At 33.7% G+C, this 61,848-nt stretch overlaps 1 protein-coding gene across 1 annotated transcript; it reads left to right on the top strand.

The window, feature by feature from the left end:
* Nucleotides 1-2,770: 2,770 nt before the first annotated feature.
* On the top strand, nt 2,771-54,722 carry LOC128553882 (uncharacterized; the record flags this gene model as incomplete). The annotated part of the gene is made up of 9 exons (XM_053535073.1): nt 2,771-2,854; nt 27,129-27,182; nt 35,678-35,790; nt 37,576-37,653; nt 43,470-43,973; nt 44,244-44,286; nt 46,178-46,239; nt 48,622-48,651; nt 54,690-54,722. Coding segments are annotated over exons 3-9 (762 nt in total), but the record flags the coding sequence as incomplete, so codon positions are not given.
* Between the last annotated feature and the right edge of the window lie 7,126 nt (nt 54,723-61,848).

The following is a 61,848-nucleotide window of genomic DNA, read 5'->3' as shown; positions in this document are numbered from 1 at the left end:
GATCAATTAAAATGTATAATGTATATCCAACAATGACTAATGACATAAGAGTTAAATTGAAATCAGATGCATTTTGTATGCGAGAGTAGATTGTAAAGGTGGTGGATTGGTAATGACGCTCTGCAATTTCCGTGCAATTATAATATAAAGTTGTAAGCATTTCAGCATTCTCTGGACATTCTCTGGACGTAGCTATGGCTAAACACGATCATCTCTTTATGTACAAATATGAAAAATGCCGAAAATCATATGGAGAAAACGTAATTTGACCATTATCTGAAACAATTTATAAAGTATTTTATTTATTGTTGTAACCAAGGTAAGCGGGTCACTTATAATATTCTCATAAAACTGATCACACAACTTGAAAAATTCGGGTCCCTCATCAAAATTATCAGCAATTTTCACCTGAATGTGTGCATCTATGCATTTCCACTGCCGTCCATGAACAGGCTCAATCAAACCGAGCCTGCAACATTTTCGTTTTTGTCGTGTTGAGTGGCCTGTGAAGTTTCCACTTTTCTCTATTTTGTTAACGCTGATGGTTAAACCGTACTTAAAGGTTGTAGGGATTTGTTTACAGTATAAAATCTTTAATAACTCTTTTCAGGTCAATTTTTGGTATAGTTTTGGTAAACATGTTGTTCTCTTTCACTCGGGTCTTTTTCGTGAGTTTTAGACTCTTGGCTAGTCTTGGATTTTAAATTTACTAAAAGACAAAAGAAAGTTTTGTATACGCTGCTCTTTCAAAGTGTTGAAAGTTGACGAAACTTACACAGTGACTATACTCTATTGAATTTATTTAGTTTTTTTACATGGAGATAAAAGAATAAATATATTTAGAAAATTGGTGCATATAGCTATCACTGCACACCGATAAAACCTGAAAAGACGAATTTGAATTGTTGAAGTACCATCTCTATACAATGATCGAAGTGTTTTCACACATTGGCGTGTAAGATTACAAATCCTTTTCTAATTATTTAGAGCTAAGTATTAACATAACATGTAGACAAAGTAGTATGAAAGATTTTTCAATAATCTTTGCTTAATGAAAGGTCACATCAAAATTACTGTTCATATAAACATTAAGGTTTGAGTCACCAGATACAAAATTATTACTAAATCTTAGCTACCAAAATCAAAAATGCATCTACAAGGAAATTCAAACAAAATAGCAGTCGTAGTTTATAACCCCAGAACCGTCCGAAAAGAAATTTAATATTCCTTAATCTGTATTTTAGTACGCTTTTTGCGGAATGACACGTTAATGCCACGGAAAATTGAAAACTTATCTATCGGATTTTTCTTTTCTGAGAAAAGGAGGAGGCGAGCGAATAAATAACTTAAATATTTCTTTTTGTCTTTAAGAAATCAAGAACGAGCGAAGCGCAAGGAAATATAATTGTCTTGTTTTGGCTCTCGGTTTATTAACAAAAACCTTAAAATATTATGCACAGTCCTTTAACATTGAACAAAATTCACAGGGATTGAGAAAACATGGGTACATTTTGGTCTGTGTACATTTCAACTTGTGAAAAGCTGTAACTTTAGCATACAGTACTGACTTATTCAATAATATATGCGTTAAAAATCTGTAAGAAAATATGTAATATACAACAATGCATGATATAATAAAACCATAATCATGACAGAGATATGTGACGTGAATATGTAGCATTTTAGCTTGACTCGAAGTTTTTGATAATGTCCAATATCTCATTTTCAATAACTCTGTTTTGAATTTTGATAGAATTCTGCCTCTTGTTTACTTAGAAAACTTTTGTTTTAAGTAATATTTAATGTCCAAAATCTCTGTTACTTTAAAAAACTATCTACTATTATGCCCCTTTCACTGGCAAAGCTCTAAGAGTCAAGCGCTGAGGAAAGGCGATCGAGCTGTTGGGTCCGTGCTGTTTTACGGGAGTACTTGTCTTAACTTTAAATTTTCTTAACATATTTTTTGAAACAAAGTCTAAATTAAGGTCTTAGATGAAGAATAACTTGCATTAACATTATTCTACTCGAGGATTGGAAATTCTGAAGATCTTAAAATTGGTTTGAACACAACTCCTAAGTGTAAACTCCTTACCCCGCCTATGTGTACAAATGTTAGTCCTTTGGGCAGGAAAATCTGAAAAGAGAAAAGTGGCATGCATTTCCCTTAACCAAAATAATGTAGATTGATTTTTGCAAATAAATAAGTATGCTTTTTTCATCTTCTTTAAATTAAAAAAATTTGATCTTTGTAGCAAGTCAGTTTGGTAAACATTCGCAGAAAACGACGTTACTGCATAAAGTGAAATAACTTTAATGCAACTTAATATAAGTTTCATAACTTACTTTAGACATATGCATTTATTGCGATTTAAAACAAACTGGGACTGGAATTATAAGCATTAATTTTGCACACTGTTACGTCCGTAAATAGTAGCGAACCAACAAATTATGGCTTGATATTTTTTCAGTGGGGCGACAGTAAGCCAGAAACAAAAACAAACTGCGATTCTGAAAATATACGAGCGACAAACCCGATGAACAATTTTTTTACTTTGGTAAGGCCTAAAATAAAGTTGAAACTCAATACGATTATGATATAATTTGACAAATATGTATACCTGATACAATTTTAGATTTGTTTAAATGTTATCTATATTTGATCTATACCAAAATATTGAAAATCAATATTCTGCTCAATAATATAAAGACGTAGGTCCTATAACGAGACTACATTGAATGCAAAAATTGTATACAGATATTGCGTATTTATAAATAAGTGATCTTTTAACTGATCATATCCCTATCGAAACCGAAAGAGGAATATAGAATAAATCGCAAACTAAAGAATAAAATTGTAAGTAATATCATTTGTTTTCAAAAGTATTTCAACAAGTATTTATCAAATTATTACTTCGAATGTACAAGACAATGAAATTCAATTTATGTATACGTACATATTTGTACTCTGTTTTGAACCTTATGGTAGCGGCATTTTATTTGGTAGTTGTTGATCAAATTATTGACACATTCTGTTTTGCGTTGTATCTTAGACCCAGATCTGTAAATCCTACGTCAGAATCACATTTAGGTTTCAATTTTCAAAGTTCTTATATCCATTAATTTTAAAATATTTGTTGTAGATCATACAATTTGTTAGAAATGAATTTCAATGATACATGTTGTTTTCTTACCGACATTCGCATTTATTTTTAGTTCATCTGAGCACATGGTGTTCTTAGTGAGCTCTTGTGATAACTCAACGTGAATACAAATATCGTCCGTCTGTTGTTATTTTGTCCCCATTTTCTTCTAATGAAAAAAAAAATCGTTTAAAGTGGTCATTGATAAAAAGTTTGGACATTTGTTCTTTTTTCTAGTTGTTTAGATGCACGTAAGTAATCATAGGTAAAAATGGACAGAATCTGCAAAGAACGTCTTTTTAATGTGCAAATGATCTATATATAATTTGTAATTTTTACAGTGTACCTCTCCATCAAGTTTGTTCAAATTGTAACATTCATCAAAACTTGGTCGCTATGGGTTAGGGTGGTGTAATATTTCCTGTATATCCATATTAATTGGATTATATTTTGTTCGAAACTGCTGACATGATCTCGAAATATACTTACGGGCTTTGGAAACTTAGTGTAGTGAATTGTTTTCTGTCAGATAAGCAAATTCATTACTATTATTTACGTCCACTTTATTCCCGCCATTTTAATAGCAACATTTCTAAAATTATTGCATTGCAAAGACCTTGCTCTATAACATGCAAGTAACACGTTCATAAGAAAGTCGATTTCAGCGTTAATTATGATCAGTCTTTGAGCCGATTGGATTTTTTTAAGAATAGCAAAGTAAATATTTATAGTGTTATACACCAACTGCAGGTCAACTTAATACGGTTAATACCGTATCAAAATATTTCGGAATTGTCCAGACAAATGTTACGTGATAAAGATCTCTTTAAAAAGAAATAAATTTCAATGTTTCACAAGGGATGATTACAAAATGATTTAATACAGTACTGTATCTCCTTGATTTTATTTATGAACGTGGCAAGTTTAAAAATGATAGCATCTTAACATTATTAACATTTGTTCATCAATAGTCAATCAACGAACCTACTTTAGAGTCAGAGGAGTAAAGCCGATATATCTAAAAATACAGCATCTTTAAACAGACTTAAATATTAGAAATCGACAATATCAGACCCGAGTGTTCCCTAGTGCTACGCATCGTTGCCTCAACGACAGGCTCACATAATATAAAGGTTTGTTATAAAGCGATTCTCATCCATCGGACCTTAGGCTGGCGGTTACAGAAATGGTCATGCTACATAAAGATGTCCGCTAATGCAGGTTAGATGGACTTATCTGGATAAAATTTGGCATGTTTCACAGCTCTCAAATATTGTCAGAAATGGCTAGATATCCCACAGTTTTGTTGGTATTTCGTTTTTCCGTCATCCAAAAATAGATAACATTTTTTTAGAATATCTTTGTTTCAAGAAGTAAACACAGCGAGCCTTTATCTATCTTGGCTTAAGTAAATTGTACATATATCATGAACTATCCGCCAAATAGAGGAATGTTTATAGGCTTAAAGTTAAGGAGAACATCACCTAGCCACAGAAATATTTGGTAAACGAAAAACATCTTTACCAACAATTTACCTGTCCAATACATGTTGTATTACGACTGGATACTTAAAATATCGCCAAGAAAGTTGTCCGCCTTAAAATATAAATGTCAGTTATAAAGAAATGAAAATCAACCATTACTGAAAACTACATTAAACCTTATTACGTGAAATTTCAACACTGGGACATTATTACAAATGCGCCAAACAGTTATTTGAAAATGGTAAGGTGTGACTTCTTCAGGCAGTCCGTTTTCCGTAATTCCGAATATCAGTCAACTGACACTCGTTTTGTAGAGTAGTATGCATGTTTAATATATTGTTCTTTTTCCATGTAAAACAACACTTTTATTCTATGATTTGGTGTTGTTAGATTTTTTGTTTCGCAAAATGTGGAGCTAACCGTTGTCGTCTATCGGATTGAACTTAGCTATACCTTGGTCATTATCATCAAACAAGAAAGTCTTTTATATAAATAGCGTATTTTATAGAGAAGATGAAACTTAATTATAACAATTAAGCAATATAACAACTTAAAGACTATGCTATTTTGAAATGTATGAATTAGGTGGGTGGGGTACATGATATTATTTCTGAGGAATTTCGAAGTTACTGTAGAAAAAACGTTATTCCAATATGAACTTTCACTTTATTTAAAAGACTAAAGCTGGAAATGTTATCTGTATGTTCGTGTTACAATATTCGGTACAAGCAGTCTTTATCATCAGGCATAAATGCGAAAAACTATAGCATATAATAATAAAGCTGAATTATCCATATAAATGAGCTGAGCGCTATTGTTCAATTTTCATTTAAAACTTTTCTAAAAGACACATAACGACTTAACAGGTGTCGGCAAATTTTGTTAGTTTTATTACACATTAAAAAAGTCCGAACTACAGGTATGGTGTGCAAAACATGCATGAGCGCTTACGTAGAGTGCATGTACACGGATTTTACTGCTCAGATAAATACACACATAACTTTACCAGAAGTCCGCAAAGTACAACAAAGGAAATAGCAGTATTAATTTTAAAATAATAATATCTATTTACAAGAGCATGCCTGACAAATGGCATCAAGAATTCTAACTGACCTTTCAGAAAGCGGCATTTTCATGTACCTGATATTTGAATTATGTGCTTGTCCTAGAGGATACAAAAACTTACTAAACATCAAAGTTTCAGTTTAATATTGTATTGAACATTTTTGCTTTCATTTAAAGTGAAAAAAAACTAGGAGTCTATGATAAAAACCGAGTATAATGTAAACGATAATCCAGATTCGTAACGTTTCGGACATGTAAGACAGTGAGAAAAACAAACATATCAACTAGCATTATATTCGACGTAATCGACGTTAAATTGAAGCAAACAAATGCCGTTTGCATATTCATTTAGATAAGTAAATAAATAAAAAAAAAAAAAAACAAAAAAAAAAAAAAAAACAAACAACGACAACAAAAAACGGGAACAATGTTTATCTACTTTATTTTGTTGGGTTTAGAGGAACATCGAAACGACACAACTGAGGTACATTCCATAGCCAAAATATCGACATTTTAGTGCTTATAGTTCTTTACAATAATTTGGCGAATTTTCACTGAAGAGTTACACAATTTGATGAATGAAACGCCTATTGAAAATCATTGAGCTCTCCTTTGAAGTACATATCTTGAAAAATATATGCCTCCTTGTACCCGAAAGTCCGGACAGAAGACAGAAAAAATATCTCTTAGGAGGTGTTTTTTTTGTTTTTTGTTTTCAAACTCGACAGCTACTACACACAAGCAATATTCTGTCAAACATTGTGACCAAAACTTACCTAGATAATATATCTACTTCCAGCGAGCAATCAATTTTTAAATAAAAATGACGAAAAGGCCTATTAGAGTCGATCATTTCAGATATTTTTTTATTTTCTCTTTTTTCATACAGAAATCATCATTTCACTACTGATGTGAGATATTTATGTATTTATGACAAGTATCCTTTATATAATTACAAGGGAATTACACACAAAAGTCAGATGTGTCAATTTTATTTTTCGAAACGGTTGCAACGACAAAGTAGTTGATAGAATAAAATGTGAATTTCAGCATATTTTATTTTTCACACACAAATGCGTTTGTAGAAATGTGATCAGGCTGAGCACATAGCCTTATGGATTACATAATTTTCGGCGCTTAACTTAGAAACAGTTAAAGGCCAGGATTCACAAACATTTAATCTATGCTTAAATCTGCATGGGATACATTATGCATATGATTATAATTCACGATAGTATCGCATATGGAACAAACTGGAATAAATTTGGACTATTTCCTTCGGATGTTTACATGACTGAGCTGTCATAAGGCCTCCCGTGTGTTAACATATTTTTGACAGGTCGAGTTCCTCTGGTAGGAACGACGGTAAGTGCAAAATTATATAGATCTTTAAATTAATTATTTTGCAACGAGTTTAAAACAAGGTTGATAATCAGTCGTCTGTATTTAAGATCTGGGAACGATTTGCCTAGGCATAACCATTTACATGTATGTTCTGGGCGGAGAATAGTCCAACTAATTTGAAGAGATCCTAAGAAATATTGAGATAATTTTTTTCGTTTGGGCAATATCCCCACTCGCGTCAAACATTTGAAAGACCAAAATAGTTGAAGCAATTTCCGATGAAATTTTCATCGCTGCCGACCTTTAGTTACATACTATATGCCGATTATTTTCACGAATTGGCCATAAATTCAAATAAAACTTACATGTATCGAAAGGGGATTCAATTTCTGATTGATTTATGTAAAAATCATCAAATAATATCCAAACGTACGAATTTTCTGATGATTTAAATCAATGTATGTATTGTACACGATTAACGTTTACCTAGTCAACACGAGAGTTACTTTACATGTCTGAAATTGATCTATTTTGATCAATTTACTATCTACGCAACAAGGCGTTAATTCTGCATCTATCAGTAATGATAAACAGTGATACACGCGTGCATATGCTATTTTCTCCGCCCAGTCAAAATAATTCAATGTTCAGATAGTTACATATTTCAGTTCGTTTGCTATAGCAAAATCTAATTTAAGTACTGCAGCACCATAATAAGATTTTAATACTGCAGTACCATAATCAAAATATCTAACTTCAACATCATAATATAGTATAGTACTACAATACCATACTCAAAGTAAAGTTGTGGAACACCATAGTAATATTTCAGTACTGCAATACCATAATGGAAGTATAATACTGTGTACAGTGTACTGGGACATTATATTCAAAGTGTAGTACTGTGTACTTCAATACCATAATTAAAGTATGGTACTGCAACATCATAATTAATGTATAGAAGAGCAACACCATTATCAGAGTATATAGTCCCACAACATCATAATCGAAGTATAGTACAATGTACTGCAACACCATAATTAAAGTAGACAAAGTATATTACTGCAACACCATTATCAAAATATAGTACAATGTAGAGTGTTCTGCAAGATCGTAATCAATGCACAGTACTGCAACAACATAAAGTATAGTACTGGAGCACCATGGTCAAAGTAGAGTAGTGCAAGATCACAATGAAAGTAAAGTACTCCAACATCATAATCAAAGTTAAAGACTGCAACATCATAATCAAAGTTTAGGTTTGCAACACTAAAATTAAAATACTGTACTTCAAAACCATACTCAAAAGTATAGTACTGCAACATGATAACCATTGAACTACAGAACTGTAACACTAAAGTCAAAGTTCAGTACTGCAACACCATAATCAAAGTATAGTAATCAAATACCACAATTATTTACATTTCATCATAACTGTCTTCATCTTCTGCAGTAAGTTCCGTTAATGTAGGGGAATTTGAACAACTGACGCCACGGCAAATTCCACATTCCACAGAACATTGTTAACCGTGTTTCCCGCAAAGTTTCTGTCACATTCTGTTTTACAGCTGCATCGGATGACTTTAAGCAAATATTCTGTTGCTGGCGGCAACGTCATTTTGACTGGGCATAAAATGTTGTCAGACACCTTTCAATCCCATTCCAAAGGATCAAGAGTTTCATTTCTCATCCATTTGTGGGTTTGCCAATAAACTCTCATACTATGAAACACCGCAGCAAAACTAGTGGGAGGTACTATGCAAATCCACAAAGCTTGTCCTTCATGAAACTTTCCTAGCTAATTTCTGAAAACGAAGCTGAGCCGGTGCCATGTACTTTTGAAGTTGTGTCGCATCCTGTCAATGCATGAACAAAGGGAAGAATACTACAGACATCCTGTCCCAGTATTTGTTTTGTCTTCTGTATATCCAATACACTTTTGCCTTTCACTCATTTCGGTCTTGAATCTGATCGAAAATACACTTCATGTGTTTCATTCCAACAACATGGTAACAAAGTAACTCAAGCAAGTCTGTATCTTCTCCAGCAACCACTTTAGTGTCTGTTTCAGCCGACTGGACTGCAATTTTGACAATGAGGCAATCAGCATCGTTTGTGGATTGTTTTACAGGTATTTCTTGATTGACAAATGTTTCACTGTGAAGCGCAATGAAGTTTTTCTTATTGTCAGTATTCCGTAGAAAGACTTCTTTGTTTGTTTTGCATGGCGTTGCTCTTATAAAAAGAACTTTAGTTCCAACTGCACCTTTCTGTCTCCTTAAATGTGTTAAATCTTTAGTAGATGGACTGTTGTTGTAACCATTAAAACAACAACCGGTTTCCTATATCACTGTTTAAGTTAATTGGTGTATTCCTCATATATAGATCCAAATGACATGCCTTTCTGCCATGGAATCCTTGGTAAAATAAAAACTCCATAACTGACATAAGCACAGACGTCTGAACTCGAAATGTTTGTTGCACTGCAGTCCCCCAATTTTCACATACTTTCAGCAAGAATGGATTTCGTAGGCTGCCTTGGTATGCCAGTATTGTCAAAAAAGCAAACTTGTAACACTGTATAACTCATATTTAAAAAGGTCCTGTGTATCATCCCCTGATAGTGTAATTGATGTTTTTTCAGACAATATGACAGCTTATCAAGATTTTTTGAATGAAAAGTCATTCAGGGGTTTTCCAATCCTTCTCTGAATTATACTGTTACCAATATCATTGGCCTGAACAGCAGTTACTTTACTTCCCTGCTGTAAATCCAGTCTCAATGTTAGGCAAAGATATATCAGAGCTATAAACGGATTCTCTCTCCTCTGAAAATGACATTATGATTCTGGTATATTTTGCGTCCTTCTCAATTTTAGATTTACGAATTTCCTTGTGCCAATCATTAGGATTGTTCATGCCCAACAAATCTAGCATGGCAATATTCACGTCTTCTTTTGCTGGTATAGACATCAACCAGAGTGCTCTTTGATTCTCACTACTTTACCCTCTACCTTTTGTCAGTCCTCCCGTGGTTTTAAGAGATCTGATCAATATTTGTTCTATAATTAAATCTGTTGATAATTCAGCCAAAAATTTGTCTGTTCTCTACACAGAATGGTAGCCGGAGACAAAAGCTTCATGTATTTCAGGATGACTTGCCTTCAACTGCAACATTTTTTAAATATATATGTATGCCGACTTTAAGTAAAGATTGTGTCCAGATGTAGCAAAGAATGGAAGCATTCTGAATACAGACCGTAAATGGTAATACTAGTTGTTGTCCATTCAGCTCTTATGAAATCATCTCATGTACTGGATCCAAAGTCTTGTTGTGCGATATCATTTTAGGTAATAGGAAGAAGTGGCTTGCTCTGAATTTGCAACACAATAAAATGGTTGTCATTGACTCTTTTGAAGAATTATCTATGCCTATCTTTGTATTGTTTCGAATTCCGTGTGACAGCGAAGACTCTTCAGATATCATTTTATCTCCCGATTGTTTCAGTGTGAGTGTAGCATTGAGTTTCATCAAATTTCATTTCCAGGTCCTGTTTGTTGAGATACTTGTATTTAATCTTCTTGGATGGGTGAAATGTGTTTAAAGCAGATGATAGTTAAAGAGTGTGCAGTGCTTAATCAACAATGAAATGTCCCCTTACAGCTCTTGCTACTGCTTTTCCGGTCAACATGTATACTACTGCATTGGAAGAATAGACAGTTTCTAACACCTCGTTCAAATCGAACCACTCATCAAATGTTCTGTGCATCCAAGAAAGCTCATTTTAATGTGGAAACCACCTAGACGAAGAATAACATTTTTAATCGGGTTTAACGGTTTTACAGTATCAAGTATATAATGTTGTTTTCTGAAATAACTGCTGATCAAATGGAAGCACTAGTGAAAAATCATACTTCCTACTTACTTTGGCAAGTGTAAGATAGAGTTTATGCGAGAAAAATCACTAGGTGGCATATCTATCATAGGAACGAATGTTATGGTTGACTTTGGAGAAAATTTCTGTTTCTTTTCATCCAAGTGCATAAATCCTGACCAACTTGGTCCAGCTGGCCGCATTGGATATACTATATTTGAAGATATGTCTTTTTGTTAAAAAAGCCCATGTCTCCCCAAATGCATAGTCATATAGGCAAGAGGTCAATAGGGAACAGGAGCTAAAGTCAAAGAGACACTGACGGTTGACTGCAACAGGGATAATCTACTTAGCATGTCCAGTCATCACAGTAAGTTTCAACATTATCGGCCTAGTGGTTCTTAGGCTATTGTTCAGGCTACTGTGACCTTGACCTTTGATCAGGTGACCCCAAAATTAATAGGGGCCATCTACTCTGCATGTCCAATCATCCTATTATGTTTCAACATTCTGGGTCATGTTGGTCTTAAGTTACTGTCCGGCATTGATTTTACATGAACAGGCCCCTATGACCTCGGCCTTTAATAGAGTGACACTAAAAGAAGTAGGCGTCATCTAATCTGTGTCACGGGGCTATTTGTTTTATGCGGGTTCTTGTACATATGAGACTGGCGCTGTAAACATATATATAATATATTCAGACAATGTATGTTTATTGTTCAACTGTTTTGTTTTACAACAACATGTACCCTCTTCACTATTTCTCTTCACTTTTGTCTTCACTTTTCTGTAGTACTTTCAAATATTTTAGTTCACTATCTGTATAAACACTGATAAGCTTTTTATATCACTCAATAATAGCTTTAAGGTATTAGATCACTAATAGTAATGTTTACAAAATGGCCTTTGCTTGTTATATTCTGGAAGGTAACCGTGTTTTGCACTATTTTGCAATTTTTAAACAACATTTACCGTGCCGTTTTTTTATAAATTTTGTATAACTTATGGTATCTCCTCAAGCTCAAGTAGAGACAAATTTCAAAGTGATAGCTACTATCCAAAACGTTTGCTGAGAACTCATTTTATCATTTATTTTAATAAAAGAAACATCAAACTATTGGTAAACAATTATAAAACACAAAATAAAAATGTCAATATCATTTTTTCAATGGTGCCTAAGTAAACGGATTTAATGAGACAGAATTCATACTTCAACATTGAAAAAATAAGGTTGAATGCTGTGTTTCTGTTTTGAATTTTGTTTACTCCATTTAAAAATAACCTTAGGGCAGACGTAAAACCTACCTAAATTTCTTCCACAATATATAATCTAAGAGTGAAAGCAAAATAGAGAACTTTCACCGCGTGTAACTCAATATTTTTAAAAATGTGTAACTCTAGCCCTTCTGTTTAAGTAGTAAATTCAATTTGAACACCAAGAAATCGCTTATAAGATTCGTCTATTTCCATTTTTGTACAAGAAATCAATAATAAGTAATGAAAGAAGTAAAAACTTACTAGAAAAAAAAGAAAATAAGAAGACTTGAACCTACGCCCCCCTAAGAATTGCAGTAAAAGTAGGTTTATGGTAGGAATTGAATACTCTTCAAAAAGGAGGTTCTCTATTAGTGACCTAATACCTTAAGCTATCTACTATTTCATTTTATGTCTTGAATGATAGCGTTGAAGTACCTCCCTTATTTATGCTTTTATCAGCATCTTTCATCACTTCTTTCTTAAAGCGTATTTTCTCTTGATCAGCTTTAAGCTACTTCCATATAGTTAGCTTTCACTCTTTTTTCAAAACTTTTCCATTCAATGATCACAGCAGTACAGTTTGAACACAGTTCTTGCTTTCCTTTCTAAATATTCAGGGTACAGCAGCTTTAAACTACTTTCATTCTTTCTTCTTTCTTTCAATTTAAAGTTCAACTTTAATATCACAGCACAACTCAACTCAGTTCATGTGCTCCTATATAAATATTCAAGACACAGCTGCTTTAAATCAGTTCATGTGTTCTTGTTTAGTTATTCACAGCTTTAAGCTATTTCAATCTGTACAGCTTTAAACTTTCAATTCTTTTTACAGCTTTCATCAAGTAAATATTCACTCTTGTTTTAACTTGAATGTTCAATTCAACTATCAAAGCACAACTCAGTTATAGTCCATGTGCTCTTATTAAAGTAGGTTAGACACAGCTTTAAGCTACTTCACTTTTACAGCTTGAAACTATTTTCATCACATTTAATTATACTCTTCTATCAATACTTTTCAGCAACTTGAAACTTCAGATTAAATATAACACACAGCTACTTTAAATCAGTTCATGTGCTCTTATTTATTTATTCAAAGCACAGCTTTAAACTATTTCATCTCATTAATGTATACTCTTCTATCAACACTTTTCAACAACTTGAAACCTCAAATTTAATAACAAAGCACAGCTGCTTTAATGCAGTTCATGTGCTCTTATCTAAATATTCAATGCACAGCTTTAAGCTATTTCAATTGTCATCCCTCTGAAATACTAATTCAGTTTCAATATTCAATTAACATTTCTCTGATACAGTTCACATTCAGCTTTCAACTAGTGCCACTTTTCTTTATATATACAGTTTACAGTTCATACTAGCTGAACTCACATAACATATTGACAGCTTTTTTCTCTTTCCATATTCACAATTATTCTGATGTAACTGTATTTTCTCAATATTTGGTAAACCTCCTTTATTTCTAATACTATTCAACTTTCCCCTTTCAAGTTCAGAATTGCAATTATTTCATACTTGATTGCTCTCAATTTGTTCTTATGTTCAATATTTCAACAATTCCTTTTCAAAATCAAAATATACTTAAAACAACAACAACAACAACAACAACAAATTAAAAAAGCACATGAAAAAAATCTTGTCTGAGTATCGAAATTACGCCCTACGAAATTTTTTAGTTTCATGGTATTCAATGTTCGAAGTGTTTTTTTTTTTATATAACCATGTAAGATTACAGTTCCTTTTCTGATTTTGTAGAACTAAATATTAACATAACATGTATGAGAGATTTTGTTCCATTCACATATGCTTATTGAAAGGTCACATCAAAATTACTGCTCTCATAAACATTAAAATTTGTGTCACAAGATAAAAAATTATTACTAGATTTTTGCTACCAAAATCAAAAATATATCTACAAGGCAATTCATACAATATAGTAGTCGTAATTTATCGATGACAATCGCAAGAGAAGTATAGTGTTCCTTAATCTGTATTTTAGTACGTATTTTGCCTAATCACACGTTAAGGTCACACAAAATTGAAAAGCTGTTCATCTTTTTTTTTTTAAAAAGAATTGAGGCAGCGAGCGAATAAATAACTAAATTATTTGTTTTTGTTTTTGAGAAAATTAGGTGCGAGCGAAGAGTAAGAAATATATTTGTCTTGTGTTGGCTCTCTATTTATTAACAAAAGCCTTAAAATAGAATGTACATCCTTTTAACATAGAAAACAATTCACCAGGGATTGAGAAAACATGGGTACATTTTGGTCTTGGAACATTTTGACTTTTGAAAGAATGTAAACTTTGCATACAGTATAGTCTAATTCAATAATGCGTACGTTAAAAAATGCTGTAAGAAAATATGTAACATATAACAATATGCATAATATCAAACCATAATCATGACAGAGATACGTCACTTGAATATGTACTGCTATGAAAATGTAGCATTTTAGCTTGACGCGAAGTTTTTGTTAAAGTCAAATATCTCATTCCAAATAACTCTTGATTTGAATTTTACTCTTATGTCCCTTTTCAACTAAGAATACTTTTGTTTTAAGTTTTATATACTGTCCAAAAATCTCTGTTACTTTGAAACCTATTGACTATTTTGCGCCTTTCACAGGCAAAGCTCTTAAGAGTCAAGCACTGAGAAAAGGCGAGCGTGCTATTGTGTCCGTGCTGTTATACGGAAGGCACTTGTCCTAACTTTAAACTTTCTTAACAGATTTAATATTTTAAAACAAAGTCTCAATTAAGGTCTGAAATGACGATTAACTTGCATTAACATTATTCTACCCGAGGATTGGAAAATTTGAAGATCTTAATTGGTCTGAACACAACTCCTAAATGTAAAAACGTATACAAATCTGATCATTTTGACAGGAAAAAACAGAAAAGATAAAAGTGGCATGCATTAACCTTTACCAAAATAAAGTAGGTTGATGTTAACAAATAAATTAGTATGTTTCTTTATCCTATTTCAATAAAATAAATCTGATTTTTGTAGCAAATCAATTTGGTTTAGAAATTATGAATGTGATCTTTTAACTGACCGAATCCTTATCGGAACCGAAAGAGGAGAAAGAGGAATATAGAATAAATAACAAACTAAAGAATAAAATTGTAATAATTTCATTTGTTTTCACAATTATTTCAACAAGTATTTACACGCGTTAACACTTCGAATGTAAAAGACAATGAAATTTAATTGATATATACTTACATAGTTGTACTGTCCTGAACCTTATGGAAACGGCATTTTATTCAGTAGTTGTTAATTAAATTGTGGGCATATTCTGCTTTGCGTTGTATCTTATAAGATTCTTTCACTGGTTGTAGGTGAAGATGGGAATTATCGGCCTCGTTGGTAACTGTTTAGGCGATAACTAGGCTCTTGTCTAGTTACCTCGTAAACAGTCACCCGAGAGCCGAGAGCCGGATATGCCAATCTACACCTACAATCTTTTCCTTGCATACCATTTTGAAGAAATAATAGTATAAATAAAATCAATCGAACGGCTTTCATTTTAGAACTATTTTTCATATCAGACTATTTAAACAAAGCGCGAGAAACCATCGTCCATGAAAAGAAAGTCGTCATGACGCTTCAAAGACAAATAACAATGTTTAGTTCCGGTTTTGTTTTATCAGATGCAGCGTAACGTTATGAATGTTTGATAAAATAACGTATTTCAAATAGAATATAAATTACAACATAAATCTTCTACATATATGTTGTTCGTAATACGTCATTTTCAGCACGAGAGTCATCTTACACCCCTAATTTTTTCCAGCACGTGTAAAAATACCAGAAATCCCCTTCTAGTGTGCAAGAATAGACTAAGATATGTAAATCCTAGGTCAGGATCGCATTTAAGTGTCATATTCAGAAAAGTCAATCTTCAAAGTTCTTTTATCTAAAATTTTAAGATATTTGTTTTAGATCTTGCAAATTGTCTGAAATGAACTTCAAAGATACATATTGTTCGCATTTTCAGTTCATCTGAACACAAGCTATTGTAATTACTCAACGTGAATATCATCCGTTTTTTGTTATCTGTTCCTACGTTTTTCGTTTAACGTGGTCGTTGATGAAATTTTGGACATTTGTTCTTTTCTATAGTTGGTCAGGTGCACGTAAGTTATCACAGATATAATGGGCAAAATCTGCAATGAACGTATTTTTAATGCGCCAATGACCTATGTATAATTTCGCATTTTTGAGTGTTACTCTCTGCAAAGACTGTTCAATTAATTGCATTCCTCAAAACTTGGTCGCTATGGGTATGGGTGGTGTAATGTTTCCTGTATATGTATATAAAGGGATAATTATTTGTTCAAAAAGCCTGACTTGATTTCGGGATATATTTACGGGTTTTGGATTCTTAGTATAGTGATTTGGTTCTTGTCAGATTAGCCAATTCATTAATATTCTTTACGGCCACTTTAATCCTGCCATTCCGATACCAACCTTTATATAATCATATGAATATTAACGAAATTATTACATGACAAAGAAATTGCTCAATAAAATGCAAGAATTACGTACATTAAAAAATTAATATCAGAGTTGATTATCATCAGTCAATGAGCCGGTCGGGTGGTGTTTTAAGAAAAGCAAAGTAAATATTTATAGTATTATACACCATCTTCCGGTTAATTCAATGCGGTCAACGCCATATCATACTATTTCGAAATTTTCCACCATCAAAAAAAAACAAATGTTACGCGATAGAACCTCTTTAAAGAGAAATAAATTTCGATATTTCTTAAGGGATTGTTAGAAAATGATTAAGTTCATTCCTGTATTTCTTTGATTTTATACATGAAAACGTAACAACGTAGAAAACTTAACTAATGAGAACATCTCAACATTATAAGCATTTGTTCATCAATGTTCGATCAACGAACCTAGAGTCAGAATAGAAAAGCTGGCATATCTGACAATACAGCACCTTTAACAGGCCCGTAGCCAGAGGTAAAAAAAAATTGGGAGGCATTTGGTAGGGGGCCCGGGGGCATGGTCCCTTGGATTTCTTTTTCGAGGGTGCCATTTTGTGCGTTTTTCTGCATTTCAAACATGTTTTTGTTACTTTTAAGATACCGATTTCGGAAAAAATAAATGACGTTAATAAGATTCGCGTACATTTTAGTTAATATAGATCTACAGAAAAATAAGAGTTTTGAAACAGCAAACGTATTTGCGATTATTGTCACTCAAAAACGCTAATTTAAAGGCATATGGTCATGTTTGCTTGGTTCTTACATCTTCAGTTGAGCAAATGTATATATGTTCATGTATAAACTTTTGAGCATCGCTGACGTGAAACGAAAATCTGAAAGAAGCATCACGGTTTATGCATATACAAATACAATACAGAAACGTAATACAAAATTAATGTACTTAGTACATAATATATTTTGTCAATCTTCTTAAAATAATATTACATTTTTGAAATTCAGCACTTGGATAAATAGTGCGTATCACATGTCAGATGTAAAAGATCAAATGTTGTCATAACGTTATACTTATAAGCTAATCAAAATCTAAAATGTCACACATATATTTAAAAAAGTATAAACGGGAAGATTCAATACTAACGAACAATTAATAAGTGTATCTGATATAAATTCTTAACTTTTAAGTGACCATATATTTTTGAGAGAAATCTTATAACGAAGTTTTGAAATTCTGTACGTAGATCTATAATCGTGACTTTTTAGAAATGATATGTTCAAAGGCGTGTCAAGAACAAAACCTCATGATTGCAAGACTTCATTCTGTTGTAATGTCAAAATGAATCAATTTAGAAAATATATCAACATTCAGTCAGATAAACGCCACGTTTTATTCAGGTATGCATGACCTAAAACTTCTTTCGCAAGAACATGAACCAGCTGACAGCGACAGTGAAAACCGGAATATAAACTAACGGGCGCATAGGTTGTGCGAAAACTATGCTATATAGCATGGCCGTAGCGGCTATTGAGGCAACCGAGACACTTGCACTTGCCTCGGCCATTTTTTCTGCCTCATTTGCCTCGGTAGTTTTTTTTTATTATCTTTATTCTCCGTCTTTCTGTTTGCCTCAGCTGTATGAATTACCAGGCTTTCCGGTAGTGTCTAATCTAGGTTTAGTAATATATGTCACATCCGATATAGCTCCCAATCGGATATAGCTCCTCGGAGAGCTATATTCGGGACACCTTTTCGTATATAGCTCCTGCGGAGCTATATTCTCCGTATATATATATCTCCGTATATAGCTCCCTTGCTTAAACTGGAGCTATAATCGGAACACCTTTAGCTTTGTTCCGTATAGTTATAGCTCCTCGGGTTTTTATGCAACATGGACCACGTGGCTTATTTAGGACATTGCGTTATGTCGCATTTTCAAAGACCAGATAGTGTCAAATATTTCAAACATGATGCCTTAATTCTGAGGCAAGGGTCATAACTAGTATTAAACCACTATTTGCCTGTCAACATTTCTGGACAGTCTTGGAACTTTGGGGCAACTACCTTATTTCGTCAAGTCCGACAAAAAACTAAAATCTTCAGGTACACCTAATTTTGTCACATAGTACAGAAGATGAGTGCCTGTCACAGTATGATCAAGTATGTATTTGGACTCGAGGTCATATTTGCTAGACCAGATACAAAATTTTAAACCCATGTTTCTAACTTAAATTGCCAGTTATTATTTTCTTGTACAGGTTGGCGATTCTTGGCCTAACTATATCCGTTTTCGGGACTGTGCTCTCTAGCTCATACGTATGAATGCCACGAGAAATAAAATTTATAAATCCCTGCCTGTCTCCCAAGTGGTGTGGAAAATTATATATCAAAATGACACTCTGCCAAATATTCATGTTTTTTATTACTCGAACAGTACAGTTATAGTATTTTAATTTTTCCATGTATAAGGAGTCATATTCGGGTTTGTCGTATACAGCTCCTCTGTCCCAAGGAGCTATATACGAAAACGTGTGCCGAATACAGCTCCCCGGGAAGCTATATCCGAAGGGAGCTATATGGGGTGTGACAAATATGTCTTCAATTTTCATTTTCGAATAGGTATGTTATATGACAACAGCGTAAAACACGACACGACGTTATAATTATGTGGTATTTGTGAGATTTCAGTATCATACTTCAGTTGGTGCGCGCATTTCAGATATCTTAATGCAAGTGGTCTCATATTATAGAGATAGTACCCAATTTTTTAAATTAAGAAAAGCAGTTGAAAAATTCATGTTTGTTTCTTATATATAATATGCAAGACCAAAAAACCTTGAATTGATCATTTTGAGCATGTTGTTTTAATGTTTTTTTTTAATTTCCATGTAGCCACTCCTGCAGGTAGTCCTACCTATCAAGCTATTGATAATTATTGCGGGAATAACTTCTCTCAATGACGGAAAATTGTAAGATACATGCATATTGTATGATATCAGAAAATGTTGTAAGTCTAATAAAATAATTCAGATCGACTATTTAATCTGAAATTTAGATATAATGTTATTCAAACCATATCATATATCATATTTAAAAATAAGAAAAACTATTCAATATTTACCATGAAAATTAACATTACATTGAAATGACTTTTCACTAAGCTGTGACATACAGGTGTATGGATGAATGCAAGGTAGGATTATTATCTGAGTCATTGAGTGTTGTGGTCTCTCAAGCAAGTTTTACTGTACTTAAAATTACAAATCTAAGAATAGAACTGAAGGTTATGTCATGCCTTTTTAGTTGTTTGGATCTCATTACTTGGTAATATGGGCATAAGTTGCAGTGTCATTGAATTTGTGAAGAATAGAAACAGACATCAGCCTCATACTGTAAATGAAATGATTTAATGGAAGATGTGAAATTCAAAATATTGCCTGAAGACAGCGTCTTGTAGAAATGGGAAATGCATTTAGCTACATTTATACCACGAAGAGTAGCGAAACAATTTTCCGATTTAAAATTTATACCTCTTTCGGGCAGCGGTGTGGAGTATAATTACACGCTTATACACTTACCATTGCTACATTACATACAATGTATTGTTCAAGATTGTACGATACTACACTATGTCTACCTCTCACAGTGTTAAAACCAACATGTTGTAAAAGTTGCCAATCGTTAGTTAAAAACTGATATAACTTACGACCTAAAATTACATTAAAGCTCAATCTCGACATTTCTCAGCTAGAGCTGGGCTTAATTCTATCAAATATCGAAAGAAGCAATAAAACAGATCAGGCCAGGGTATGAGGTTAGTGCAAATGTTTGCGCATATATTAGTAAACTGTATTTTTTGTAGATTTATCAGACCTCGACGTTTCAATTGTTCAGTTAAGACGTTCCACTTTTTAATGAAATTTATTAGCAAGTGCAGTGGGTGATAAAACACTTCTGTTGCATATGCATATCTGAAACTCTGGGATACGGTCAAAATAAATGTTTTATATTTGCTTAATGCAGATTTTGGTACTCCTAGTCATACAGCTTAGTAAATATTCCACAACTGTAATTCATTTAATGATTTCTACTGTATAACTTTATTTCACTGTAAATGTTCATCTTGCTTAAATGTAGATGATACCATACTGGTTAATACCAACAAAAGTTTTACCACTTTTACAAGAAATGGATGTCAGTTTAATTTGATATCCTTTCATGGTTGGTCGTTTCATGATTCAGACATGCCAGTAAAGAAATTTTAGTATTATCTTCAGAAGATTTATAAGATATAATACTGAATCAAGTTACCGGTCAAAAATGTGTACTGCCTGTATCAAAATAACAGTATAATATGTTATCAGATACATTTGCGTCATAATCTAAACGCCGCTAAATGCAAAAAAAAGTATCTAAAATAATATGGTGAAACTGCTTTCAAATGTATATAGCGAAATGCATACCCACAAGGTAAGTGTTTTTTTTTCCCTTTTAGTTGCTTGGATCTCATTACTTGGTAATATGGGCATAAGTTGCAGTGTCATTGCATTTGTAAAACGAAATGAGAGAAAAAATCTCCTAATAACTGCGTTCGAATAATACAAACAGAAAGAAACCACAATACTGTAAATGTAAGGTAATTAAAAAATAGCAGGAAAAAACAGTGTCTTATACCAATGAGAGACGTATTTAGCTACTTTTATTCCAAAGAGCGTGACAGAATAAGTTTCCAGTCAAATTTAGAATTTAAATGATCAATAGCAAAACTCTTTCGGTCAGATGTGTTGAACCTATTGATAACTTCTTGTTACATGTTTACCCTTACCATTGTTTCAAAATTGTACTCGTGAGTATTTTATACGAATAAAAATTTATATATTTATCATACTAGAAAAATTATATTCGTGTAGTATACTTTAAATCTTACAGCTTTAAATATATCTTTACGCCCCAAGTGTTTCTGGGACGATCTGTGTATGAAAAGAATTGGAACCACTGCCTTACCCTTGCATGACCGTAAGAGGCGACTAATAGGGTCTCAACACTTGGTTTTGTTGTAACTCTGTGATTCAAGCAGGTAACTATGCAAATTTTGATTCCATACCTCATGTTTTCATTTCAATGTAAATGAGATGTGAAACCAAAATTTGTAGTCCTGTGCGCCATATAACCTATACTGTGTTGGTGCGCCGTAAAACCCAAATCAAAAAAAAAAATATATATATATACAGAGAGAGAGGGAGAGAGAGAGAGAGAGAGAGAGAGAGAGAGAGAGGTCACGCATTGTTTCTCTAAGATAAGAAATATTGAAGAAGTGTGAACAATATATAATGCAAGATAAAAAGATAAATGACCACTTACTCAACAGCCATAGTACACATTTACCTAACTGCACGTTTTAAGTGCGAGAGGTGTACTTTTGAAATGTGTTAGTGCACTTTGCCGTTCAAGACCATGGTTCTTTTATTATACCTAGGGGTGTACAGAAGCATTTCTTTCTTATCTGGTGCCAGGGCGTTGGGAGGCTACTTTGCAGCATTTAGGACATGGATAACAAGACTCCAAAAGTTTGTCTCTGTGCAAGGAACTAAATTGAATACCCCTTGTATATTTCTTGCAACGTCTTATGGATTTTATATTTCACAGCTTTTAAGATTTTAAGACTTACCAGAACCTGCCATCAAGTTGACGACTTAAACCTTCGTAAAATTACTTCTTCAGCGTTTTCTAAATTTAAATACTAGAAGTTAACACTGGAGTTTAGCTCTTTAAAATACCTCATTCTGTTTATAAAATAGTTGTCAAACAAAAATGTGTACAAACTACACAAAGACTGACACAGTATTGTTAATGTTTCTTTGGGATTTCGGAGTCAATTTAGTCCTACTGTATAAAGTGTTTAGGTTTCTTTATCTCTTACAAAAAGGTTCAGTCAAACAGACTATGTTTTTGTTTTGCTTTGTTATATTCTATTCTTCTTAAGGATCTTCTTTCAGATCACTTTACGCATTTGTTAAGACTAATTAGATTATATCGGTGCTTGTTTTATGTTTATTCAAAGCTTCTGTGGGTATCTTTTGACATTAGAATGAAATCTGATAGAAGCATTTCAAATGAATTTCAGTAGATGTATTCACACATGCAATGTATCTTATCTCTTAAATCTAAGTGCATTACGTCTGACTTATAACTTGTATAGTATACTTAATTGGTTGGATCATTAATATTTCGTATGAATTCATGTAGTTGCGTTACATACAATCAATATAATAGGCATTTTTAAGACATAATATAAATTACTGTAAGAATAATGAAAAAGTAATTACAGTATGATTTAAAATGCATGGTTTATTCAATAGTTAACTAATTTGATATATTTATCTTCTAACTTCTAGAACAACAGAAAAAAGCGAAATAACGAAAAGCAGTGTCCATTTCTCCAAAAGAACAGAGTGGGTCATTTGTGAGTGATATTTTTAAATGGTCACTATTTAATGGACTACAACTTATGCAAATTCAAATATTACATATTTGACCTAATCTGTTTCCAGAAGGTAAAGAGCAAGTGGTCACGTTACATTAGTGTCGAGATTTTTTAAATGCATTAAGTAAGTCTTGTTTTGATATGTTCATTTAAGGAATTCAGAGGGGATATATGTTTTTTTTTATATTGTTGCATATGGCATTTTATTAATGGTATATTGGCATTAGTCTTTAAAGTATACCTACACCTTGTACTGTGTTGAAGGAGCAATAAGGCTACATGATAAGTAATCTTGAATAGGTTATTTAATATTTTGTACAACAGCTGTTCCTTCTTTCAGATAATAGGTCCCATTTTAGTTCTGAACGTTTTGTCACACCGGTTGAGTTAACACTTTAATTTTTATCCAGGTTTAAATTAATTTGTGAAATGTGTGACATAGCTATGTTTAATAGTGGTCGAATAAATGAAAATTAGACGCTTAACGCTGAATTTAAGTCAAATAAATCGTAACTTAAGGTAGCACGTAGACCGGCTGATCCACCCTTTCTTTCAGCTTTAGAACCATATTGGCTAAAAGCTTCAAACTTAATAGGCACAGTATATGATCCCAATCGACCTCGGGGCCAATATCGCAAAGATCAAGGTCTCATGTATATTTGAACTAAGAAAAGGGTTTCCAATCAATGACTTTAGAACCATTTGACATATATGTAGACCCTTCAAACTTCATAGGAGTATTGACTAGTATGTCAGTGGACGGCCACATTGCTTTTTTGGGCCAATAGGACAAAGGATACGCTATGAAGTTGAAGGTTGTAGGTCAAATGATGCTCAAGTTATCGACTGATTTTTGAAGACCAGTGACTTTGACCTTTGATCTGCTGATCTCAAATCCATCTTCTAACCAATAACAAGGTGCCTGTTTAGTTAACAATTTCTAGGAAAACTAGATCTGAAGTTACTGCTTGAAACCTATTTCTGAAGGTCATGCATCTGTGTCCTTTACCTTTCACCTATTGACCTTATAATCGTAAGAGCTTGTCAACTGACCAAGGACTAAAATCAATGTATCTATGAAGTGTTTTACTATTATATAAATATTGCATTCCTGAGAGGGTGATATGAAAAATGTTCACCGCGAGATATATGAATATCGACCGAGGCGCCAGCCGAGGTCTATATTCATATTTCGAGGAGTGAACATTTTTTTATATCACCCTCTCAGGAATGCAACATTTATTTTATTATACCGAAAAAATATAGTCAAAACATTTAATGGAAAATCAACATAATAATTTAGGCCTAAATGATTTAATTAAGATTAAAAAGTAATTATTAACCAAAATGAAGACAGAATTTAGGAATCTTTACTTGTTAGCACTGAGAAATTGTGACGATATTGCTATAAATGACTTCTTTTGATAGACTTAACCGAGACACTGGCTTCTACATTTATGCACATATTTCAACATTGTGTCAATGCTGAAATCGACAGCAGTAACATTCGAAAAACGGCGATAACTTTCTTATTTCTAAAGGAAACACATAAGTGTGACCACTTATTTTCTTCGTTAGATCATTTTCAATCTGATAGTAATCAATTCAATATTTGATAAAAAGCTGTTTCTGAAATTTTTGGCACGTAGAACTTATCATTAAAAAAGAAGATCGGCCGGATTCACACATGCATTAACATCAGAAAAGGTAAAATCATCAACGTGAGATATGAAAAAATAATATCACATGCGCAGGAAAACAAAATCGCGTTGTTGCGCATGTGATATGAAATTGTGGATCATATCACATACGCAGAAATTGAAAATAATGATTTTGCGCCTGTGATATAAAATCACTGGGGAATATGATATATTATTCAAGTTAAACTAATGGAAAATTTGCATTGGGCAATAATGTGAGGTATAATAATAAGTAACAGTATTCTTCACTTATTGATGGAAAACCTAAGTTCATGTCACTGAGACGTTAGACTTTCACCTATAGGCTCCGTAATCAACAGGAGTGATTTACTGACGAAGGTCAATATGCTTACTAGGAGGAAATAATTTTCTATGCCAAATGTCTGCCAGAGTATTGGTCGGTAAACATGTTCTAAGGTCAGGCCACTTAGACATTTTGAGATATGAGGCTCTAGATGAAAACAGATCATTTATTGACCTCAACAAGTATGCCAATGAGTTTGAAGATTCAAATCCAACATGAATCGCTAGAGTGATCCATGGATGTTCAAATCCTATTTTGTCGTTCATTTCGCATGAACACCGATAAAAAATATTTCATTTCTTAAGAGATAAAGGTCAAACTGTAAAATTTCAAAGTCAAACTTACCTAAAATCGTAAAACGACATCTGTTTGAAAACTATTTTGTTATTATCAATAACTGGTTTTATTCGTTAAATGTTTGTATATCACACAATATAAGATATAAATGGTTCATGAAAAGTGGGGTCAAGGCCAAAGCTGACTTTATTAGATAGTTGGGCTCAGTGTTGTTTATTTCTTGTCCTATGGGACAATTAGTCCATTCAATATCTATGTAATAGGGATCCACCTAAGCCGAAACATTAGGAGTGTTGCACTTTCCATTCCTTACCAATCATGGACAAACTCATTCAAGCCGAATCATTCTGCTATTTCTTTTCTTGCATTGAGAGGGAAGATACATAAGAAAAAAATATAATAGTTAATTAATTATAGAATTATCTCCCTGTACGTATTTTTATCTATTTATACTTAAAACTATTTATTTGCTTTCTTTGGTGTAATTTAACTTTATACAAAGACGAATGACTACAACAGGAAGTGGAATAGTTTAAAATGGCTCCCGTCTTGTTTATTTATTTTTCACTTTTTTTATGATAAAATTTAGCCAAAAATCATGACTTTAATGGATACTTGTGTTGAAACGATGAATTTTAACTTTTTGTAAAGAAAGAAACATTTCAACGTTTCGCATATTTTCATCGACAAATCTTGATCCTGCAGTTACTCAAAAAGTATTCAACCTAGATTCAAACTTGGTTTGTAAATAGAAGACCATATGTAGAGTATGCATACACATATGATTGTAGATCAAAGATCAAGGTCACCATTAAAGGTCAAGTTTCCGCTCCATAATTGCACTGGCATTAATGGATTATCTTAGAGCTAGATACAAACGTTCATGATGATGAGCCAATTCAGTTAAAGGTCAGTGTCACTGTTTAGTCAAAAAAATATTTGTTCCCGCTTCATAACTTTTATATGCATTGAAGGATTCTCATTACTACACAAAAATGTACCCCATGATTCGGTCAAAGGTAAATGCCATTATTGGAGGTCACGTAAAATTGGTTCACAGCCATAACTTTTATGTGCATTGATTGAATGTGTTAATACTGCACAAGAAAAATGTTCTCTATAATGAGACAATGTGTCGCATGCATGATCTATGGTTGTAGGCCAATGTCACTATTTAAATTTAAATATTAAATAGCAAAACAAAATGACTGCCGCGGACCTGCTTTGACATCATTATCGCGCATGCGCAGTCCCGACCCAAAAGAGATCACTACCTTACTTGTCAGAATGATGAACTGAAGAAGAAGATGGTTTCAGTTGTTTTCTTTCCCGACAGTTGTTCACTTTTAATTTTTTTCTAAATTCTCAGTAGTACTAAATGAAATGTGTTACACAAAACACAGACAGAGGAATTACGCATTGTTACAGTCAAATCGAAAGATCAAACATAGCTTCCTTTGATTTGCATTTAATTTGACAATGAAAAGTACTATGTCGTCCAACTAAAACACTAAAAGCTGGCCTTCTGAAACGATCTTATTACAGGCATTCCTGCAGAAACTTCTTTCGATTCCAAATTGAAAACCGCATAATTTATTTTTTTCTTTTATCTTTTTTTTTTCTTTTTTTTTTTTTTTTTTTGAGAAAGGATTTCGAAAGCGATTATAACTTTATTTGAAAATTATTTGTCTTTCTTTCAGGGATTGACTTAATGCATATTATTCTTCACATACTGCACGTTTTTGTCATTCAAGGTAAGAATGTAATTCATTCTAATATTTAAATTATGTCATATAACACTATTGATTTATAATACATTTTGCCAATATTTCGGCGTGCTGGATTTTTTCCGAATTTTTATCAAAGAAATAAATTGTATATTTAACTAAGTTTTATGATGTACAATAATTTTGTCTGGGTTTGAGACGAATTCGGCGATAAATAAAAAAACAATCCCATTTTAAAAGCTGGAAAAACTCCGATTGGACATTTTCAGGAAAAAAATCAGATTTATTGTTGGCGGTAATTAATATGATAAAATAAATACTCTTATACATAAAACGTTAATTATAATACTCTGTGGGCAGAACAAACTGTTTTTAAAAAAATCTAAAATCCAATTGGACTTTTTTCCTATTTTATTTTAAATGCTGGATTTTTTTTCCAACTTTAAAAATTGGAAAAATATCCAGCTTAAAAATGGGACTTTTTCTAAATTTTAAATGTGTGCTTAATTCTAATGCCAAATATGCGACTTTCTGAAATATATATATATCCAATGTGCATGTCTAAAACAAATTATGTCAAACATTGTAGATACTAGTTTAAACTTTGATCTTCCCTATTCAGTTTCAAATAAGCCCCAGTATTGTAGTATCAGCCGAAGTGTTGCCCATAAGTATATCAAAACAATGTCTAAGTATTTTTATTCGGCACAATAGAATAGTCCGCTTGCGAAACTTCTTGATTGGCTACTTAATGATTAATACCTGTAAGTGACCGCTAAGGCAAAATGTACTGAATACGTCTATCACAGTTCAACATAAATGTCCTTTATATGTGATAAAATATGGCTGTTAAACCAACCAAAAAGCTATTTCTAAACATTCACAAGGACTGCATTTTTCATTCGTGAAACATTCGGATCCCGAATTAATATTTGCATCCCTCCCATTGTCATTTCGTACTTGGGTATTATAACCGGAGCAGTGATTTACGGAACCTCGCGATCGTACGGTGCCCCTAAAGTGACGTGTTACACACATTTTTTCCAATTAGGTAATGTGAGACTTTTTTTTATTTCGTTTAAACGAAATAACTTACACAAACTTATTTCGTTTAAACGAAATGTTTATTTCGTTTAAACGAAATCATTTCGTTTAAACGAAATAAGTTTGTGTAAGTTATTTCGTTTAAACGAAATAAGTTTGTGTAAGTTATTTCGTTTAAACGAAATGATTTCGTTTAAACGAAATAACTATTTCGAAATAACTTATTTCGTTTATACGAAATGATTTCTCTTTAATATAAAAACAGCGCAACAAAGTGTGTTTTTCATATCATACATCCTATTTTTGGGGGAGCCCTCACAAAAACTCCCATGGAGGAGGGTGGGACACAACCTTCTAAATTAATGCCTGTCGAGGCTTTGCCTTTACCATTCAAATTTACCTAACAACCACGAACAAACGCACATACTCGTTTGCCTCGGTACAATTTAGTCTCTGACGCTACGGTCATGGATAGTGTAATTATTAGTGATATTAAGAAAATGGCGGAAAATAGTTGAACTAATTAAAATGAAATAATAGTGCCTCAGTTCGGTTATGCCTTTAAAGATGGTGACTCAAAACATATCCTTTTTTGCTCATAATCTTGGCAGAAAAACAGGGAGGCACCGGCCTCCCTGTGCCTCAGTGTAGCTACGGGCTTGTAAATTAAGCAGACTGATATATTAGCAATCGGGAATGTCAGCCCCGAGTGTTCCTTTGTGCTGCGCATCGTTGCCTAATAGACCTCCTTCGCATTAAACTAACCATAGCTAATTGCTCTAAAGTTAGATACTTCAACGTCACTTTCAAATATCAATGAACCGATTGTTTTTCTAGCATTTTCTGAATCGATATTTATATCGAGCAATTGATCATTTAATAGTGATACAGTCTTAGATATTGTTGTGTGCAAGCTAACCTCAATTCTATTTAAAAAGCATTGGCAAATATCGTCTTATTTAACAAAAACAGTTGTTAGAGCTTTATTTCTCAAAAAGCTTTATACCTAGCGCTTATGTTGGAACCTCGAGAATCAGGGCCAATATAAAATATGCTTTTTTATCGTATATCTAATTAATTCAATATCTGACTGAATACACTGAAAGAATGTATAGTGAAAATCATCAATACATCAAATTAGTATAAACATAAAGCGAAACAAAACAAGCAAAAAAAAAAAAAATAAATAAAAAAAAACAAACTAAAAGATCATAACATCATTGACGTTGACTGATATTTTAGATATAATGTTATAATAAAGTATCTGGAAAAATAAAAAATGCGAACTTGTATTTGAAGATGAACACAATAAGAACATCTAAATGTGAATTAACAGTAAGATTACAACAGATCTTGCCTGACCAAGACTAAAATATGAAAGCAAATATTTAAAAAAAAGGAAAAAAAGATACTATCAAAAACAATTACAAACTTGAAAACTCCCAAAACTGAGAACATAATAATCATATGAACAAACTTATCACTTGAATAATTATAAAATGTTAGATAATAATTTTCAAGAAACGTTACAGTTATCCTTAATTACCAATAGAGACGAAGCGGTTTTCTTTTCAAATTTTATAAACACAGGTAAACCGAACGTTTGATCTTTTTATATAGCAAAAGCATATGTCTGTGCTCGTCCAAACAATTCTAACGAGGGTTCTGAAATAAAAATCAGTCCTTTGGTACAGATGACTTATCAAATATATTTTCATTACACCCCTAAAAAGCATTCCTCCTTTACCGGAAACACATTTTTTGTATCATTTTTACCCAATCGAGAAAAACAGATATTAAATAGTCTTCTCTGGGTACTGGTTGAGTCACTGACACATGGCGCTGCAAAGAGAACTTCTGGACTTTATTTTTTCCAGAAAGCATTTTCTTAAGCCTTTAAAATTAAAAGTTGCAGGGACTCAGGTCAGTTGAATAAGGCAAATGTTTTACAACTACCGCCTTTTCAGAAGTCTAAACACACATAACAACCTCCACTTGATAGTGTAGGCGCTGTCAAGTATACGATGGACTCATGACCATTCTTTGCTTTGACGTTTTTAATCTTAAAACTCTTCACTTTCTTTGCTACAGAGTTCTTGTAGAATCGTCCAGTGAATTAAGACCAGGTGAACAAGGCACTTGAGCAACTGGCCCCTATATTTGAAGAAGGTTTTTACATCTGCTAGCAAGTTAGAAATGACCCGAATAATTACAGCCGTGTATGTTTTCAAAACTTCTCGGGCATATTTAAGGCATTGTTTCTTTTGATCCTCAGTGGGATAATGAGGTACCAACCTCGCGTAAACCTTTCTCGCGTCTGATCGCTTTTTCAGAATTGTTAGCAATTTGCCTTCTGATATGCCAGTACTTCTGGCTTTATCTTTCACCGACAATCGCATGTCATGTACGACCACAAGTTTTACAGTAGTGATGTTTGCCTTGGTAACAGAGGGTTTTTTGGCCTACCAGAACGAGTACCATCTTCAACAAATTATTTCCCAGCTTTAACAGTTTTAGGGGCCTCTGTGATCGAGTGGTCAAGGTCGCTTACTTCAAATCACTTGCTCCTCACCGATATAGGCTCAAGCCTTTCTCGGGGCGTTGAATTCTCCATGTGCGAAAGCAATCCGGCTTGCTTACAGAAGTTAAACCCAACACAAATATATAAATAAAATTTTTAATGCACCTTAAACTGTGCGCATTGAAATGGCACGAGGACCATATATATCACACTTTTCATCAAATATCTGCTTTGAGTCTATATCAAGCCTTGCGGTATTTAATATAGCTATATATTTCAGATCTTTTGTCCTTTTTACAAAGTGACATTAACTTGGTCAGTGTATATGACTGCATATATTTCAACTTGAAATAACTCGGTCATTTGAAAAGCAATTTGCTCGAAATTAACGGATATCGTTAGCTATTGGGCACACCATTCAAGGGTAATTAACCATTTATTTAAAAAAAATACATGGTATAATTTATAGGACTCCGAATCACACTAGTTACAAAAGTTTTTGCAGGACCCTCGTATAAAACTTGCTTGTGAGTAACATGAAATATTCAGTTATTCAGTAAGTCGATTTTAGTATAATCATACATAATGAAGGTTATTGTTCCCCTAGAGGTTGAAAACCAGTTTCGGGGACTATAGGATTGCGCTTGTTTTTCCGTCCGTCATTTCGTCCGTCCGTCTGCAATATCCTGTCTGGTTCATACCTCTGCTATTCATCAATGGGTTTAAAAAATCTCGGCACACGTTTCCTTGTCATGCGCCAAACCCGGACCCCTAGCTTAAGCTAAAAGGTCACAATTGGAGGTCAAAGATTAACAGTTTTTGTTCTGTCCAATCCTTAACTCTGTCATCCATGAATTGATTGTAGTATTACTTGGCACAAACGTTTCCTATAACAAGACGATATGTCATGCACAATTTCAGATCCCTAGCTTAAAGGACAAGGTCACATTTGACAGTCAAATGTTAATATGGCAAGAACAAGGTATTTTTTTGTCCGGTCCATAACTCTGTCATTCAGCAAGGGATTTAGATATTACTTTGCAAAAAAATTAAACTTCCTCATGATAAATCAACATCTAAAGCACAAAACCAGGATCCCTAGCCCACAGGTCAAGGTCACAATTGGAGGTTAGGGCGTTCTTCCTGTCCAGTCCATTACTCAGTCAGCCATGAAGGAATTTTAATATTGCTTAGCACAAATGTTTTCTTTATGAGATAACTTGTCTTACGCAACCCTTATCCCTAACACAACTAACCCAAAGGTTAAGGTTTATGTCGGATGTCAAAGGTCAATAGGATTTGTTTTTACTTTCTGGTCTATATCTCATTCATTAATTAAGGGATATTAATATTACTTGACGCACATGTTCGTCATAAAATACCTAGTGCAAATACCAAGGTCACAGCTGAAGGTTTTACATTGATCTTTTCCTGTCCAGTCATTAAATATTTTTATATAAGCTCATGTGTCATATGGACCCAATTAAAAAGAATTGTTGCTGTATTTTCTTCAAAATCACCTCCCTATAATATAATGATTCATTACTTTTTTTCTCATATTTCTCCACCATTTCCAAAATGAAATGTTATTAATATCGGAATTAAATATTTTTTTTCAAAATATTTATAAATGTTATGAAACTATCAACAACTTTTGAGTTTTGTATATGCAAAATTTATTTCTTGTGTTGTGTTATCACATATTGTATATATAAACTTGACAATGAAAAGACTCGGCACAAGATGGAAGTCTATAAATCAAATAAATAAAATGACTTCACATGCCTTTCCAACAGTATTTAATTATAAAAATACAAACTAGTTTCGCCTATCGGCTCATCAGTGTACATACAATGTAACGTGACGTTACTATGGTAATGACGCGACGTCAATATAAAGGGACGTAATTCTGACGTTATTTTCTCAAAGGGGCGTAATAAACGCTGTTATTTAATTATTCAGAATATAACTGTTACTGTAGGCTGTTAAGTTTTGGTTTAAAGCATTTTATAAAATAATTTTCTTTCGCTAACCTAGCTGAAGTACTATCTACTTTCATTTTAAAAAAGGGTAACATTTGAAACTTTGGATCTTTATTACTGCAAATATCTATATGATTACTTAGTGGAATTTGACTAGTTGAAGAGTCTCGTATTTGTTGTGCGTGGATAGTTCTTCTTGTTCTTAATTTATCGCCAGTTTGGCCAATATAATATTCTTTGCATCCGTTGCAGGTGATTACATACAGTACATTTTTTACATCACAGGGCATATTTTCATTTACGTAAAATCTTTTGCCGTTAAATTCATTTTAAGTTGTTTTGACATTTGCCTCATATGCATGTAGGACATCTGTCTGAAATATTTAAAGGACCTAATATTTTGATGAAAATAAGATGTGAACATTGGTAGTTTACATCGGCTAAACGATGATCGTTGTAACAGAACAATGAGTAGAAAATGAAAAATAGATATCAAGAAACCTTTAAAAACAAAAATTAAAAAAGGATAAATAATTGAAAATGGATAACATTCTTTCAGCAGATGTGAAATAGAATCAACGTTTACAGCTCCTATAACTGCGTCTCATTGTTTTTTGGATAGTAACATCGTGGCAAAATATACTGCCGCTGGAAATAAAGTGAACAGTTACCAGTGGAATGTTTAGTCAAGAATCTTGGTCACTGGAAATCAAGTGATGTTGCTTGTGCGTTGTTATGTTTAAAGTATTTGCTCGTGATCTTGGCCTCCTTGATAATTGATTTGGTTCTTGCATATTAACATTCACCATCTTACCATGCTTAACATTTGTGTAAACTTTAATTGGAATCCCTGAAAACGTTCAAAACTCTTAGCTAAACGAAAAACAATACTTGGTACAGGATGCTCTCTTTAGGAACAAATTAGTTTTAGGATAGTCTGCTATCATACGTTCTTCCTAAAATACTTAAATTCTTTGGCGTCAAGTATAATCCAGTAGAAAATTGTTAAGGCCTATTTGAATAAAATTACAGCTATTTTTTAGTTAAATATTGAATAGTTAATACATGAATATTTAAGTATAAATTTAATTTTTATAAGGTCCAGACACGCCAGATGGAATCGCACAGAATATACTGTAATGATACGCAGGTGTCTCACTAATGAAATAGCTACTATTATTCTGTGCACTTTGTGTCATATACGATCAAAATATTTTTTTTTTGTATCATAAATTACATTTTATCAAATTTGTATAACCCCTCAAATGTTTGAAAATCTATATTTCGAGGTCATAGTGCCTTTTGTTGACGGGAGACAAAGATTAAACCTATATGCATAGTATTCTATTTATGCTTTTAAATTGGTTTTATGTCTGCATTATGATTATATTATTTTCCTAACAATTTTGTTTTTCTAATAACACTTTTTGATCTTCATCGATGTTTTCTCATTCAAAGTAGCTCTGCAGAGTCAAGGTAGAATTTCAACTTTGTATTCACATATTTTGTTATACTGTCAATAATAAAAATATTTTCTGTTGTTTGTTAAGATATGTGTCAAAGGTTTGTCAAGTAATTAAAATATCCCGCATACCATAATTTAATCATCCGGAATGTTCCTGGAATATGTTTGGTATTATCTACTGACTTGTTTCTCTCTGTATGAAAACAGTTTAATATTGTTTGTCCTATACTTTCATAATCTACCAACCTATTTAAGAACAATTTATTAAATCTGTTAAAAAGATGCTTGTCAAGTACGTCATTATGCGCTCTGCTGAAAAAAAAGAAATTAGTGATCATGTTTGAACATTTACAGCTGCAAAAATGGAGAATAACAGAAAACAGGAAAAGATACCAGTCAATTTGAAATATTTTCAACTTTATTTTAGCAAAATTTCATAAACGTCCGTTTGAAATCGTTATGTGGCGCATATTACCTTAAAAACAGACTCAGTTTGATTAAATCTGTTCATGAGTGGTAATAAAATGTGCAACATCTTTCATGTTCTTACCTTCTGTGACAGATCATTTCTACACATATCAATTTTCACTTGTGTTACGCTCAACTAAAATCGATTTTTTAAACGTTCACCGTTACTGCATACATTCGTTTCATATGAAACCTTTCATATAAACAATGTCGAAATGAGTGTTTTCATGGACGTTTGAAAGAATATATGTCAACATTAGGTCACTAATTCGTTTTTGTGTACAAGAATCTTCTTCTCTTTTTAGCTCCTTTACGTTCAACTAAAGAATCGTTTTCAGGTTTCGTTGGAGAGAATGATTGTTTTATCAAAATTAAATGCCATAAAGAATCTTTGGTGCTTTTAAAAAGATTGGCCACATTATATGAATTGAATAATGATATCACAGAACATATACCGAACAATCAATGAAGAAGTCTGTCGTTGGCTGGTTTAGCAAAATGCAACAAAATGCAGCAGTCAAATATCTGAATGACATTTGCAATTTTAATCACTGCGCTTGATGTGCTTATTTCTAAAGGTACTTACTTACATATGTAAACCATACATCGAAACGAATATTACACTTTTATGTCCGAAAGCTCAGCACGTGCTTGCTTTCTTTTAAATGACACTATTAAAACTATACACCGGTGACCTGACCTGTTAACTAAATTGAAATTAAATGTAAGCATATGATAATATTTTGTGCATTTTTGCAATATGCATGATGCATTTTGGACGACTATGATGCTTAAAAACCAGTTAGAAAGGCTCCGGATTATTACCCACTACTATTGAGGTTTGTCACTGGGCAAGGAAGTTGATCAAGGCTACGTCAGTCGACTCAACTATAAATGCGTACTTGTAAATTGCTGATGGGACGGTTTAATAAGCTTAATAAGCTTATCTGTTTAAGGAAATAAGACAGCTAGATAAAACTATGTAGAGCATTTTATAATAGTTTCACAGACATGGTCAATAAAATTTGCTTTTACATTTCAGATAAACGAGTTGACGTCAGATCACAACCAGACGAAAGCATTAATTTGCATACAGTTGTTACAGCATTTGCTTTTAAAAGTATATTTTCGTCTTAAAACTGCATGATGAGTGGGGTAAGGAAGTCCGTGTTTTATCTCTCAAACAGAACTAGTAGCATGTAGGGTTGTTGTAGGCATTTTCCATCATTACTTCATTTATTGTAATCTAGCAACTTATGTAATTCAAAGCACTTACCTCATGATTAATTATTTACCATTTTCCAATTCATCAAGATTTAAAGCACATGGCCCTCTACAGCATTCAAAGGTAAGCCTTTCGACCCTTGTCATGTCCTTAATATAATACATTGTATATATATATATATATATATATATATATATATATATATATATATATATATATATATATATATATATATATATATATATATATAATTATATATATATATAAGCTAAACAGATATATGCCGCAGGTCTATTTCTCCATGAAAATGCATTTTCCCATTATTTTTAATCAATTTGGAATAACAAAGGCTTCTTCATATTTTATGTATAACAAAATTGGAAGATCATGGCTAAGCTATGAACATCATGTTAAACCCGACCCATTGTAACTGAGGAGATGTACAACTAAATCAGAACAGAGAGAGAGAAATCCATTTAGATACAGCCTACCGCTTTTCGATTAGATATTCTTATTCTTTAACGCGCCTGGTGTGTAGCATTTGATACACACGAAGCCCGCTTTTTATGGGGATGTGGTTTACAAACTTCGTAAGATTTTGGGTCATGGCAATTTTTCAATTGTATTTAGTAAGGTGATTAAACGTTTTATGAAATGAGGTAATGACCAAACTGTTTTGAGACATACCGCATGTTTGGTGTTCAGCCCTTTTACAGTTGGACACTACGGTTTCCTCTTTGATTGTGTCTGACGGAACAGGCGGAGGGCTCTATGATAAGTAGTTCTTAAATCCCACCAGGACTGAGCTATTATGATTTCCGTCTTCTTGCTTGTTTCGTCGGGCTCTTAAGGGTGTTTCCCTTGTTGCTCTGTCTCCTGCAAAGGCATTGAGGACATACGTTTTAGGTTCTTAAGGATTGCATTTTTATAAACTTATATACAAGAGCATTTTTGTGTTTTACATTTCATGCCTTCTGTGGCTTTTGCGTATGGTAGGGTTTCACCTGGCGGGGATAACTTTTATTTACTCTGTCTTGTGACTTTGGAACATGGTAAGGCTAAGAATGAGGTGAGGTGCACCATAAACGGGTTTAAACTCCCCAGTGGTGGTTTTGCCACTGACCGTTCCAAGGCGGTGTCCCACTGTGTTCCTGTATTTGTTTGTTTTGTCCTTGTGTTTAATGTGTGTGTATGTATGTGTGTGTGTGTTGTGTGTGCGAGTGTTGTTCGTGTGTGTCTTTGGGTTGGGGAGGCTGCGTTTTTGGAACGTGGCTTTCCCTGTTGGATATTCTTTCTTGTTTTTTCTTTTTCTTTTGCTAGGAAGAACCAGTACTTGCCTCTTAGTTAGGTGGGAGACATCTAAGAATTTTTCAGTGCCTGTGCCGGATTTTGAATCCCGGACCTCTTGATTGACAGACAAGCGCGATAGCACTAAACTATTGGGCCACCTTACTAATGAGTAAATACCCAGACAAAAACATTTGCAATCATATTTGAACAAATGAATTTATTGAATAATAATGTTAATATGTAAATATAACACTGTTTCAAAACGTTTGTCATTTAGAAAATTTAAATGTGTTACTTTGAGTTAAGTTGTTTTTTTGTTTCACTTGATGGACAAGTGCACACAGCTTACTCATATTGTGATATTCTACACCTTATCACCTAACAATATGTACTTACAAGATCCATCTTTCAACATACTTCTACAGGATGCGTCACTGGGAAACCATCTAAAAGAAGCAATGGATCTGGCTTGCTCCAATCTAAACGCAGAAAAAGAAATTCAGGTAAATGCATATATGTCTAGTCTTAAACTACAGTAACACATAAGGATATGTCCGTGCGTTGAGGTACAATGCGGGTGGGATTTAGGGGGTGATAAGTACGGATCAGAACGTTTTAGTACGGCAAAAAAGGGTGAGAAACAGGGAACAAAAGATACTGGACTCGAATAAGTACGGATAGGTACGGCGTACTACGTTGGACTACGTTTTACTGCGCCTGGTAACTTGCCCAGCGCGTGGACGGGCAGCCTCGGATAACTACGTTCAGCTACGGATCAATTTGCATGATTACGTTCGCATTAAGGTTTAGTAACGGGTCGGTAAGTTTAATATAACTAGGCCACATGTAGCCAGCGATTTCATTACGATTCTCTTTAACATCATGTCAAACTACAAGTTAAGCTTCAGTACGGAAAACTACGTTTAGTACGTTTATCTACGGATGAAAAGGTTTCAACCAAGTTTGACTAAAGTCACGCTAAAATGGCTACGGATCGCTCAAACGTTTGTGCATGTTCAAAAGTTGGAGAAACTTGCAAGTTTGAGATAAGTCTTGAATAAGTTTTGACCAAGTGTTGGTACGGATTGATAAGGAATACTAGTTTGAGGTACGGCTCAGGTACGGATCGATACGGATTACTACGTTTCTTTCCGTCGCTAGACGTAGCTATCCGCGCCGTATGTATGACCGGGGTATACATGTTATACCCTAGCCCCACAATACGGCTACGGCTTACCACGGATAGAAACATAATCATATAAATCCTTGTACAAATATTCAGAAACCAGTATGATGAGCAAAAACGTTTTCGTCATTATAGATGATGACATTGTGCAGCTGTATGTGTTCGACAGTCTAGTTTCATACTTATATGTGCTATTTTAGCATTTTACGGTAAATTTATTTCACAAATATTTCCTCAATTATCATGAAATAAATATACCCGATGAGCAAAGGCAAAATTCATGTTGTCATATATAATGATATTGAATGTGTTCAATAATCCAGCTTCACACTCGATTGTACATGTACGTGTCTATATTTTCAATGTAAACAATTCAATATGCAAACATTTTCTTAACTATTCTGCAATTAATGTGAATTATATACTTTACCATTCTAGATTGTCAAAATGAAACATTTTACAGATATTTTGTTCAAGGTTCTATTAGATGCGGTCACCAGTGTAGCAAAAGTTATACAAGACTAAATGCTCAAGTGAATAACAGTCATTATACCGCCGAACGTGGAGAGATTTAGTTTTTGCGTTGTCCATCCGTCTGTTTGTCCGTCCGAATCCATATCTATATAACATGGTGTGGTGTATTTAAACATGATAAAAGGTTAACTGTTGTATGGAAATGCCACTCTGCAAGTTTTTGGTCAGGTTGCAGGAGTAACACAAGATTTATGACCATTTGTACATTTATCCCATTTTCTGTCTGTCTGTCTGTCTGTCTGTATATCTATCTCATATATGGTTTAAAGCCGAAATCTAATCCCTGAGAACTATTCTCTGATTGACATTAATTGTAAAGGAATTACCCGCTGACCTTAACTTCATGCTGTTACACAGTTTCTCAGGGAATTAATGGTTTTATTATCTCAAAAACTGATTTTAATGTTAAATGCAACAAAATGTGTGCAATTTGTTCTGTCATCTTGTTAAAAAATTAATAGGAAAATTATTGTAAATATAATGAATGAAACCTTTTTTTCGGTGTTCGTGAGAAATGAACAACAGAATAGGATTGACAAATTAAACATGATTCGCTACTGCGTTTCATGACTTTCCGATCCTATTTTGTCTTTCATTTCGCATCAAGAACGATATTTCATTTCTTAAACAATTCTTAAATTCGCATCATTCATTTGTTTAAGTATGTTTATCAATTCTATATTTATGCTAAAATAACTATACCTTAGATCGGTAGCCTGGATAGGAAAATCAAATTTTAAAGAAGACACCTCCAGTGAAAAAGTCTAACTTAATGAGTATAATTAATTGTAAAGGATCAGATGTTCAAGTTTTGAACATATATATATCCTGGTGAAGGTCAAATGTTGACCGAAAGCGGTTGATTCTTTATTACACGATGTTTAGGTGTTGTTCCTCCTGTCAGCCTACTATACTGTGTTTTAAATACATTGTTTGACCAAAATGTGATTAAACATTGAAGACAATGGCGTGAAATGATGTGACGGAAAGTTTATTCACTTATTATTAGGATATAACACTGTAAGGTACCTCGCAATCTTACGCAGATGTTATGGTACCATCTGTGGAATGCATGCATACATGTGAATGCCCAACTGTAACACACCAGTTTACCATAGGGAAGGGATTTAATAAAGCGAGCGCATACAGTCACACTCCCTGACCCATAAACATTTGTATGTGGACGTCTATAATTTCTAAACACCAAACAGAACAAATGATATAGTGTATCATAATCGTTTCACTATATTTTTATATGAGGGATGAAAGTCTTGTTTTAACCATGCAACGAACGGCATAGCCCATGTTTTTGGATTTGGTTTGAAATAAATACGGTATTCTAAACAAATTCATCTTTCAGTTAACGAGTATTATTACTGATGAAATAACTACGTTAAACGATTACATTGTAATCCATCAGTGCTGTTAAAGATAACTCATTACTTTCCTGTTATTATGCATTTCTAGGACTTAGACCTGCCTTGCTTTAAAATCTTAACAGACATTTTAAATATTCCAAGTTTCAATGTTCCAAATCTTCAACGTAAACTCAAAAGACACGTATCTTTCATGAGTGAATTGTAGATTTCTTGTTTTTTAGAGTTGTTCCTGTTGTCAGAGATCAGAAAAGTTGAAGGAGATCTTAAAAGCAGTTTCTGCTCTGTATAAATATTTTTCTTTGAGATAAAATCCGACATGTATAGCTCCTTTATTTCTGACCGTCCTAAAGAAAGATTAGTGACAAATAAATAATTATATTAATAAAAATTAAACATTAAATATAATTTTGCTGACTAAATACAAAATCTACAGCTCTGATTAAAACACGCATTCCTATTGTTTTGTATCAAGTCCTGCTAGTAGAAAAAGGGCTCATGTTCACTGCAAAGCAAAGGAATATTATCAAAGTTAAATTGAAAATTCTAAGCATAGAAAGTGCCGTCTTTCCAATTAGTGGATGTGAAAGGTGCATTTAGTGATATTCATCTTAGAAATTATAAGAACCACCATTATATGTGTAAAGGGTTTAGGATGCACAGAAATGATGACTAGACGAGTTGATGCACTCTCCTAAGTTTATTTGTATTTTCTATGCCCCATAAGATGAATCCAAATAGCTAAACACAAATACATTAATTATAATTACAAACAATATAGTCAATGTACAATACAATTATAGTATTGCTTTAACTTGAACATATTTTATCATGAATTATAAACCCTCGAAAGTCGGAAAATACTGAAAAAAATCTGCTTTCAAGGGCAGATAATTCAAGTTCAAGCCTGCGTACCTATGATTTGTATATATATATAAATAATAAAATATGGTAAAGTATATAATAAAAACATAAATAAATCCACGGTACGGGTGGAAAATAACTCGAACATGTAGGAAATAACCAACTATCAAATGTCTATATATATTATATTTAATCGACTACCGGTTTCAAAAATATCATCAGGTCGATTTTAAACAATGTGACGTCGTCAATAGAAACAGGGGACGTCACTCTATTAATATATATCCGTTTTAAACTTAATTCTCAGTCAGCACACAAAGAAACTTTTTGCCCTATAAACATATAGGCGACTGTCCTTTTTACTTTTAAGTGTCGAAACTTTTTATATTTTAATTACTTAACTTTCGTGGCAATACGCCGCTTTTTAATGAATTTCCGAAGAACTTCAAAACATTAACGTGATACAAAACAACTGACGTTGACGGCGTCGCGCTAAAGAGCGCACGACGTGACGTTTACAAATAGGGCGACAAAATGACGGATGCTGCATTTACGACAACTATCATCGGTCGTTACATATTAAAGTTAAATACTCTAGCTTTAACAAATAACAAACTAAATCAACATTCTGCACTTAAATGATTCGTACAATATGGATACTTAATTGAGAAGTCTTTCTTTTAACACTCACTTAATTGTCTTAGTAATTTAATTTTACTGTTTTTTTTTCTTGGAGAGAGGCATTCCCTTACCGTACAGAAGTTCCGACTTCTCTTAAGACTTTGCCAGATAATAGCTTTCACTCCTTCAAAAATGACTTTGGATACTTCACGTTGTCAACAAAATCTTACAATTTATTCTCGTAAAAGTGTTTGCGCTTATGTTACACATGTTTTGAATATTAGTTTACATTGCATTTTTCAAGCTTTAACTGTTTCCTATAAAGTTAATTGTATTCGGCGAGATGAAAGGTAGATTTTAATTTTTTGAATTATTTGCAGTCCAGAATGGTTGCCTACTTCGACAATGTGTTTTACCTCTTAAACAGCACGATAAACAATTATCTTTGAGACTTCATTTATTCGGCAAGTAAATGAACACAAGGAATCACTGGAAACAAATGAATCACACTTCTGTCTTTTTTCTCTTATTTTCTGTACATTCAAAGTTAAGGTAGTTCTTCACGTCTTAATCAAATATTTTTCTATAATGTTGAATTTGATTGAACCCTGATTTATCAAAACTTCAGAAAATTCTAAGAAAATTTAACAAACAAAAAACATAGGGTCGTTTGCTTTCTTTTTAGCTAGATTGATTTGAATCCCACGCCTGTTTTCTTAAAGCGAGTCTATGAAAAGTCACAATTTTATAACGCTTATACTTTTTTTTCTACAAAGTAGATTCTACTACTTCTCACATACACATATAAATATATGATCTTTATTTTAGTGAAATAAAATGTATAGTTACATGCGACTGGTTTTAAAATATCTGACTGTCAGTAAAGAGATCCGCACAATACACGCTATTTAACGTGTCAAACGATTTGATATAACATGTCACCTTAAGACATGACCGGTTGTTTTTTTTTTCAAAAATTTAATCACGCATTATCAATAATTAATAAAACGATTTTCAGTTCCATGTACCAAGTGTAGGCTGTATTTTACTTTATCCGGACAAGTGATGTTACGCAATTACTTCCGGTTTGTCAACTGTGGAGAACTACCTTAAATTGTGAAGTAACTGTTTCTGTTTACGCCACTAGCACATCGACTATTTGCTATAAGCAATGTTTCTACTTTTTTCTGTTATGTTACAAAAGTCAGGTAAATTGTTACACTTTCTAATATGCACATAAAACATCAATCAATATTAACTAAATGTTTTCAAGGAATGAAAAACCTTTGCCGGTTTCACATCTATAAGCAGGTGAGGATATAACAACAAAAAGATTTCTTTACCAAAAGGAAAACAACTAATTTGTTGTCTGACTATTCTTTTGGTATGTCTTAGTACTTACTTTTTTGACAAACACCCTCTACCCTTTCTTGTATGTTTCAAACCGTCAATACTAAAACATTCATAATCTGGAAACAAACGTCCGTAATCATCATGCTTTTGCATCCTAGTCTCTGACAAACCAGTATACTAAAATTGTTCAAGTACCATCTTCGATCGTCGAATAGCTAGTCTATATTCCAGAAAATTAGGAAAGTCTGTATGGAGTCTGAGCCTGATCTCTTGTCAACGTTTATATCAACCGATGCGCGAGACTTGATTTTAGCGTTTCTGATAGTTTGGCTGCTTTGATTCCTTTTCAGTTTAATAAGTGTCATTCTTTTTTTCTTTGTTGCAGTTCCTTAGGTTGTTCTGTGAAGCAATGATTGATAAACGAACACCACTTAATGAATTCAAAGACACAATGCAGGCAGGACTTGATGAAGTCAAAAGTGAAATGCTGAGTACACGAAATGAAGTCAACAGCGCCATGCAAACAACACGAAATGAAGTTATAACTGAAATGCAAGCCACACGGAATGATATCAACACAGCAATGCAGATTTCAAGGCATGAAGTCGAAACTGCACTGCAAACAACAAGGAATGAAATTCAAACAGAAATACAAACAATGCAGAATAAAGTCAAAGTCGCAATGCAAACAACACAAACTGAAGTCAGTAATGCAATGCAAGCCACACGGAATGATATCAACACAGCAATGCAGACATATAGGCATGAAGTCGAAAATGCAATGCAAACCACACGGAATGAAATTCAAGCAGAAATGCAAACAATGCGGAATGAACTCAAAGAAGCTACCGACAAACTAACAGAACGATGCCAGATTCTTCTAAGCCAGGTATCTCAATTGTTAATAGCACGATTTTAGGAGTGTTCATTATTAAGTACTGAAATGTATTCTTATTATATCTAAGCAGATGGTAGTGGTATAAGTGCAATATGTCTTAGGCAAAATGCGTAGATAAATTGACTGCAAATATTACAATTAATCAATTAATTTATCATGATCGATCTAAACCCAATGAACATTAGATTTAATATAAAAGAATAATTCAGAAGATCTTTTCGGTGTATGAAATTCATTCAGTTTCATTATATGCCATTTCAGCCAAGAACTACTGGGCTTAACCTAGCAAGGGAAATAATTACAAGTAAGCATTCTTATAAATATTTTGAAAATTCAAAAAGTTCTTACTGGCATACCTGTTCGTTTGGCTATCCTTGGTCTGTTTCAGTTAGTACCAATAAAATGCATGAAACAGCAAAAAATTACAATTTACCTACATTGTAATTCATTTAATAAAAAGGATGTTCTTGGATTAGCTTATTGTGAAAACATGCCTAGGTTGTGGACATTTACCTTTAGCCTGCTAAATTATTACAATAGACTGGTCCATCATTCAATCTGGGGAGTACCATTTATCAATTGAAGGGGTGTTTACCGAAAATTTACTGACTGAATAGCGAACAGTGCAGACCATGTTCCGACTGCACGGATGGGCATGTGGATCTTGGTCTGCACTGGTCGCAAAGGCAGAATCACTTGACGCCAGCAGACTAATGGTTAAAGAGGTATCATGCCTTTGGTTAAAATGTGGCTGTAACTTGTTTTGTTTTGTTATTAACATAAGATTTACCATTCTCTTGATGAATTCAATGTGTTTGATAATTGTTTTCACAAGTACTTGTCATAGGTTTGACTATAATATAATGTAATAATAAAATGCACTGTTTTAATTACCTTCCTCTATGACCATGGCTTTATATGGTGCCTGCTTTTTAATTTCGTCTTTTGACAGTTCCTGTGATACGCAGGCTCCATAACCTCAGATCCCCTTCCTAAATTCAAGTTTGTTTATTTCTGCCCATTGTTTTCTCGTTTGGGGCAAACCCTTTACTTTATCTGGGGACCAAACGCCGCTCTTCGTGGAATTACACGCCTCAACACGTGTATCATTGAAGGTTCCATGTTCGCCGCCGTTTGAATACATCTGCGGATGTCTCTAAATTGTTTTTTGTACTTTTAGCATGTGTAAATGTTGAGTTCTGATCAACCCGGGGCTAGAGGGCGTGGACGGTAGCATGCATTTCCACTACCGTCCATGAACACGCTCAATCAAACCGAGCCTGCAACATTTTCATTTTTGTCGTGTTGAGCGACCTGTGAAATTTTCACTTTTCTCTATTTTATAACTCCTGTGTAATATTGAAAGTAAAGTTTTTTCCAACTATTCAGTTATATGTTGTCACTGTTTGGACATCCGCATTTACATAACAAATAGAACAGTTGGTATTTAACAAAGCTACTGAAAGCGCAGACTGGAAACCTCCAATCCTGATTTATTTCGTTCATGACGTCATTTATTGTTTGTTTGTTTTTGAGTAACACCAGCCATAATATGTTAAATCTTTTGTTTTGCGATGATTGTTTTTAAACACGAGACTGCCATGAGTAAACTGTTTATTATTTTCTTCGCATATCTCAATAAAGTTATTGTTCTCAATTTCCGCTTCTTATAGCATTCTTCATGTACGTAAACTGCATAAGAGCACGAAAACGCAATAACACACTGACATTAATCTCGGAAAAATACCTGCAGCTGCCACTTTAATAATTTGACTTGATTCGACTACGCCAGAGACGCGGCACAAAGTTTGCAGAAAATATGATCATTGTAAAATCTTTAAGCGTTGACAAATACCCCATGGCTAACATAAATTCATATTATGGCTTACATAAAATTATGTTTTTATAGAGAAGTGTTGAGATTAAACATTGTTACTAATTGCTAAGACTATTAATTACAGTGTAATGAATATTTATTTGTTTTTAATACTTTAAACTACTTTACTATAACACTCGCTCTATAAAGCTTGTGTTAAACAACAGAAGAATTATTTAAAGTAAACTATTTTCCAGGTATGTAGATGTTTAAATTGTTGGATGATCCTCCGAATGTTTGCATTCCTTGCAGATGTAATTATATATGACATACCTTTTTTGAACATATGTGCATAAAATGTTTTTTGTTTTCAAATCAGATAGCCCACCAAGTTATGAGTCTGTTGTATTTGAAAGTCGTTTGAGAGCATTTATGAATACGGTAAGTAGTACAATCGTTTGCTTGCTTATAAGATGATCTGTTCCAGTCATGCAGTAACACTCTCTTAACTAAAGTAAATCAATCTAGACTGTATGACCGCTTTTTTTCTTCAGGTAGAGAAAAGTTTACAACTCAATTAGCTTGAATGATAAACTAATATTCATTATTATCACACCGTTATATTAAATATTATACACAAAAATGTAATTTAGTTGTATTATAATTATCGCTATGGAGTATTAGGCCGAAAAGGGCAATATATTTTGACGTATAAGGAGACATATAAGTTGGCGAATATTTCGCACGAGGAGCACGCTCGATTCCTTTCAGTACAAAATGTCAATCTGAATTACGAGACACAATTAAACACAGACGAACTTGAACACGAGAAGAAATGAAAAAGAGTCAGTGAAACAGAAACAAGAAACGCAAACGAACATAGATATTAAACACTCCCGCAAAAAATAATTAAGGACAATTGAAAAATTCAAAAGCAAAAAGGTAAACATCTTGTAATACTCACAATGAATATAAACAGAAGTGAAGGTAGTATGGCTGTACCAGATAAAAACATAAGTCATAAATGCAAGCACAACATTTTCTACAGATACGATCAGCATGACAAATACATCAAATCAGGCAAAGAACAAACTTGAAAACTAAGACAATACAGATATTCTTAAAAACAATTCGTAATAGAGAAAGATCACTCTCTCAAACGAACTATAGTTGAAACAATTAAAAAATGAAAGTTAATTTTTTTAGTTTGATAGTTTGTTGTAGGTAAGTTCTCTTCGTAGGTAATGTATCTATAACAAGACACTTACAAGACATATGCGCAATAGTTAATACGTTAGGCAATAAGATTTGTACTGATGCCTGTTACTTAATGGCGAAAGAAGAATCGATATGTCTCCTTCTCTCCTGCTGTCATTTACAAGAAATAATGGAACTGCTTCAAGACTGTTTTCTCAATTTCAACAGAAACTTAACAAGTGAAACAGACAAAAATGTCGCCTTCGAGAATTACAGTATATTTAAAGCATTACATTTCTCAAATGATGACATCAAAGATGAGCTTGATATAGATGTTTCCAAGATTTCCAACAAGTCTTTGTTGTATATCTGAAAAAGTCATTCATATCTAGACTTTATAGCAAACAATATGTAGATAGTAAGACGAGTGTACATGTTGATACATTACAGAAATCTTTCAATAACTGTTCAGGCCCGAAACTTCTGGATGTTCATAAGCGAACATTATGCGTGTAAACAGCATTTTACAGATCAGAAGCTCACGCAGAAAACCCAAATTAACCATTTCATGTGCCGCAAGATGATTTCACGTAACATCGAGGCAGTATTTCTTAACTGGATGAAAATTTTATATAATTAGCTTGTTCTATTAAATGTTTAGAATTTGCAACTTTTGATATTGAAATAATGTCTGACCATGTGAATTAGGTTATGTAGTAAGTTTAAGTAAAATGGACTATATATTTATTATATAAAAATAAACTTTCAAATTACCGCCGTAAAAGAAATGCAATCTATAAAACTTTAATATTGAAATAATTTCTGACTTTGCAAATTAGATTTAGAAATAAAGTTATGTAAAAGCACAAAATTAAATTACAAGGAGAATTGATTATTTTTTCATTAGGATACTTTTTCTTTTATCTAATTATAAGGAAATATAAAATGAAAAAATGAAATTACTGCAGTATCAACTCATCATGAAATATTATAAATGAATAGAAAAACCTGGTTAAGTTTAATGTATAATAAAAGATACTACTGTTATTATTATTCACAAATACTGTGTATTCTCGTTTATCTCTTTGTAAAATATAATTATCCTGTTCTGAGAAATCTAAAGTCTGTCCTCGAAGTTACTTGAGCCCCTTCAAATTGGTAAAGGTAATTATCTATTTGTCACGGAGCCACTCTAAGGGATTCCGTCCAATGACTCAGAAACAAAAACAACACGTGTGTATTCCGCTATTGGATTCCATCTCGAGTCACTCCTGAGGATTAATTTTCCTTCCAGTGAGAGTCAGATAGCTAAATGGCTTGACAGAAAATGGCTAATTCGTCGGAGCCTTGGTACTCATTTCGGTCATCCTTCTAGAATCAAGTAGAATGGGTTTGTCGCGTGAAAATAAATGTTTTACTGTAGTGTATGTCTGTTAATGTAGCGTAAGAAAAGAAAGAAACAAAACTATCAACCTGAAAACTGTTTTCATTTCTTTATAGAATAGGCTATGCTATAATTTCTTTCGTTTTGCATTTTTCTTTTAAACCTGGACTTTTTCGACAGTTTCTTTTCTGTCCTTAGACTATTGCGAAACAAGTTGTGCTAAAATTTCATTCTTTTTTCAGGAACGTGATGATAATTCAAAAGAACATCTGGTAAGTTGAGATTTCGATAGCTCTTTCATAATACATTGTATTACGATTAATAAACTGAAAGCTTTTAGACAATAATTGCATACGATATTGAGCATTTGATAGCGCCGTCGTTATTTTAGTTATAAGATATGCACAATCAAGCCTTGGTTGATGATTTCTCTTACATTTGTCTAATACATTCTAAAACACGCGTAAATGTATTTCTATTTAGTATGATAAGCCAAAACTCTTTGATAGATTTCAAATGAAATATAATAAAAAAAACGTTTTCCCTTAACAAATTATGAATTTCTTTTATATTGTCTTATTTAGTCTGGGAAATATAAGACTATCAATTTAGCCCGTGCTTCATAAATGCCATGATAAAGCTTCATGGCAATAGTTGTATGTGATATCGAGCATTCCATTACCTCTTCACTCTCGAAGTTGTAAATCAAGCACAACTATGCCTAGGACGATGAATTCTATTACATTGGCAAGTACATTGCAGAAGATTACTGCAAAAACAGTTTTCATTTTTCGGAATGATACTATGAAAAGACATTGACAGAACCTATGTAAGACACCGTGTACAAAAAATTATCGTATACAGAAATCTAGACCGATGACATAGGAATGATCAGAGTAAATATTTCAAGCACACTAAATGAATCAATATTTCTACATGTACATGAATGTTAACTGAAAATAAAGATATTTGATAAATACTTTAAATACTTTTCACAATTATAGCTGTGATAATAGTGTAGTGTCCTAAGGTCCATTCGACTTTAGACCTACTATACAGTCTAACGAAAAATCCTCAAAACCTCGATGTGTCTCAATATTCCTCTTTTTCAGTTCCTTCTTTCCTATCCCATCTTTTTAAAATACAAATATACAACAGGTCTTAAGGTGCAGATTGATGTTTTCTATAAATAGCTCAATTTCTATATCATACAATGTATTTCTTTTTATACTTCACTTTGACAAATTTATGTCTCAAACCGTATTGATAAATGAGGAAACTGCAAGAAGAACATGTAAAATAGATTTATTTACTGTGTTACCGTTGAAATTATATATCTGTGTGAAGTTAGCAGAATAGCAGAATGGCAGAATAACTCCAGCAGAATAGCAGAATGGTAGAATAACTCCAGCAGAATAGCAGAATGGCAGAATAACCCCAGCAGAATAGCAGAATAACTCCAGCAGAATAACAGAATAGCAGAATAGCAGAACAACTCGAACAGAATAGCAGAACAACATTAAAAAGACGAAAATTCTAAACGATTTTTGTGCTCCCCCCCCCCCCACCCCCATGAGTGGTGGGGGCATATAAATTTGCTCTTGTCCGTCCGTCCTTCCGAGAATGTTGTGTCGCGCCTAGCTCCAAAAGTATTTGACGTAGAGTCACAAAACTTTACAGGAATGTTGGTCAGCATGTGCAGTTGTGCACCTGGGGTTTCGCGTCCGGATTCATTTAGTCGTGTAGGAGTTATGGCCCCTGACTTAGTTAAAAATTGATCATTTTAATGTTCTGTCGCGCGTAGCTCCAAAAGTATTTGACATAGAGTCACCAAATTGTATAGGAATGTTGGTCAGCATGTGCAGTTGTGCACCTGGGGTTTTGCGTCCGGATTCATTCAGTCTTGTAGGAGTTATGGCACCTGTCTTAGTTAAAAATTGGTCATTTTAATGTTGTGTCGCGCGAAGCTCCAAAAAGTATATCATCTAGAGTCACCAAAGTTAACAGGAATGTTGGTCAGCATGTGCAGTTGTGCACCTGGTGTTTCGCGTCTATATTCATTCAGTCGTGTAGGAGTTATGGCACCCTGACTTAGTTAAAAATTGGTCATTTTAATGTTGTGTCGCGCGTAGCTCCAAAAGTATTTGACCTAGAGTCACCGAAGTTTACAGGAATGTTGGTCAGCATGTGCAGTTGTGCACCTGGGGTTTTGCGTCCGGATTCATTCGGTATTGTAGGAGTTATGGCCTTCTGACCTAGGAAAACATTGTCAATTTAATGTTGTGTCGCGCGTAGCTCCGAAATATTTTACCTACAGTCATTATTTCACTACACAAAACCAGACATCTTGTCCAGACTTATTAAAAAAATGTTTGTGAAATATGTATGTTAAAATGTAATTGACCTAGAATCATAAAACATTAGAGGATTGTTTAATAGCCTATGAAGTGTTCTCTTTAGGATTTTACTCAGCTAGGTCAGAGTTATGGCCAACTAAGTGAAAAATACACATTAGGTTTCTAAACGTTTGTGTTGCAAACATCTTAAAAATTGTTTAACCTGAGTCATTAAACCATGTTACAGTGGCAGGAGTGGGGGCACCTGTGTCCTATGGACAGCAGAATAGCAGAATAACTTTTTTTTTCATTTTAGCTCGCATCTGTATGACAATTAAAATTAGCCTAAGACTATTTTTGCAGTAAGAATGTTACTATTATACTTTGTCAGAAATACATTTTTGTCAGTGGGCCGGTGGTCTAGCTTGACTGTCAATCCAGAGGTCCGGGGTTCGAATCCCGGTCCAGGCACTGGAAATTTCTGAGATGCTCTTGAGTGTCTCCCGCCTAACTAGAGTCCTGTACTGGTTCTTCCCAGGAAAGACGGCTTCGCGTGTATCAGTGCTATACACCAGGCACGTTAAAGAACCAGACTGTCTATTCGAAAAAAGCTAGGCAAAGTCAGCCGGACACGTCTGTATCTGAAAAGTTCTCTCTGTCTGTTCTGGGGGCTTTATCTCACTCTGTCCCTCTGGTCAGATCGCTCTGTGTCTGTACTAGTAGAGGATGATTTCGCGCCCTGTGTGGCTGCAGTATATGTAAAGCGCCTTTGAACGTGTTTATCATGAAAAGGGCGCTATATAAATCTGGTATAATAATAATACTAATAATAAAACTTTTAAACATTATACGTCTCGTATATTACCTCGCACAATTAACATTAGCATAAGACCCTTTTTGCGACATACCTGTTACCATTACTGCTTTAATGACTGTAAGTAAATCATTTTAGTCTGTTGAAAGAACAACTTCAGCAGAACAGCAGACAGATAGCAGAACAACTCCAGCAGAATAGCATTAGAATTATAATGGTTTACCGCAAAAATAGTCTTAGGCTAATTTTAATTGTCATACAGATGCGAGGTAAAATTTTTAAAAAGTCATTTAGCATTTTTGTCTGCTGTTCTGCTGGAGTTATTCTGCTATTTCGCTGTAGTTATTCTGCAACTTTTCTATCTTAGGTTAATGTTAATTGTGCGAGGTAATATGCGAGACGTATTATGTTTAAAGTCGGTCTTAAAGTTGTTCTTTTCACTAACAAAAATGTTTTTTTAACAAATTGGGGTGACATGTTTACCGCAAAAATAGTCTTAGGCTCATTTTAATTGTCATACAGATGCGAGGTAAAATAAAAAAAAATATTCTGCTGGAGTTTTTTTTTTTTTTTTTTTTTTTGCTATTCTGCTGTTCTGCTAGAGTTATTTTGCTATTCTGCTAGAGTTATTTTCCTATTCTGCTATTCTGCTGGAAGTAAACTGAAACAAGTATTCTGCTGGAATTATTCTGCTATTCTGCTGGAGTTATTCTTCTATTCTGTTGGAGTTATTCTGCTATTCTGCTGGAGTTATTCTGCTATTCTGCCATTCTGCTGGAGTTATTCTGCTATTCTGCTATTCTGTTGGAGTTATTCTGCTATTCTGCTGGAGTTATTCTGCTATTCTGCTGGAGTTATTCTGCTATTCTGCTAGAGTTATTTTGCCATTCTGCTTCAGTTATTCTGCTATTCTGCTGAAGTCATTCTGCTATTCTGCCATTCTGCTGAAGTCATTCAGTTATTCTGCTATTCTGCTGAAGTCATTCTGTTATTTTACTATTCTGCAGGAGTTATTCTGCTATTCTGCTGGAGTTATTCTGCCATTCCGCTATTCTGCCAATCTGCCATTCTGATGGAGTTATTCTGCTATTCGTTTATTTTGTTATTCTGTTGGAGTTATTCTGCTGTTCTGCCATTCTGCTATTCTGCTGGAGTTATTCTGCCATTCTGCTATTCTGCCATTCTGCTGTTGTTATTCTGCTATTCTGCTATTATGTTATTCTGCTGGAGTTATTCTGTTGTTCTGCCATTCTGCTATTCTGCTGGAGTTATTCTGCCATTCTGCTATTCTGCTACAGTTACTCTGCCATTCTGCTATTCTGCTGGAGTTATTCTGCTGTTCTGCCATTCTGCTGGAGTTATTCTGCCATTCTGCTATTCTGCTATTCTGCTGGAGTTATTCCGCTATTCTGCTGTTCTGTTATTCTGCTGGAGTTATTCTGCCATTCTGCTATTCTGCTATTCTGCTGGAGTTATTCCGCTATTCTGCCATTCTGTTATTCTGCTATTCTGCTGGAGATATTCTGCTGTTCTGCTATTCTGCTGGAGTTATTCTGCCATTCTGCTTTTCTGCTGGAGTTATTCCGCTATTCTGCTATTCTGTTATTCTGCTGGAGCTATCTGCCATTCTGCTATTCTGCTATTCTGCTGGAGTTATTCTGCTGTTCTGCTATTCTGCTGGAGTTATTCTGCTATTCTGCTGGAGTTATTCTGCTGTTCTGCTATTCTGCTGGAGTTATTCTGCCATTCTGCTATTCTGCTGGATTTATTTTGCCATTCTGCTGTTCTGCTATTCTGCTTGAGTTATTCTGCCATTCTGCTTTTCTGCTGGAGTTATTCTGCTGTTCTGCTATTCTGCTATTGTGCTGGAGTTTTTCTGCCATTCTGCTATTCTGCTATTCTGCTGGGGTTATTCTGCTGTTCTGCTATTCTGCTGGAGGTATTCTGCTGTTCTGCTATTCTGCTATTCTGCTGTATTTATTCTGCCATTCTGCTATTCTGGTATTCTGCTAACTTCACACAGATAAGTTATATTATGTATGGGGAGAGAGTTTCTGAAAAAAGCTATTAGCTTCCTACTCAGTCCTCTACATGTATGTTAATATATGTAACATTGTAATAACTGCAACTATGTTGAATAACTATGTTTCAACCAAATATATTCTTGAACTATTTACAATCATTTATTATTGCGACGTTAGATTCAAACAGGACTGCAATATAATTATAAACCTAGTCTTCTTTCTTGACATTTTTGCTGTTATTAAACTTTAGAGAAGCAAGCCAAGCTTTGTTAATTTTTTCTATTTGAGACAAGTGCAGATTATACAAAATACTTAATGTTAAATAAGATTTAGAGCTTTTTGATATTATGATAACTGAATGTGAAGCTCTGGAAATAGCTGCATGCGATGTCGAGCATTTGTTTACGGCGACAATATAAACGTTATAAAGTTATAAGCCTGGGGCAGTCATGCCTATCTTGAAGAGTACTCTTACATTTGTCGGATATACTGTAAAATGTATACGCAAAAACGTGTTTCTTTTTCAGGGTGATATGCGAAAACTCTTTGATAGATCTTTAATTTTATTAAAACGTTTTATTCCTTCACCAACTTATTTTTGCCGATGAATGAATAGGACTATCAATTTGGCATGCTCTTCATACAAGACAAGATTAAGCTTTAAAACAATTGTTACATGCGTTATCGAGCATTCAATTACACCGTAATTATAACAGTTACAAGATATGCACTACTAAGCCTAGGTTGATGAATTATCTTACAGTTTTCAAATACATTGTAGAAGATAACCGCAAAAAAGAAATTCACTTTTCAAAGTTATATTGGTAGAATCCATGTAAGACTTCATTATTAAAATATTTTAAAATTATATATAAACACTAGGTTGATTTGTCCGATGCATTCTAAAATACGCAATATATATCGCATATAAAAGACATAAATATATGTCTTGTAAGATTGGATTAAGCATGTTCTTGTAATATTTCACTTCTTGCAACGTATGATGAGAGTCAAACAAAACATTTTGTTGTTTCTTTGTTTGTTTGTTAGGGGTTTAACGCCGTTTTTCAACTGTTGATTTTTTTTCTGTTCTAAGGCAATTGAGAAACAAGTTATACTTTTTTTTTCTATTTCAGAAACTTAAAAAGGATCTTGTGGAAAGGCTTCAGGTAAATTAGATTCCGATAGATTGTTCATAATATTACGCTTACTAAAACGAAACCTTTTACACAATAGTTGTATGCGAAGTCGATCATTTGATCACTTTGTCAGTATTAATGTTTTAAAGCAACAAATAAATTTCTTACCTCGATGGAGCAAAATTTAAATATGTACCGAGAATAGAAAAGTGACATAGTGTCCTCAGTCAAAATATGTTTTGTGCGCTAAGCATGTCTGAACTAGTCAATGGTATCGTTATGTCCCACCAAATATTGGATTTTGCACTGGAATCACGACAAGGCGGTGAGCCCAGACTTGTATGGAGCGAAAGGAAAATGTACAATTTAAGGCCCGTTATTGTAAGTTTGGGGATACAAACATAACTTACTGAGGTTTAAAGAATATTGACTTCTATATTACTGAACCGGATTGTATGAAATTTATATGGAAATTTAAATGCAATACCTGCATTTATACTACAGAGACGTTAAAGCCCGTATGTCAGTTTGTGACACACGTCCCTCCTTTAAAAAATTATAATGACGTACTGTAAGAAGCAAAAACTATCGCTGTCTGTACACAATATAGTATTGCCACCTGCCTATATTCTACTCAAATTACATTTTCTCTACTAGGAATTGCTTTAATACTGATCCTATATGACAGCAATACCAAGGCCTATCTCATCAACCTGAAATTGCTAAGTTTATCTTTATTCAAATAGATAATTGGCTAATGATATTTTTCTAAAACGAAGTCCTTGCCGAACAAATACCGATGGAACTTATCCACTGCCCATACTGTCGCTGAACACTATTCTCCATCATTGTGTACTGCTCCCTAAGTACTTATTTCCTACTAGCATACGCTACAGTTTATTTCTCTCCATCACGTTCCTGAAACAATACAGAGCCCAAAGCTACATCTGAAGCATCTATTCTAATACATATTTTATCTAAATCTGGCAACTTCAAAATATGCGGACTCATTATGATTGTCTTCAAAGTCTGGAAAGCCTTTTTTGACTTTCACCCCACTCTACAAAACTTGGCTGACTCTTTTGTGTAAAATCTGCGAGAGGAACTGCAATGGCGGGAAAAATTGTGATAAACTTTCAGTAAAATCCGACTACAACCAAGAATGAACGTGATGTCCTCTTGGTTTTCGTTCTCTCGGCATTTTGTATTACCTGTACCTTATTTGGAACTGTTTAAAGGGTTTGGGCATCTCCTATCATATGCCCTTCACATTCTAATTTCTGAAATCCTATAAAAAAAAGACGCTTCGTCGATTTAGCTGTTAGCTTAGCCTCTCTAAGTCTGGTTAACAACTCGGTAAGTGTTACAACATGCTCTAGTAATGTAATTGTATCTCCAGTATGTCATCAGTGTACCTGTTTGAGTGTCCAAGGTTTTTCAAAATCTTCCGCATCAGTCTACAAAACCTTGAAGGGGCATTAATCAATCCAAATGGCATTTTATGGTAGTGAAACAAACCTTTTGGAGTTTCAACAGCAGTCACGGGTTTTCCCTTTTCAGACAAAGTAACTTGTCAATAACCTTTCCTTAGGTCTAATTTAGAACAAAATATCTACATATAGATAGTTTCGAATACATCTACTCCATGTGCAGACCTTACTGCGGAAGGTCGTAGATCATTATAGATAGATAGATAGATAGATAGATAGATAGATTTATTCAGGTATAAGATCATATATACAATTTAAAATTACAAATATCGCATTAAGTAAGATAAGTTTTGTAAGATATTTAAAACTAAGCGAACAAATTCTAAAACTAACATGTGACTTACATTCACATAATATTGCTTAAACATAGATAAAAAATACGAATAGATAGTTTTATAAAAGTTATAAAAAAGACAATGATTTAATAATCATAAAAATCATAAAAAAGTTATTTCAAGTTTAGTCGTGCTTCCTAAATTATTCTCCGCTGATCTTATACCAAGGATAACCCATGAAAGTAGCTTGAAGAGCACTTATTTCCAATGGGGTCCTCGACTCATTACGGCACCGATTTAGTTATATGTTATGTAAAAAGAAAAAAAAACATCAGTGAAATACTAATACGCGAAAGAAGAATAAAATAAAAAGGAAGTACTAAAGAGAATTATTTTAGTGAGTACCTCAGTAATAACAACTTAAGTTTAAATAACAACTGAATTTAAAAACTAAATATTAATATCTTATAGCTTGGCTTTCCTCAAGTAATTTACCTTCTTTAAACAGATGTGCTTTTAAAGCAGATTTAAATCTTGACTTATGTTTTATATCTTTTATACTGATTGGCAGAGTATTCCAATCTGAAATTGCCTGACAAAAGAATGTCCTTGACTCAAAGGATGAAATTTTAGGAACTACAAAATTGTTTTTACTAAATCTTGTTTTAGTATGTATCTCAGATACTTTAGTAAAGTTTTGTTTCAAATAGTTTGGGCATTTATCGTGAAAAATATTGAATGCATGATTCAGACGGAGTTGCTTCGCTCTGTCACATACTTTGAGGATATTGATATTTTCTAAAACATCATAATTAATACTGGTTCTAGTAGGTAAGTTTAAAACAAATCTAGTTATTCTGTTTTGTGAAGTTTGTAGTTTTGATTTCAGTTTCTTATTTAGACCGGAATACTAAGATGAACAAGAATAATCTAAATGGCATTGGACAAGGGCAGACGCTAAGGTCATTTTTGTTTTTTGACTAAAGTACTGGCAATTTCTGTAAAAAAATTTTACTCGAGAGTTGACCTTTTTAATAATGCTATTAACAAATGCCTCACATGTTAAGAACTTATCAATAGTAAAACCAAGATAAGTAACAGATTCTCTTGCAGGTATGACATGATTGTTACAAGTTACATCAAATGATTTAATCTTGCCTAATTTTTTTGATGATCCGAATAGCATACATTCTGTTTTGCCTAAATGTAATGATAATTTATTATCAATTAACCATGATGAACAAAATTCCATAACATGTCCTAATTGTTTTGAAATAACATCGGGATTTTTATGAGCAAAAAGTATTGCACTGTCATCCGCATACAATATGAGTTTACAAGATGGATCAATGCAGGTCGGCATATCATTCACATAACAAGGAAAAAGGAGGGGACCTAAAATACTACCCTGGGGGAACTCCACAAGAAATATTCATAGGTTCTGATAAACAATTGTTGATTATTATTGTTATTATCATGAAGACAGTTAACTACAACACTGAACACCATATATGTAACGGTTTAGTAGAGAAATTTAACGGTAGTTCGAAGCAAATGTTGAACCGTATGTGTAGTGAGAGACCTAGAGACTGGAATAGGTATTTGAATGCTATATTGTTTGCTTCCCGTGAAGTTCTACATATAGTTGGGCTTTTCTCCCTTTGAGTTACATTCCGCAGAACAATCAGTGGACCGAAAACTTTACTAAGAGAGTTATAGGCTGGTAAGACAGAGAATGTTGAGATGAAAACCACTTATCAGTATGTTATGTATCTACAAGAAATGTTGGAAGGTACTTGTAAGATAGCTCAGCAACAGTTTCCAAAGAGTAGTTCTAGGTACAAAAAGTATTACTATAAGAAGGCCAGAGATAAGAGTTTTGAGACAGGTAGTAAGGTACTTGCATTGTTACCTACGAAACATGAGAAATTGTTGTTATATGGGAAAAGTCTGACGTAACATGCGATCCACAGTCGGTAAACATTTCCTCCGAAACTCATTAATCTACTATACATATCTACCTCTGCTACTCTTTCAGTTTCAATACTAGGAGTGCTACTACTTCCGGATATCTAGTTGTATTATCTAACGTAGTCAAAATATATCTATTTTCTCTATCAGTCATACGTTCTATCAGGCTAACAATGTCGGCAGCAACTCTCTTAAACTGAGAACCAATCAAAGGCATCATTCCTATAGGCAATTTGCTTACTCAGCCTTTAGCTACAGTACTTTGACATATACTAAATAACTGACAACTTCTCCTAACGTCTGCCGATACTATGGGCCAGTAAAATTTACCAAAAACCCTATCACCAGTTTTTTCTTACTCCTACATGTTCTGACAGGAACTAATCATGAGCAACAGAACAGTTTCCATAAGACATTTAGGTACAAACTGCTGTCTATTACTTTTCTCTGCATTCTGGGTGTTATAGTCTCTATACAACAGCTTATTTCTAACCTCAAAGTTTACTAAACCCTTACCTCTTCACTGCGTACTTGTACCTTCCTCAACCTTCTTTCTACAAAGATCTAAAGTGCTATTTTTGTTGCTTTTCAAAAAATTATCTTCTTGAGATATGTAGAATCTGTGACGGAACTTTAAGCTTAACTTGCTTCTTAACCTAGACCCTAAGCTACTGAACTGAGGTTCTACAGCTCCCTCTTCTACCACCAAATCTTCATCTGTACACTTGACATACGGACACTTAATATGTACTCGAGCTACATTTAGCCTGTGTTCACTTCCATCTATGTATTGACATGTGCGGATTTTCTCTAATAACTGATTTGTTTCCACTAAGTCTAGTTTCACTGTCACTCATGTACAACCTGTATCACTTATAACGATTGTATTCCTACCATTACAAGTACTGGCTATTGTAGGTCATGAACTTACACTAAGCATACTAAACTCCTCAAAATCTTTGAGTTCTATTATAGTATTCCATTCTCCGACCTATAAGACTTACTCTTATCCCTTTCTCTATTTCTTTCTCTACCTCTAATCCTAGTTCGTCACGGCCTCTATCCCTATTTCTATTTCCCTTACTATTTTTATTCTCTCCTTTCTTCTCTCCTGCTCCTGCTCTACCTCTGCAGCTGTACCATCATTATGACCGAACTTAACACTTCTACAGTAATACGAGCTGTGCCATTTACGACCGCAATTAGTACATTTTAGTACACCAAAGTGTTGATATCCTCTACCTCTATTCATAACAATACTACTACCTATATTAAATGCCTGTGAGGTATTTCATATGGTTTATTTCCTCGGTCCTTAATGGTATGTTTGACGACAAACTTGGGAACTCCACGAGTCTTGGCAAACAAATCTGCATCCTCCGCTACATTCCTAGCTCTATCGAACTTCTAACTACTCAGACTCTGATATAGTTCTCTATTACACTCATCTAACAGTTGATCCCTTGGCATAAAATCTAACAACCATTTGTAAGTTATCTCTACCTTACCCATCCTAGTCTAAGTACCTACTAATTCTAGCTAGAAACTTCACAAATATCTCAATATCACGGATTCTTTCAGTCCTGAACATTTTCTTATAGCCGTCGACAGTGAGTTCGAACAGACATAACAAAGCGGCTTTTAGTTTAACATTCTCCTTTCAATCTTCTAACAGATGCCTATCTCGTCGTACCTTTCAGAAGGAACGGTAAATTCAGAGACAATATTTCTTTGTCCCAATCTTGCGCAACAGCTTAAGTTTCGTACACATTTAAGTATGCGTACATGGAATCTATCATCTCATCAAAAGGGGACATCTTAACCTTTGCATTTTTCCTGCTAATTGTTTTAAGTCTCTCTTTAAATTGACATTTCTCTAACCTCTAACATTCTGCTTCCTCCTTCGCTGTCTCTAACTTTCTATACAATAGTAGCTTCTCCTTTTCCATTTCTAACTTATCTAGTTCTAACTTAACGTTCATATTCTATCTTTCTCTTCTGTAATCTAGTATCTTTTCCTTTTGCTACCACGCTTCTAATTCTAATTTTTCTTTCTCTGCGTCTGCTCTTAATTTCTCTGTTTCTTTCTCTCTCTGCATCAAATCTTTCCTTCTCTGCTTCTAATCATTTCTTCTCTGCTTCTAATCTACTATGTCGTTGCTGACGTTCCTTTGTCTTCTCTTTCTTAACAAAGTTAAGTAACTCTTCTCCTTCATAATCTTACTCCTGTACTACCTTCGTTAACTGTACAACACAAGTCTTGTTTAAATGATAACACTACGTCAACACAATGCAACACTACTGTACAACAACAACTATAATAACTTTAGACACTAGTTAATCAATCGCAAGGGAATACTAGACTACACTAGTTTGCAATAAGGCTCTACAGTTACCACTGAAGTCAAAACGAAATACTATACTCAACGTATATACTCTACAAACGTCCTCACTAAAATAAGAATACACTAAGTTGCGCAACAGTACTTCAAGATTGGACATTCAACAACAAATAATGAACAGTGATAGTAGTCTGTAGCAATATCTTAGCCTAACCATACAACTGTTACTAGTGTTAACGCATAAGAGTAATAAATAAAGTATGGTGACGTATAAGTAAGATGGGTAGGATAACTCTTCTTGTCAAGGGCGGTCACTTTCTAAACAGATATGCGGTGGCCTCATCAAAGAGTGACACAAAATAAACCTAAAAGAAAATAAAGGGAAAGAACTCACCCCAGATTCCAAATGTCAACTGTCTGTCAGTCTGTGACAGCTTGTTAGCTGAAGATACCCGAAACTGTCTCGTTTGAGGTCGGTCGTCACTCTGAGAAAAAACAAAGATAAAATTGTTAATATGTGTGTAACAACAATAGAACAATGCAAGAGGAATCTTTACAAACTATTGTTGTAGTTTAATGAATGTTAATACTGTTCTGGTCGACTGTCCCACTTCTGACATCAATTTGACAGGATGGTCGATTCGGGGACAGGAACTATACGAACAACACTCACTACAATATTAAAGACTCAATCTCTGATTTATAAAAGATGTTCAATTCTCAGATTAAATATAGACTGTCATTAATATGGTTACACAGATGTTAAAGTTTGATTTTAAACTCATTGTAGCACAATTATTGAGGAACTCTTGATAATATACTGTCCTATAAATCGCGTAAACGTTGACCCCATTCTGGCTCCCCATATCCGGCATTGGTATCCCTCAGCAATCTCAGTCGATTACAGATGTCAAAAGATTGGCGGTTAAGGGACAACTATATGGACTTAGAATCTCAGAGCTATAAGATTTCAGGGTCGTAACATCACCATGAAAATGTCATCTGGAGGAAATAGCTAAAATATGTTACATATGGTAAGCACCATAGAAAATACAAATAAAAGCACAAAAACTGCTTC

Source organism: Mercenaria mercenaria, unplaced genomic scaffold (genome assembly GCF_021730395.1).
Source record: "Mercenaria mercenaria strain notata unplaced genomic scaffold, MADL_Memer_1 contig_4437, whole genome shotgun sequence".
In the NCBI taxonomy this organism is placed as follows: Eukaryota; Metazoa; Mollusca; class Bivalvia; order Venerida; family Veneridae; genus Mercenaria; species Mercenaria mercenaria.
Note: the sequence above shows the minus strand (reverse complement) of the source record. Positions and strands in the feature narration are given on the sequence as shown.